At 51.5% G+C, this 72089-nt stretch overlaps 1 protein-coding gene across 1 annotated transcript; it reads left to right on the top strand.

The window, feature by feature from the left end:
• The first annotated feature begins 49507 nt into the window (after positions 1-49507).
• Positions 49508-60825, top strand: PENK (proenkephalin). The gene is made up of 3 exons (XM_077270521.1): positions 49508-50139; positions 50592-50732; positions 59897-60825. The coding sequence occupies exons 1-3, from the start codon at positions 50134-50136 to the stop codon at positions 60536-60538; spliced, it is 789 nt and encodes a 262-aa protein (XP_077126636.1). The 5' UTR covers positions 49508-50133; the 3' UTR covers positions 60539-60825.
• The last annotated feature ends 11264 nt before the right edge of the window (positions 60826-72089 follow it).

The following is a 72089-nucleotide window of genomic DNA, read 5'->3' as shown; positions in this document are numbered from 1 at the left end:
ACCAAACAAGCTGAAAACTGCACAGGAGCTCTGGCAGTAGTACAAGTGAGCATCAAGTTGAGGGCTTTTTGTTTTTTGCCCCATGTTTAGTATGCTCGGGTCTAGCGGGACCCCAGTGATCAATATAGAACATTCTACTAACCTTGATGCAGTTTGAATTTCTCCAGATTCATTTATAGCTACTTCTGACTTCAGTAATATGAAAAATATCATCAATATGCAGGGTTCAATTAAACATTATCATATGAAAGTAGAGGCTCAGCTACATAAAGACTCATGTTATAAGTTGCTGGCCTTTGTCCATAGACAGGAACGTAACTATATCAGATTTAGAATTTTTCAATGAATACGCCAGTGCTAAATGACTTTGTTGAGTAATTTTAATGAATAGTGATGATTATACATTATTTGCTGGAACTTCTGGACTTGTGATGAGTAATAGATCTAAAAGGCAGGTCACATGGGAATGTCTGGAAATCTGCATGAAGGTCCAACACCAATTTATTCTGATACAATGAACATGAGCTTTCAGCCAACCCTTGCTTTTGAAGAAGCAACTATGTATAGTACATTTTATTATAAAAATATGGAAATATAATCTTAATAATTCTTTGTCATACTATGATAAAATATTGAACTTTGTTGCAGGGCACTAAATTTGGGGATTTCTAAATTTGTTGTGCGACATTTTGTTGCATGACAAAACCATCTGTGCAGCTTGTCTGTGACTTGCTGTCATGCAACGATCTTAGAGCTCTGATTTTAAAGTAAAATAAAACAGTTAATTTGTGACTAGTTACAAGTCACTTGAGTCACAGCTACAGCCAATGAGTCACTTGCGACAGAAAATCCATTATTTATTTGGAAACAATTGCAACTTTGTGTAGCTGTAATGCAGGGGTCTGGATGCAGCAAACAGAGATCATGAGGCAGAAACATCCAGGGGTTGATACAGTATATTGGTATTTTTATACTACAATAACTTTTAAAAAAACAGGGTTAGTATATATGCAATTTAACAGTATAAGGGACCACAACAGGTTATGAATAAGCAAGAAAGTCTCTCAATACTTAACGTAAGTGGTGCGTGCAGTCTTGGGAGACCGGCTCCACTGATTGCATCTAGTGCAACATACATTTTGCTTACACTTTGCACAGATGGCTTCCCCAGTCTTCATAGAAGACAACCACATAATGTAGGTAAGCTGCTACGTAACTATCATGTGGCCTTATAGTTAAATCCTTCAATCTCTGAAAGTTTGCAGGCATTCCGTGCAGACCAAATGGTATGTTCTTGTATTTGTACAAACCATACGAGGTAGAAACAGCTGTTATTTCTTTAGCCCTCTTTGTTAAAGGAATTTGCCAATAACCCTTGGTAAGATCCAGAGTCGTTATGTATCTGCCAAGTTTGTCAATTAAGTTGTATACCCAGGGCATGGAATATGCATCAAATTTAGAGAAATTCCAAAATTCATTGCAAAACCTCCAGGCCCTGTTTGGTTTGGGAATCAACACAACTGGGCTGGGCCATTCACTTTGGGACTCTTCAATCACTCCCAGCTCCAACATATGTTTGACTTCAGTCAAGATTGCTTCTCGGCGTGTCTGTAGTATTCTATAGGGTTTAGAGTTTATTTTTTTTACCTGATTCAGTAACTATATCATGTTTCATTAGTTGGGCATTCCCAGGAATGTCAGGCAACTTTGTTTTGTTCTTCTGCAGGAATTGTTGGGCTTCCTCTCGTTGTGCTGTCAAAAGGGTATCCCACAAGTTCACCACTGGAACTGTTTGTGGCAAACGATTATGCTTAAGACCCCAATGATTCTCTGTGTCAGGACTCTGAACATTTTTTACCTTTTGTGCATTACTGCCCTTTTCCAACATGGCGTCTTTGGTCTCATGTGCACTTGTCTTCCTGCTATAAAACTCCACCTCAGCCTTCAGTCTGTGCTAGATTATTCTGCTTTGCATCCAGCTCCTGATTACTCCCTGGCCTTGCACCTGCACCTGCTCCTGTGAACCTGTGTTGGAGATCCTGCCACTCTGCTCTGAGTTCCTGCTGCATACACCAGTGTTCAGTAATCCTAATTCATCTGCTGCTCGTGTTACTTCCATCTGCATTTGCTGGACATGTAAGCTGTTTCTGCTCTGCAAAACCTGAGACTATTAACCAGGCCTCCCTGGTTGAGCTAAGATATGATTTGAACTGCCTAATAGCATATCTATCTGTGTCTGGACTAAGTCAAGGATCTATTCGTGTCAAGTTTCCTCAAATATAACTGTGCTTCATAGACTTTCTGCTTGATTGCATTTTGCTCTGAAGTTTCCTATAGACTGCTAAGCTGTGTTTATTATTTGCACCAAGTGTTGTGGACTTGAGTTTCTCTCTGCACCTGCTTGAATCACCATGTGATAATATAAACTTTACCACTTATAAAACTGTGTCCTGTTATCTTGTTCCACGCAAAGAGTCTCCTGAATTATCCCCTATAATTATTACATTCTGTCTTTACATGGTTTAGATTCAAATGCTATAGCTGGTATGGTTTATGTTGTTCAGATGGATGTACCTTATAATTTACTTCTCTAACCTACTCGACTACCTAATATGCTTTCAACTGTCAGCACTAAGACCAAGACTGGGTTGAAGTTCCGGATTTTTGGCTGCCCTATTATACACTCGGCCTCCGGCTTCTGAGTGTGCCCTTTGTTCCATAGGTAAAACTTTTTCCATTCGGTCCTGCATCTGCTCTTATAGCACTTCTATATGAGGTTGGAACGCCCACCAGGGCCGTGGGGTACTCAGTACCGTGTCCGGTCCTTAAAGGGATGTGTCACGGTAGCAGTGACCCGCTCCGTGGTCCTGGGTGCCCATATTAAAGGGACGGTCTTTAAAGGGTTTTCTGAAATAATAAAAGTTTGTGACGCCACCTGTGGTATTTGGTCAGGGACGACCGACGCTGCTTAAAAGAGTCCTCTGGGGTGTTGTTATGGCAGCTGGGATGGCATGGCTTCCCACAGGTGAAGCCAGGTCCCCAGAGCTCCCGGTGTATTAGAGGAGATGGTGACTGGTGGTGTAGTAAGAAAACAGAGGACACAGGGTTGCAGTCTTTTTACCTCTTTACTTGGATTAAGGCAGCCACAGTCCAGGGTACAGGATCACAGATGCTGATGTAGTCCGGCCGGCTTGGAAACGAATTGGGCATCCCTCTAACCAGATGGGGTTGGAAGCCTTCCTACTAGGGCTGTGGTGTTGTAGTCCCTTGTTGCCTTAGGCCTCACACAAGGTCCTCACATTTCCTCTCTGTCCCCCTTGTTGGTAGGACACTACCCATACGACAGGTAGCTCGAGCCTTTTTACAGGATCTCTATCACGACCCGGGCTCAATCTGCTACTGTGTCCTCGGGCATTAATGGTGGACAGGTAATTTGCAATCTGCTGTCCGCCAGTTTCTGCCATGGGGCATGAAGTTACCCCCACAACCTCAGTCTTCTGGCTATTGGTATCTGCGCTCAGCATGGAGGAAGCCCAGTTGCAGCTTCTCTCTCCAGCTCTTCACTCTCCTGTGCTTCTTCTCCCTCTCAGTCTCCTACAGACTGCTCTGCTTTCTTTTGCCTTCCCAGAAGCTGCAGAATCACTCGTCTCCACGGCCCCAGCTTTCCTTCCTCTCCCTTCGCTCTCCTCTCACCAACTGTCTAACTTCAACTGCTTAGCAACTGCCTAGCAACTGACTCCTCCTCCCGACCAGAGAGAGCAGCTCCCCTGAAGTCGGGTGCAGAGCTCCCCCTTCTGGTCTGGAGTCAGAACAGTGTTGCATGTGCTGAACACCTGTCAAAGGGATCCTTCCTCGCTTCCAAGCGTGATATCACACTCCCCGTGAGGAAAGCAATGCCACTGTAACAACCGGTTACCTGGGGTGTTACACTGTGGCCTCTGCTTCCTATGTTTCTTTCGCTATGTCCAGCAGACCTCTTGGGTGCCTCTCACACACTATCTGAAAAGCCGAGAAACAGGTACAAGCGTGCGGTACTTCTCTCATGGAGAACATTAAATATGACAAAAGATAGTCCAAAATTGCGTCCATCCTTTTCCAGCACCTTTTTGTAACGTGCTCTAGCATCTTATTGAGCCGCTCGACTAGTCCATACGTTTGTGGATGATATACCAAGGTAAAATATTTATGCTCTTATTGTGCTATAACTGTACACTCAAAAACAGAGCAGACAGGCAGAAAGAGTAAAACATATGGTATGAGTATAAAGCCATTGTCATGTTCCTTGCTTTTTTATATACTAAATGAAATTGAAACTCAGCTAAGCTTTCCTAAATCAGTGTTCATTTTCCATTTGATTTACACAATTGCTTCTCTGATTTGTAAATGCATCTGTTTCATCATAGTTTGCAATCCATTATTGTGATTCACATGATATTCTAAATGGCAAACTAATCATTTCCTTTAGTAATGCTGTTTCTTCTTCTTTTTTATAGACAATCCTTTCAATAATAAATTACTTCCTAATATTTACCCTTGTGAATACGTTAGGCATGGTAACTTATTTAAAGTTTTACCAGAAAGATAAAAACAGTACAATTGCAAAGAATAATCTATTTCTGAATATTGAGTAGACAATGTTACATAACAAGTAAATGTTAAATAACAAATTATAAAAAACAAAGGGAGAATGTTCAATACAATATGTAAATGAAATCATTTTGTATAAAGGATGTAATAAATTAATACAGAGGTTCCCCAAAACTTATTAAGAAAACAAATAATGACAACGTTACAAGGAGGATTGTCTAATCTTTTGCTAAAAGTCTGCAGTCACTCTGTGTGACTGCAGGCTTCTGAATCCTAACAGCGCGAGCAATATAGGCTGTCAGGATTCTCTGACATCTGTGGTTAAAATGGGCGGTCACAGTCTTCTAACATAAACTGGAAAAAGAGTTCTTTCAGTGATGTCTCTTGTTCAGGTTTTCAAAATTGATGGTTTATTTTTGCTATAGGCCATCAATGCAAAATTGGTGGGGGTCCGATTCATGGCATCAGGAGCGGACACAGAAGGAAGAGGGCCCTGTGTACAATATATGGGCCCTTTGCAGACTACCATCTCATAATAATGCAGAATTTCACCCTCTTTCGAGGTGGAAAGGAGCCATCTTTTTTCTTGGCACCTTCTTCTTGGGCACTTCTGATCAGCAGTTTTAACGGACTACGGCACTCAGGCAAGTGCTACACTCTTTCCCATGTTTACATTGCTCCATATAAAAGAACGCCATGTTTCATAGTTGGTTCTACTTGATAATAAATAGAAATGTAAACAATGGAGATGACAAAGCACTTGCTCGAGTGCTGCAGGCTTTTCAAACAGCTGATTGGCATGTGCATATATCTCCAACGCAAGAATTACTACAAAAATTAAGTGTGATACCTTTTAGGCTGCTTTATATCTATTTTATTTTATTTTATTTTATTTCATTTTATGATATAGTGTTATCATGATTGCTATATTTATTGTGCATGATACATGTTTTTAACCCCTTTACCCCTTGTGTTTTTCTGTTGTTGTGTTTTCGTTTTTCGCTCTCCTTCTTTCCACAGCCATAACTTTTTTATTTTTACATCAATATGGCCATGTGAGGGCTTATTTTTTGCTGGACGAGATGTAATTTTGAACAACATCATTGGCTTTACCATGTAGTGTACTGGAAAACAGGAAAATATTCAAAGTATGGTGATATCGCAAAAAAGTGCAATTCCACAATTGTTTTTTTATTTGTTTTTTTTACCATGTTCGCTAAATGCTAAAACTGACCTGCCTTTATGATTTTCCAGGTCTTTGCGAGTTCGAAGATGCCAAACATGTATAGGTTCTTTCTTATTTCAATGGTGAAAAAAAAGTTGCCATTTTTCGAGACCCGAAGCATCTCTATTTTTCAAGATCTGGCAATGTTTTCATTGATGCCATTTTGGTGTAGATACAATCTTTTGATGGCCCGTTATTACATTTTAATGCAATGTTGCTGTGACCAAAAATGTAATTCTGGCGTTTTTTTCTCGTTTCACCATTTACTGATCAGATTCATTATTTTTATATATTGAGAGATCAGGACGATTCTGAACGTGGCAATACTAAATATGTGTTATTTTTTTATTATTATTTTATTTTAAATGTGGCAAATGGAGGGTGATTTAAACTTTTATATTTTTTTTTAATTGTTGTAATTTTTTTAATACTTTTTTTTTACTTTTCACTGCTGTTAGTATACCTGACACATCTGCAGGTTCCTCTCAGCGTAAGGCCGGAGACACACTGCTGCGAGATACGGCCGAGTCTCGCTGGTTAAAAGCAAGCTGTGGCACCGGCACTGTGGAGCGGAGCGTGCAGCTCCATGTATTGCTATGCAGCTGCACGCTCCGCTCCGGAGTGCCGATGCCACAGCTTGCTTTTAACCAGCGAGACTCGGCCGTATCTCGCAGCAGTGTGTCTCCGGCCTTAGCTTGCATCTCACAGGCAGAAAGGGCTGCATTGTTGTTGAACTACAGCAGAGCTGCAAAAAATGTGTTTGCAAGAATGCAAAGTTAATTTCTTCTGTTCTGTGTTAGTTACTTGTCTCACACTGGTAATGCCCCTTTTTATTTAGAATAAGCTCTGGAGGCAGATTTATCTCCAGGCACCATCCTCCCCATAGCCTGGAAGAGGTCACTTATTTAAATTGAAAAAGATGATCTCTCAACAACGAGGCATCTGATATGAGACACACAGGGAGGACTTTTTTCAGTAGTCTATAACCTGTATGCCAATATTAATAGGTCAAATGTGGTGACAGATTTCCCTCAACGTGAGAGGCTGTATGTTTGGGGTCATTCTTCTGCTGCAGAATAAATTTGGAGGCAAACAGACACCTCAGTGATGGTATTGCTTGATGAAGAAGTATCTGCCTGTATTTCACAGCATTGAGGACACCATTAATCTTGACCAAATTCACTACTACATTGCTAAAATGCAGGTCCAAGCTTGCAAGCAACCTCCACCATGCTTTTCTCTGCCTGCAGACACTCATTATTGTACCGCTCTCCAGGCCTTCTGTGACAAAATGCCTTCTGTTATAGCCAAATATTTGCCATTTTGAGTCATCAGTCAAGAGCATCTGCTGCCTTTTTATCTGCATCCTGGTTCCTATGTATTCATACATAGTTGAGTCACTTGTCTGTGTTTCTATGTATAAGGTATGGTTTTGGTTACAATAATTTCATGAAGACCACTTCTGGCAAGATTTCAGCAGACAGTAGGTGGGTGTAGCTGGGTCCCATTAGTTGTTGTCAGTTCTGAGATGATGGCACTCCTGGACATCTTCCAATTTTGAAGGGAAGTAAGCATGAAGTGTCTTTTATCTGCTGCACTGTTTCCAGGATATCTCTGTACTTGGCCGCATTCATGTTTACTTTAATGGCAACCTGTCATCCTGTCCCTGCAGCTGAAATACACCTCCATAGCATGATGCTGCCACCACCATGTTTCACTGTTGGGATTGTATTGGGCAGGTGATGAGCAGTGCCTGGTTAGAATTATCACCAAAAAGGTCTATCTTCTTGTCATCAGACCAGAGAATCTTATTTCTCATAGTCTGGGAGTCCTTCATGTGTTTTTTAGCAAACTCTATGCAGGATTTCACATGTCTTGCACAGAGGATAGGCTTCCTTCAGGCCACTCTGCCATAAAGGGTCAACTGGTGGAGGGCTGCAGAATAGTTGACTTTGTGGAACTTTCTCCCATCTCCCTACTGAATCTCTGGAGCTCAGCCACAGTGATCTTGGGGTTCTTCATTACCTCTCTCACCTAGGCTCTTCTCCCATGATTGCTCAGTTTGGCTGGATGGCCAGGTCTACGAAGACTTTTGGTGGTCCCAAACTTCTTTCATTTAAGGATTATGGAGACCACTGTGCTCTTAGGAACCTTGAGTATTGCCGAAATTCTGTTATAACCTTGGCCTGATCTGTGCCTTGCCACAATTCTGTCTCTGAGCTCCTTGACCAGTTCCTTTGACCTCATGATTCTCATTTGGTCTGACATGCACTGTGAGCTGTGAGGTCTTATATAGACAGGTGTGTGCACTTCCAAATCAAGTCCTATCAGTTTAATTAAACACAGCTAGACTCCAATGAAGGAGTAAAACCATCTCAAGGAGGATCACAAGGAAATGGACAGCATGTGACTTAAATATGCGTGTCTGAGCAAAGGGTCTGAATACTTATGACCATGTGATATTTCAGTTTTTCCTTTTTAATAAATTTGCAAACATTTCTGCATTTCTGTTTTTTTAGTCAAGATGGGGTGCAGAGTGTACATTAATGAGAAAAAAATTATCTTTTTTGAATTTATCAAATGGCTGAAATGTAAAAAAGAGTGAAAATTGTAAAGGGGTCTGAATACTTTCCGTACCCATGGTACCAAAAAACTGATGTGTGAAAGAGACATTACATTAAATTAACAATTAAATAAGTACTTTTCTAGGAAATGCTTTGTGTAAAAAGAAAAAAAAGAGCATGAACCGCACATCCCAAAATCATACGTTGATCTAAAGCCGCTAGGCAAAAATTTATATACTGAACATGAGGTTTTCAGTTTAACATTCTGATCAGACTGTATGAAGCCCACTGCCACTTCACGGCAAACCTCGTAGTGGGTCCTAACGCCCTAATGGAGCGGAGCCGTGCGGCAACCACCGCCTCAGCGGCCATGCACCAGCAGGGCGGACGGCTTGTTGCCCCACAGCACCCATGCTGCGAGACTGAGTCCCCAAGACTCCAGACCGCGCCGCCCCACCAGCACAAAGCCACAACAACAATGGCCGCCACACAGCACCAGCACCAAAATGAAAGGAGCATTTAAACTCACCTTCCTCCAGCTCTTCAGTGAGCCAAAATGGGCTAGACCCCTTACTTTGCAGTCTCCTGCTAATTAAAATCACCTGAGCCAAATGGGAGGAGTGCTGATCAAAGAAAGACTTTTCTAGGAAATGTTTGCCTTGGGGTAAGGGTATGCATGGTCAATGGATAGCCATGACACAAGATCATTACACAAGACAAGAAAAACATTGTGTTGATCTATAAACAAAGGGTGCAAAATTGTAAAATAAAACAGTGTGGTACTATATTAATACTAGATGGCAGCCCGATTCTAAAGAATCGGGAGTCTAGAATCCATATATACTTTATTTATTCAAATGTAAGAATAATACAATTAATAAATAATAGTAAGAAAGAACAAAAAATGGCTGCACTCACCAGCTCTTGACAATTCTTGACAGTACGGCACATTTCTGATTGGTCGCTCGCGGCAGGCGGCAACCAATCAGAAAAGTGCCGCGCACCACGAAGGCATATATCTTTGTCCACCCTGAGCGGGTGTAGGACGCTGGTGACGTCACTTATCTCCGGACATTATCTCCGGACAAAGCCACGGAAGTTGGCACAAATTGCCGGAAGTAGTATTCTAGGCAATTATATATTAGATTTTAATGTTATCAGTGTTTACCTTTGAACGTTTATATTGTATTGTCCTGTCACCAGCCATGTGTACGATTATCGGCCGAAAGCCTCTCTGGAACCAATAATCACCCCATGTAAAGGTATCTTTATAAGTTAAAGAATACTATGACTTTTATCATATCCTGAACAGTCAAGTTTTTTATGAACCGTTAAGGTTTTCTGGTTGAAGTAAAAAAAACTCTGAGTGTTTACAGTTTGAAACCATAAAATGTTGAAAAATTATGTCATTCTTGAGTATATCACTCAATGGTGCTCATAAACGTGTCAAATTTAATCTATAATATACTTTAATATACGTTACTTTAATCTTTAATATACTTAAGAACAGGGCCCCAGACATCACACAGGGGGTCTGAAACACCGCACAGTGGTCCAAAATATCGCTGTGCTCTGCCTGGGGCCCCATATGCTGCCTGGGGCCCCTGTGCTCTGCCTGGGGCCCCATATGCTGCCTGGGGCCCCTGTGCTCTGCCTGGGGCCCCTGTGCTCTGCCTGGGGCCCCATGTTCTGCCTGGGGCCCCTGTGCTCTGCCTGGGGCCACTGTGCTCTGCCTGGGGCCCCATATGCTGCCTGGGGCCCCTGTGCTCTGCCTGGGGCCCCATATGCTGCCTGGGGCCCCTGTGCTCTGCCTGGGGCCCCATAGGCTGCCTGGGGCCCCTGTGCTCTACCTGGGACCACTGTGCTCTGCCTGGGGCCCCATATGCTGCCTGGGGCCCCTGTGCTCTGCCTGGGGCCCCATGTTCTGCCTGGGGCCACTGTGCTCTGCCTGGGGCCCCATAGGCTGCCTGGGGCCCCTGTGCTCTGCCTGGGACCACTGTGCTCTGCCTGGGGCCCCATATGCTGCCTGGGGCCCCTGTGCTCTGCCTGGGGCCACTGTGCTCTGCCTGGGGCCCCATATGCTGCCTGGGGCCCCTGTGCTCTGCCTGGGGCCCCATATGCTGCCTGGAACCCCTGTGCTCTGCCTGGGGCCACTGTGCTCTGCCTGGGGCCCCATGTTCTGCCTGGGGCCACTGTGCTCTGCCTGGGGCCCCATAAGCTGCCTGGGGCCCCTGTGCTCTGCCTGGGACCACTGTGCTCTGCCTGGGGCCCCATATGCTGCCTGGGGCCCCTGTGCTCTGCCTGGGGCCACTGTGCTCTGCCTGGGGCCCCATATGCTGCCTGGGGCCACTGTGCTCTGCCTGGGGCCCCATATGCTGCCTTGGGCCCCTGTGCTCTGCCTGGGGCCCCATATGCTGCCTGGGGCCCCTGTGCTCTGCCTGGGGCCCCTGTGCTCTGCCTGGGGCCCCATGTTCTGCCTGGGGCCCCTGTGCTCTGCCTGGGGCCACTGTGCTCTGCCTGGGGCCCCATATGCTGCCTGGGGCCCCTGTGCTCTGCCTGGGGCCCCATATGCTGCCTGGGGCCCCTGTGCTCTGCCTGGGGCCCCTGTGCTCTGCCTGGGGCCCCATATGCTGCCTGGGGCCCCTGTCCTCTGCCTGGGGCCCCTGTGCTCTGCCTGGGGCCACTGTGCTCTGCCTGGGGCCCCATATGCTGCCTGGGGCCCCTGTGCTCTGCCTGGGGCCCCATATGCTGCCTGGGGCCCCTGTGCTCTGCCTGGGGCCACTGTGCTCTGCCTGGGGCCCCATAGGCTGCCTGGGGCCCCTGTGCTCTGCCTCGGACCACTGTACTCTGCCTGGGGCCCCATATGCTGCCTGGGGCCCCTGTGCTCTGCCTGGGGCCACTGTGCTCTGCCTGGGGCCCCATATGCTGCCTGGGGCCCCTGTGCTCTGCCTGGGTGTAGGACACTGGTGACGTCACTTATCTCCGGACATTAGCTCCGGACATTAGCTCCGGACATTATCTCCGGACATTAGCTCCGGACATTATCTCCGGACATTAGCTCCGGACATTATCTCTGGACATTAGCTCCGGACAAAGCCACGAAAGTTGGCACAAATTGCAGGAAGTAGTATTCTAGGCAATTAATCTCCGGACATTAGCTCCGGACATTAGCTCCGGACATTAGCTCCGGACATTAGCTCCGGACATTATCTCCGGACATTAGCTCCGGACAAAGCCACGAAAGTTGGCACAAATTGCAGGAAGTAGTATTCTAGGCAATTATATATTAGACTAGATGGCAGCCCGATTCTAAAGAATCGGGAGTCTAGAATCCATATATACTTTATTTATTCAAATGTAAGAATAATACAATTAATAAATAATAGTAAGAAAGAACAAAAATTGGCTGCACTCACCAGCTCTTGACAATTCTTGTTATTTAAGGTACAGTTACACAGGATCCATGAACATGCTTATGAGGGGAGTGATGAAAGACATCAGACAACAACTTTGCGTGTTGTGGCAAATGCCACAACAACGGTTCTTTGCTTAAGAACAATAATGTAAATAATAAATAATATGTATCAATAACTATGTATATTGGTATGTTCTTTCTTGGCACAAATTGCAGGAAGTAGTATTCTAGGCAATTATATATTAGACTAGATGGCAGCCCGATTCTAAAGAATCGGGAGTCTAGAATCCATATATACTTTATTTATTCAAATGTAAGAATAATACAATTAATAAATAATAGTAAGAAAGAACAAAAAATGGCTGCACTCACCAGCTCTTGACAATTCTTGACAGTACGGCACATTTCTGATTGGTCGCTCGCGGCAGGCGGCAACCAATCAGAAAAGTGCCGCGCACCACGAAGGCATATATCTTTGTCCACCCTGAGCGGGTGTAGGACGCTGGTGACGTCACTTATCTCCGGACATTATCTCCGGACAAAGCCACGGAAGTTGGCACAAATTGCCGGAAGTAGTATTCTAGGCAATTATATATTAGATTTTAATGTTATCAGTGTTTACCTTTGAACGTTTATATTGTATTGTCCTGTCACCAGCCATGTGTACGATTATCGGCCGAAAGCCTCTCTGGAACCAATAATCACCCCATGTAAAGGTATCTTTATAAGTTAAAGATTCAGAATACTATGACTTTTATCATATCCTGAACAGTCAAGTTTTTTATGAACCGTTAAGGTTTTCTGGTTGAAGTAAAAAAAACTCTGAGTGTTTACAGTTTGAAACCATAAAATGTTGAAAAATTATGTCATTCTTGAGTATATCACTCAATGGTGCTCATAAACGTGTCAAATTTGATCTATAATATACTTTAATATACGTTACTTTAATCTTTAATATACTTAAGAACAGGGCCCCAGACATCACACAGGGGATCTGAAACACCGCACAGTGGTCCAAAATATCGCTGTGCTCTGCCTGGGGCCCCATATGCTGCCTGGGGCCCCTGTGCTCTGCCTGGGGCCACTGTGCTGTGCCTGGGGCCCCATGTTCTGCCTGGGGCCATTGTGCTCTGCCTGGGGCCCCATATGCTGCCTGGGGCCCCTGTGCTCTGCCTGGGGCCACTGTGCTCTGCCTGGGGCCCCATATGCTGCCTAGGGCCACTGTGCTCTGCCTGGGGCCCCATATGCTGCCTGGGGCCCCTGTGCTCTGCCTGGGGCCACTGTGCTCTGCCTGGGGCCCCATATGCTGCCTGGGGCCCCTGTGCTCTGCCTGGGGCCCCATATGCTGCCTGGGGCCCCTGTGCTCTGCCTGGGGCCACTGTGCTCTGCCTGGGGCCCCATATGCTGCCTGGGGCCCCTGTGCTCTGCCTGGGGCCCCATATGCTGCCTGGGGCCCCTGTGCTCTGCCTGGGGCCCCATGTTCTGCCTGGGGCCCCTGTGCTCTGCCTGGGGCCACTGTGCTCTGCCTGGGGCCCCATGTTCTGCCTGGGGCCACTGTGCTCTGCCTGGGGCCCCATAAGCTGCCTGGGGCCCCTGTGCTCTGCCTGGGACCACTGTGCTCTGCCTGGGGCCCCATATGCTGCCTGGGGCCCCTGTGCTCTGCCTGGGGCCACTGTGCTCTGCCTGGGGCCCCATATGTTGCCTGGGGCCACTGTGCTCTGCCTGGGGCCCCATATGCTGCCTGGGGCCCCTGTGCTCTGCCTGGGGCCCCATATGCTGCCTGGGGCCCCTGTGCTCTGCCTGGGGCCCCTCTGCTCTGCCTGGGGCCCCTGTGCTCTGCCTGGGGCCCCATGTTCTGCCTGGGGCCCCTGTGCTCTGCCTGGGGCCACTGTGCTCTGCCTGGGGCCCCATATGCTGCCTGGGGCCCCTGTGCTCTGCCTGGGGCCCCATATGCTGCCTGGGGCCCCTGTGCTCTGCCTGAGGCCCCTGTGCTCTGCCTGGAGCCCCATGTTCTGCCTGGGGCCCCTGTGCTCTGCCTGGGGCCACTGTGCTCTGCCTGGGGCCCCATATGCTGCCTGGGGCCCCTGTGCTCTGCCTGGGGCCCCATATGCTGCCTGGGGCCCCTGTGCTCTGCCTGGGACCACTGTGCTCTGCCTGGGGCCCCATAGGCTGCCTGGGGCCCCTGTGCTCTGCCTGGGACCACTGTGCTCTGCCTGGGGCCCCATATGCTGCCTGGGGCCCCTGTGCTCTGCCTGGGGCCACTGTGCTCTGCCTGGGGCCCCATATGCTGCCTGGGGCCCCTGTGCTCTGCCTGGGTGTAGGACACTGGTGACGTCAGTTATCTCCGGACATTAGCTCCGGACATTATCTCCGGACATTATCTCCGGACATTAGCTCCGGACATTATCTCCGGACATTAGCTCCGGACAAAGCCACGGAAGTTGGCACAAATTGCAGGAAGTAGTATTCTAGGCAATTATATATTAGATGGGCATTTCCTGAAGGAAATACATGGTGCTTGAACAGCGCTACCAGCTTTACAGCAGCACTTTTCACACACGGGACTGGGGGGCACGCTTACTTTTGCACCCGGGGCCGGGGGCGCGCTTACTTTTGCACCCGGGGGTGCACTTACTTTTGCACCCGGAGGCGCACTTACTTTTGCACCCGGGGGCGCACTTACTTTTGCACCCGGGGGCGCACTTACTTTTGCACCCGGGGGCGCACTTACTTTTGCACCCGGGGGCGCACTTACTTTTGCACCCGGGGGCGCACTTACTTTTGCACCCGGGGGCGCACTTACTTTTGGGGCCGCACTTACTTTTGGTGGGCGGGGCTCCTCGGCCTCCGATTTGGTTGGTGGGGCCCCTCGTCCTCTGATTTGGTGGGTGGGGACCCTCGGCCTCCGATTTGGTGGGCGGGGACCGGCCTCCGATTTGGTGGGCGGGGACCCTCGGCCTCCGATTTGGTGGGCGGGGACCCTCGGCCTCCGATTTGGTGGGCGGGGACCCTCGACCTCCGATTTGGTGGGCGGGGACCCTCGGCCTCCGCTTTGGTGGGCGGGGCCCCTCGGCCTCCGATTTGGTGGGCGGGGTCCCTCTGCCTCCGATTTGGTGGGCGGGGACCCTCGGCCTCCGCTTTGGTTGGCGGGGCCCCACGGCCTCCGATTTGGTGGGCGGGGTCCCTCTGCCTCTGCTTTGGTGGGCGGGGCCGCTCGGCCTTCGATTAGGTGGGCGGGGCTCCTCGGCCTCCGATTTGGTTGGTGGGGCCCCTCGGCCTCCGATTTGGTGGGCGGGGCCCCTTTTCCTCCGATTTGGTGGGCGGGGACCCTCGGCCTCCGATTTGGTGGGCGGGGCCCCTCGGCCTCCGATTTGGTGGGCGGGGCCCCTCGGCCTCTGATTTGGTGGGCAGGGACCCTCGGCCTCCGATTTGGTGGGCGGGGACCCTCGGCCTCCGATTTGGTTGGTGGGGCCCCTCGGCCTCCGATTTGGTGGGCGGGGACCCTCGGCCTCCGATTTGGTTGGCGGGGCCCGTTATCCTCCGATTTGGTGGGCGGGGACTCTCGGCCTCCGATTTGGTGGGCGGGGACCCTCGGCCTCCGATTTGGTGGGCGGGGCCCCTTGGCCTCCGATTTGGTTGGCGGGGCCCCTCGGCCTCCGATTTGGTGGGCGGCGACCCTCGGCCTCCGATTTGGTGGGCGGGGCCCCTTGGCCTCCGATTTGGTTGGTGGGGCCCCTCGGCCCCCGATTTGGTGGGCGGGGACCCTCGGCCTCCGATTTGGTGGGCGGGGACCCTCGGCCTCCAATTTGGTGGGCGGGGACCCTCGGCCTCCGATTTGGTGAGCGGGGACCCTCGGCCTCCGATTTGGTGGGCGGGGACCCTCGGCCTCCGATTTGGTGGGCGGGGCCCCTCGGCCTCCGATGTGGTGGGCGGGGCCCCTCGGCCTCCGCTTTGGTGGGCGGGGCCAGGCCCCTCGGCCTCCGCTTTGGTGGGCGGGGCCGCTCGGCCTTCGATTTGGTGGGCGGGGCTCCTCGGCCTCCGATTTGGTTGGCGAAGCCCCTCGGCCTCCGATTTGGTTGGCGGGGCCCCTCGGCCTCCGATTTGGTTGGCGGGGCCCCTCGGCCTCCGATTTGGTGGGCGGGGACTCTCGGCCTCCGATTTGGTGGGCGGGGACCCTCGGCCTCCGATTTGGTGGGCGGGGACCCTCGGCCTCCGATTTGGTGGGCAGGGACCCTCGGCCTCCGATTTGGTGGTCGTGGACCCTCGGCGTCCGCTTTGGTGGGCGGGGCCCCTCGGCCTCCGATTTGGTGGGCGGGGCCCCTCGGCCTCCGCTTTCGTGGGCGGGGCTCCTCGACCCTCGATTTGGTGGGCGGGGCCCCTCGGCCTCTGATTTGGTTGGTGGGGCCCCTCGGCCTCCGATTTGGTGGGCGGGGACCCTCGGCCTCCGATTTGGTGGGCGGGGACCCTCGGCCTCCAATTTGGTGGGTGGGGACCCTCGGCCTCCGATTTGGTGGGTGGGGACCCTCGGCCTCCGATTTGGTGGGCGGGGCCCCTCGGCCTCCGATTTGGTGGGCGGGGACCCTCGGCCTCCGATTTGGTGGGCGGGGACCCTCGGCCTCCGATTTGGTGGGTGGGGACCCTCGGCCTCCGATTTGGTGGGCGGGGCCCCTCGGCCTCCGATGTGGCGGGTGGGGCCCCTCGGCCTCCGATTTGGTGGGCGGGGCCGCTCGGCCTTCGATTTGGTGGGCGGGGCTCCTCGGCCTCCGATTTGGTTGGCGGGGCCCCTCGGCCTCCGATTTGGTTGGCGGGGCCCCTCGGCCTCCGATTTGGTGGGCGGGGACTCTCGGCCTCCGATTTGGTGGGCGGGGACCCTCGGCCTCCGATTTGGTGGGCGGGGACCCTCGGCCTCCGATTTGGTGGGCAGGGACCCTCGGCCTCCGATTTGGTGGTCGGGGACCCTCGGCCTCCGCTTTGGTGGGCGGGGCCCCTCGGCCTCCGATTTGGTGGGCGGGGCCCCTCGGCCTCCGATTTGGTGGGCGGGGCCCATTGGCCTCCGATGAGGTGGGCGGGGCCCCTCGGCCTCCGATTTGGTGGGCGGGGCCCCCGGCCTCCGATTTGGTGGGCGGGGCTGCTCGGCCTTCGATTTGTTGGGCGGGGCTCCTCGGCCTCCGATTTGGTTGGCGGGGCCCCTCGGCCTCCGATTTGGTGGGCGGGGCCCCTTGGCCTCCGATTTGGTTGGCGGGGCCCCTCGGCCTCCAATTTGGTGGGCGGGGACCCTCGGCCTCCGATTTGGTGGGCGGGGCCCCTTGGCCTCCGATTTGGTTGGTGGGGCCCCTCGGCCTCCGATTTGGTGGGCGGGGACCCTCGGCCTCCGATTTGGTGGGCGGGGACCCTCGGCCTCCAATTTGGTGGGCGGGGACCCTCGGCCTCCGATTTGGTGAGCGGGGACCCTCGGCCTCCGATTTGGTGGGCGGGGACCCTCGGCCTCCGATTTGGTGGGCGGGGCCCCTCGGCCTCCGATGTGGTGGGCGGGGCCCCTCAGTCTCCGCTTTGGTGGGCGGGGCCAGGCCCCTCGGCCTCCGCTTTGGTGGGCGGGGCCGCTCGGCCTTCGATTTGGTGGGCGGGGCTCCTCGGCCTCCGATTTGGTTGGCGAAGCCCCTCGGCCTCCGATTTGGTTGGCGGGGCCCTTCGGCCTCCGATTTGGTTGGCGGGGCCCCTCGGCCTCCGATTTGGTGGGCGGGGACTCTCGGCCTCCGATTTGGTGGGCGGGGACACTCGGCCTCCGATTTGGTGGGCGGGGACCCTCGGCCTCCGATTTGGTGGGCAGGGACCCTCGGCCTCCGACTTGGTGGTCGTGGACCCTCGGCGTCCGCTTTGGTGGGCGGGGCCCCTCGGCCTCCGATTTGGTGGGTGGGGTCCCTCTACCTCCAATTTGGTGTGCGGGGACCCTCGGCCTCCGCTTTCGTTTGCGGGGCCCCTCGACCCTCGATTTGGTGGGCGGGGTTCCTCGGCCTCCGATTTGGTTGGTGGGGCCCCTCGGCCTCCAATTTGGTGGGCGGGGACCCTCGGCCTCCGATTTGGTGGGCGGGGACCCTCGGCCTCTGATTTGGTGGGCGGGGCCCCTCGGCCTCCGATTTGGTGGGCGGGGCCCCTTATCCTCCGATTTGTTGGGCGGGGCCCCTCGGCCTCCGATTTGGTGGGCGGGGCCCCTCGGCCTCCGATTTGGTGGGCGGGGCCCCTCGGCCTCCGATTTGGTGGGCGGGGCCCCTCGGCCTCCGATTTGGTTGGCGGGGCCCCTCGGCCTCCGATTTGGTGGGCGGGGCCCCTCGACCTCCGATTTGGTGGGCGGGGCCCCTCGGCCTCTGATTTGGTTGGTGGGGCCCCTCGGCCTCCGATTTGGTGGGCGGGGACCCTCGGCCTCCGATTTGGTGGGCGGGGACCCTCGGCCTCCGATTTGGTGGGCGGGGACCCTCGGCCTCCGATTTGGTGGGCGGGGACCCTCGGCCTCCGATTTGGTGGGCGGGGCTCCTCGGCCTCCGATTTGGTTGGTGGGGCCCCTCGGCCTCCGATTTGGTGGGCGGGGCCCCTTATCCTCCGATTTGGTGGGCGGGGCCCCTCGGCCTCTGATTTGGTGGGCGGGGCCCCTCGGCCTCCGATTTGGTGGGCGGGGCCCCTCGGCCTCCGATTTGGTTGGCGGGGCCCCTCGGCCTCCGATTTGGTGGGCAGGGACCCTCGGCCTCCGATTTGGTGGGCGGGGCCCCTCGGCCTCCGATTTGGTGGGCGGGGCCCCTTATCCTCCGATTTGTTAGGCGGGGCCCCTCGGCCTCCGATTTGGTGGGCGGGGCCCCTCGGCCTCCGATTTGGTGGGCGGGGCCCCTCGGCCTCCGATTTGGTGGGCGGGGCCCCTCGGCCTCCGATTTGGTTGGCGGGGCCCCTCGGCCTCCGATTTGGTGGGCGGGGCCCCTCGACCTCCGATTTGGTGGGCGGGGCCCCTCGGCCTCTGATTTGGTTGGTGGGGCCCCTCGGCCTCCGATTTGGTGGGCGGGGACCCTCGGCCTCCGATTTGGTGGGCGGGGACCCTCGGCCTCCGATTTGGTGGGTGGGGTCCCTCGGCCTCCGATTTGGTGGGCGGGGACCCTCGGCCTCCGATTTGGTGGGCGGGGACCCTCGGCCTCCGATTTGGTGGGCGGGGACCCTCGGCCTCCGATTTGGTGGGCGGGGCTCCTCGGCCTCCGATTTGGTTGGTGGGGCCCCTCGGCCTCCGATTTGGTGGGCGGGGCCCCTTATCCTCCGATTTGGTGGGCGGGGCCCCTCGGCCTCTGATTTGGTGGGCGGGGCCCCTCGGCCTCCGATTTGGTGGGCGGGGCCCCTCGGCCTCCGATTTGGTTGGCGGGGCCCCTCGGCCTCCGATTTGGTGGGCAGGGACCCTCGGCCTCCGATTTGGTGGGCGGGGCCCCTCGGCCTCCGATTTGGTTGGTGGGGCCCCTCGGCCTCTGATTTGGTGGGCGGGGTCCCTCGGCTTCCGATTTGGTGGGCGGGGACCCTCGGCCTCCAATTTGGTGGGCGGGGACCCTCGGCCTCCGATTTGGTGGGCGGGGACCCTCGGCCTCCGATTTGGTGGGTGGGGACCCTCGGCCTCCGATTTGGTGGGCGGGGCCCCTCAGCCTCCAATTTGGTGGGCGGGGCCCCTCAGCCTTCGATTTGGTGGGCGGGGCTCCTCGGCCTCCGATTTGGTTGGCGGGGCCCCTCGGCCTCCGATTTGGTTGGCGGGGCCCCTCGGCCTCCGATTTGGTGGGCGGGGACTCTCGGCCTCCGATTTGGTGGGCTGGGACCCTCGGCCTCCGATTTGGTGCGGACCCTCGGCCTCCGATTTGGTGGGCGGGGACCCTCGGCCTCCGATTTGGTGGGCGGGGACCCTCGGCCTCCGCTTTGGTGGGCGGGGCCCCTCGGCCTCCGATTTGGTGGGCGGGGTCCCTCTGCCTCCGATTTGGTGTGCGGGGACCCTCGGCCTCCGCTTTGGTGGGCGGGGCCCCTCGGCCTCCGATTTGGTGGGCGGGGACCCTCGGCCTCCAATTTGGTGGGCGGGGACCCTCGGCCTCCGATTTGGTGGTCGGGGACCCTCGGCCTCCGCTTTGGTGGGTGGGGCCCCTCGGCCTCCGATTTCGTGGGCGGGGTCCCTCTGCCTCTGATTTGGTGTGCGGGGACCCTCGGCCTCCGCTTTGGTGGGCGGGGCCCCTCTGCCTTCGATTTGGTGGGCGGGGCCCCTCGGCCTCCGATTTGGTTGGTGTGGACCCTCGGCCTCCGATTTGGTGGGCGGGGACCCTCGGCCTCCGATTTGGTGGGCGGGGACCCTCGGCCTCCGATTTGGTGGGCGGGGACCCTCGGCCTCCGATTTGGTGGGCGGGGCTCATCGGCCTCCGATGTGGTGGGCGGGGCTCATCGGCCTCCGATGTGGTGGGCGGGGCCCCTCGGCCTTTGATTTGGTGGGCGGGGACCCCCGGCCTCCGATTTGGTGGGCGGGGCCCCTCGGCCTCCGATTTGGTGGGCGGGGACCCTCGGCCTCCGATTTGGTGGGCGGGGACCCTCGGCTTCCGATTTGGTAGGCGGGGCCCCTCGGCCTCCGATTTGGTGGGCGGGGACCCTCGGCCTCCGATTTGGTGGGCGGGGACCCTCGGCCTCCGATTTGGTGGGCGGGGACCCTCGGCCTCTGATTTGGTGGGCGGGGCCCCTCGGCCTCCGATTTGGTGGGCGGGGCCCCTCGGCCTCCGATGTGGTGGTCGGGGCCCTTCGGCCTCCGCTTTGGTGGGCGGGGCCGGGCCCCTTGGCCTCCGCTTTGGTGGGCGGGGACGCTCGGCCTTCGATTTGTTGGGCGGGGCTCCTCGGCCTCCGATTTGGTTGGCGGGGCCCCTCGGCCTCCGATTTGGTTGGCGGGGCCCCTTATCCTCCGATTTGGTGGGCGGGGACTCTCGGCCTCCGATTTGGTGGGCGGGGACCCTCGGCCTCCGATTTGGTGGGCGGGGCCCCTCGGCCTCCGATTTGGTTGGTGGGGCCCCTTGGGCTCCGATTTGGTGGGCGGGGACCCTCGGCCTCCGATTTGGTGGGCGGGGACACTCGGCCTCTAATTTGGTGGGCGGGGACCCTCGGCCTCCGATTTGGTGGGCGGGGACCCTCGGCCTCCGATTTGGTGGGCGGGGACCCTCGGCCTCCGATTTGGTGGGCGGGGCCCCTCGGCCTCCGATGTGGTGGTCGGGGCCCCTCGGCCTCCGCTTTGATGGGCGGGGCCGGGCCCCTCGGCCTCCGCTTTGGTCGGCGGCGCCGCTCGGCCTTCGATTTGGTGGGCAGGGCTCCTCGGCCTCCGATTTGGTTGGCGGGGCCCCTCGGCCTCCGATTTGGTTGGCGGGGCCCCTCGGCCTCCGATTTGGTGTGTGCTCTGCCTGGGGCCCCATATGCTGCCTGGGGCCCCTGTGCTCTGCCTGGGGCCCCATATGCTGCCTGGGGCCCCTGTGCTCTGCCTGGGGCCCCATATGCTGCCTGGGGCCCCTGTGCTCTGCCTGGGGCCCCTGTGCTCTGCCTGGGGCCCCATGTTCTGCCTGGGGCCCCTGTGCTCTGCCTGGGGCAACTGTGCTCTGCCTGGGGCCCCATGTTCTGCCTGGGGCCACTGTGCTCTGCCTGGGGCCCCATAAGCTGCCTGGGGCCCCTGTGCTCTGCCTGGGACCACTGTGCTCTGCCTGGGGCTCCATATGCTGACTGGGGCCCCTGTGCTCTGCCTGGGGCCACTGTGCTCTGCCTGGGGCCCCATATGCTGCCTGGGGCCACTGTGCTCTGCCTGGGGCCCCTGTGCTCTGCCTGGGGCCCCATATGCTGCCTGGGGCCCCTGTGCTCTGCCTGGGGCCCCTGTGCTCTGCCTGGGGCCCCATGTTCTGCCTTGGGCCCCTGTGCTCTGCCTGGGGCCACTGTGCTCTGCCTGGGGCCCCATATGCTGCCTGGGGCCCCTGTGCTCTGCCTGGGGCCCCTGTGCTCTGCCTGGGGCCCCATATGCTGCCTGGGGCCCCTGTGATCTGCCTGGGGCCACTGTGCTCTGCCTGGGGCCCCTGTGCTCTGCCTGGGGCCACTGTGCTCTGCCTGGGGCCCCATATGCTGCCTGGGGCCACTGTGCTCTGCCTGGGGCCCCTGTGCTCTGCCTGGGGCCCCATATGCTGCCTGGGGCCCCTGTGCTCTGCCTGGGGCCCCTGTGCTCTGCCTGGGGCCCCATGTTCTGCCTGGGGCCCCTGTGCTCTGCCTGGGGCCCCTGTGCTCTGCCTGGGGCCCCATATGCTGCCTGGGGCCCCTGTGCTCTGCCTGGGGCCCCATATGCTGCCTGGGGCCCCTGTGCTCTGCCTGGGGCCCCTGTGCTCTGCCTGGGGCCCCATATGCTGCCTGGGGCCCCTGTGCTCTGCCTGGGGCCCCATGTTCTGCCTGGGGCCCCTGTGCTCTGCCTGGGGCCACTGTGCTCTGCCTGGGGCCCCATATGCTGCCTGGGGCCCCTGTGCTCTGCCTGGGGCCCCATATGCTGCCTGGGGCCCCTGTGCTCTGCCTGGGGCCACTGTGCTCTGCCTGGGGCCCCATAGGCTGCCTGGGGCCCCTGTGCTCTGCCTGGGACCACTGTGCTCTGCCTGGGGTCCCATAGGCTGCCTGGGGCCCCTGTGCTCTGCCTGGGGCCACTGTGCTCTGCCTGGGGCCCCATATGCTGCCTGGGGCCCCTGTGCTCTGCCTGGGTGTAGGACACTGGTGACGTCACTTATCTCCGGACATTAGCTCCGGACATTAGCTCCGGACATTAGCTCCGGACATTAGCTCCGGACAAAGCCACGGAAGTTGGCACAAATTGCAGGAAGTAGTATTCTAGGCAATTATATATTAGATGGGCATTTCCTGAAGGAAATACATGGTGCTTGAACAGCGCTACCAGCTTTACAGCAGCACTTTTCACACACGGGACTGGGGGGCGCGCTTACTTTTGCACCCGGGGCCGGGGGCGCGCTTACTTTTGCACCCGGGGGCGCACTTACTTTTGCACCCGGAGGCGCACTTACTTTTGCACCCGGAGGCGCACTTACTTTTGCACCCGGGGGCGCACTTACTTTTGCACCCAGGGGCGCACTTACTTTTGCACCCGGGGGCGCACTTACTTTTGCACCCGGGGGCGCACTTTTGCACCCGGGGGCGCACTTATTTTGCACCCGGGGGCGCACTTACTTTTGCACCCGGGGGCGCACTTACTTTTGGGGCCGCACTTACTTTTGGTGGGCGGGGCTCCTCGGCCTCCGATTTGGTTGGTGGGGCCCCTCGTCCTCCGATTTGGTGGGCGGGGTCCCTCTTCCTCCGCTTTGGTGGGCGGGGCCGCTCGGCCTTCGATTTGGTGGGCGGGGCCGCTCGGCCTTCGATTTGGTTGGTGGGGCCCCTCGGCCTCCGATTTGGTGGGCGGGGCCCCTTATCCTCCGATTTGGTGGGCGGGGACCCTCGGCCTCCGATTTGGTGGGCGGGGCCCCTCGGCCTCTGATTTGGTGGGCGGGGCCCCTCGGCCTCCGATTTGGTGGGCGGGGCCCCTCGGCCTCCGATTTGGTGGGCAGGGACCCTCGGCCTCCGATTTGGTGGGCGGGGCCCCTCGGCCTCCGATTTGGTTGGTGGGGCCCCTCGGCCTCCGATTTGGTGGGCGGGGACCCTCGGCCTCCGCTTTGGTGGGCGGGGCCCCTCGGCCTCCGATTTGATGGGCGGGGACCCTCGGCCTCCGATTTGGTTGGCGGGGCCCCTCGGCCTCCGATTTGGTGGGCGGGGACTCTCGGCCTCCAATTTGGTTGGCGGGGCCCCTCGGCCTCCGATTTGGTTGGCGGGGCCCCTCGGCCTCTGATTTGGTGGGCGGGGACTCTCGGCCTCCAATTTGGTGGGCGGGGACCCTCGGCCTCCGATTTGGTGGGCGGGGACCCTCGGCCTCCGATTTGGTGGGCGGGGACCCTCGGCCTCCGATTTGGTGGGCGGGGACCCTCGGTCTCCGATGTGGTGGGCGGGGCCCCTCGGCCTCCGCTTTGGTGGGCAGGGCCGGGCCCCTCGGCCTCCGATTTGGTGGGCGGGGCCGCTCGGCCTTCGATTTGGTGGGCGGGGCTCCTCGGCCTCCGATTTGGTTGGCGGGGCCCCTCGGCCTCCGATTTGGTTGGCGGGGCCCCTCGGCCTCCGATTTGGTGGGCGGGGACTCTCGGCCTCCGATTTGGTGGGCGGGGACCCTCGGCCTCCGATTTGGTGGGCGGGGACCCTCGGCCTCCGATTTCGTGGGCAGGGACCCTCGGCCTCCGATTTGGTGGGCGGGGACCCTCGGCCTCCGACTTGGTGGTCGGGGACCCTCGGCCTCCGCTTTGGTGGGCGGGGCCCCTCGGCCTCCGATTTGATGGGCGGGGACCCTCGGCCTCCGATTTGGTGGGCGGGGACCCTCGGCCTCCGATGTGGTGGGCGGGGCCCCTCGGCCTCCGCTTTGGTGGGCAGGGCCAGGCCCCTCGGCCTCCGATTTGGTGGGCGGGGCCGCTCGGCCTTCGATTTGGTGGGCGGGGCTCCTCGGCCTCCGATTTGGTTGGCGGGGCCCCTCGGCCTCCGATTTGGTTGGCGGGGCCCCTCGGCCTCCGATTTGGTGGGCTGGGACTCTCGGCCTCCGATTTAATGGGCGGGGACCCTCGGCCTCCGATTTGGTGGGCGGGGACCCTCGGCCTCCGATTTGGTGGGCGGGGACCCTCGGCCTCGGATTTGGTGGGCGGGGCCCCTCGGCCTCCGATTTGGTGGGCGGGGCCCCTCGGCCTCCGATTTGGTGGGCAGGGACCCTCGGCCTCCGATTTGGTGGGCGGGGCCCCTCGGCCTCCGATTTGGTTGGTGGGGCCCCTCAGCCTCCGATTTGGTGGGCGGGGACCCTCGGCCTCCGATTTGGTGGGCGGGGACCCTCGGCCTCCGATTTGGTGGGTGGGGACCCTCGGCATCCGCTTTGGTGGGCGGGGCCGCTCGGCCTTCGATTTGGTGGGCGGGGCTCCTCGGCCTCCGATTTGGTTGGTGGGGCCCCTTGGCCTCCGATTTGGTGGGCGGGGCCCCTTATCCTCTGATTTGGTGGGCGGGGACCCTCGGCCTCCGATTTGGTGGGCGGGGCCCCTCGGCCTCCGATTTGGTGGGCGGGGCCCCTCGGCCTCCGATTTGGTGGGCGGGGCCCCTCGGCCTCCGATTTGGTGGGCAGGGACCCTCGGCCTCCGATTTGGTGGGCGGGGCCCCTCGGCCTCCGATTTGGTTGGTGGGGCCCCTCGGCCTCCGATTTGGTGGGCGGGGACCCTCAGCCTCCGATTTGGTGGGCGGGGACCCTCGGCCTCCGATTTGGTGGGCGGGGACCCTCGGCCTCCGATTTGGTGGGCGGGGACCCTCGGCCTCCGATTTGGTGGGCGGGGACCCTCGGCCTCCGATTTGGTGGCGGGGACCCTCGGCCTCCGATGTGGTGGGCGGGGCCCCTCGGCCTCCGCTTTGGTGGGCGGGGACCCTCGGCCTCCGATTTGGTGGGCAGGGACCCTCGGCCTCCGATTTGGTGGGCGGGGACCCTCGGCCTCCGATGTGGTGGGCGGGGCCCCTCGGCCTCCGCTTTGGTGGGCAGGGCCGGGCCCCTCGGCCTCCGATTTGGTGGGCGGGGCCGCTCGGCCTTCGATTTGGTGGGCGGGGCTCCTCGGCCTCCGATTTGGTTGGCGGGGCCCCTCGGCCTCCGATTTGGTTGGCGGGGCCCCTCGGCCTCCGATTTGGTGGGCGGGGACTCTCAGCCTCCGATTTGGTGGGCGGGGACCCTCGGCCTCCGATTTGGTGGGCGGGGACCCTCGGCCTCCGATTTGGTGGGCGGGGACTCTCGGCTCCGATTTGGTGGGCGGGGACCCTCGGCCTCCGATTTGGTGGGCGGGGACCCTCGGCCTCCGATTTGGTGGGCAGGGACCCTCGGCCTCCGATTTGGTGGGCAGGGACCCTCGGCCTCCGATTTGGTGGTCGGGGACCCTCGGCCTCCGCTTTGGTGGGCGGGGCCCCTCGGCCTCCGATTTGATGGGCGGGGACCCTCGGCCTCCGATTTGGTTGGCGGGGCCCCTCGGCCTCCGATTTGGTGGGCGGGGACTCTCGGCCTCCGATTTGGTTGGCGGGGCCCCTCGGCCTCCGATTTGGTTGGCGGGGCCCCTCGGCCTCCGATTTGGTGGGCGGGGACTCTCGGCCTCCAATTTGGTGGGCGGGGACCCTCGGCCTCCGATTTGGTGGGCGGGGACCCTCGGCCTCCGATTTGGTGGGCGGGGACCCTCGGCCTCCGATTTGGTGGGCGGGGACCCTCGGCCTCCGATGTGGTGGGCGGGGCCCCTCGGCCTCCGCTTTGGTGGGCAGGGCCGGGCCCCTCGGCCTCCGATTTGGTGGGCGGGGCCGCTCGGCCTTCGATTTGGTGGGCGGGGCTCCTCGGCCTCCGATTTGGTTGGCGGGGCCCCTCGGCCTCCGATTTGGTTGGCGGGGCCCCTCGGCCTCCGATTTGGTGGGCGGGGACTCTCGGCCTCCGATTTGGTGGGCGGGGACCCTCGGCCTCCGATTTGGTGGGCGGGGACCCTCGGCCTCCGATTTCGTGGGCAGGGACCCTCGGCCTCCGATTTGGTGGGCGGGGACCCTCGGCCTCCGATTTGGTGGTCGGGGACCCTCGGCCTCCGCTTTGGTGGGCGGGGCCCCTCGGCCTCCGATTTGATGGGCGGGGACCCTCGGCCTCCGATTTGGTGGGCGGGGACCCTCGGCCTCCGCTTTGGTGGGCAGGGCCGGGCCCCTCGGCCTCCGATTTGGTGGGCGGGGACCCTCGGCCTCCGATTTGGTGGTCGGGGACCCTCGGCCTCCGCTTTGGTGGGCGGGGACCCTCGGCCTCCGATTTGGTGGGCGGGGACTCTCGGCCTCCAATTTGGTGGGCGGGGACCCTCGGCCTCCGATTTGGTGGGCGGGGACCCTCGGCCTCCGATTTGGTGGGCGGGGACCCTCGGCCTCCGATTTGGTGGGCGGGGACCCTCGGCCTCCGATGTGGTGGGCGGGGCCCCTCGGCCTCCGCTTTGGCGGGCAGGGCCGGGCCCCTCGGCCTCCGATTTGGTGGGCGGGGCCGCTCGGCCTTCGATTTGGTGGGCGGGGCTCCTCGGCCTCCGATTTGGTTGGCGGGGCCCCTTGGCCTCCGATTTGGTTGGCGGGGCCCCTCGGCCTCCGATTTGGTGGGCGGGGACTCTCGGCCTCCGATTTGGTGGGCGGGGACCCTCGGCCTCCGATTTGGTGGGCGGGGACCCTCGGCCTCCGATTTCGTGGGCAGGGACCCTCGGCCTCCGATTTGGTGGGCGGGGACCCTCGGCCTCCGATTTGGTGGTCGGGGACCCTCGGCCTCCGCTTTGGTGGGCGGGGCCCCTCGGCCTCCGATTTCATGGGCGGGGACCCTCGGCCTCCGATTTGGTGGGCGGGGACCCTCGGCCTCCGATGTGGTGGGCGGGGCCCCTCGGCCTCCGCTTTGGTGGGCAGGGCCGGGCCCCTCGGCCTCCGATTTGGTGGGCGGGGCCGCTCGGCCTTCGATTTGGTGGGCGGGGCTCCTCGGCCTCCGATTTGGTTGGCGGGGCCCCTCGGCCTCCGATTTGGTTGGCGGGGCCCCTCGGCCTCCGATTTGGTGGGCGGGGACTCTCGGCCTCCGATTTGGTGGGCGGGGACCCTCGGCCTCCGATTTGGTGGGCAGGGACCCTCGGCCTCCGATTTGGTGGTCGGGGACCCTCGGCCTCCGCTTTGGTGGGCGGGGCCCCTCGGCCTCCGATTTGATGGGCGGGGTTCCTCTACCTCCGATTTGGTGTGCGGGGACCCTCGGCCTCCGCTTTGGTGGGCGGGGCCCCTCGGCCTTCGATTTGGTGGGCGGGGCCCCTCGGCCTACGATTTGGTTGGTGTGGACCCTCGGCCTCCGATTTGGTGGGCGGGGACCCTCGGCCTCCGATTTAGTGGGCGGAGACCCTCGGCCTACGATTTGGTGGGCGGGGACCCTCGGCCTCCGATTTGGTGGGCGGGGCCCATCGGCCTCCGATGTGGTGGGCGGGGACTCTCGGCCTCCGATTTGGTAGGCGGGGACCCTCGGCCTCCGATTTGGTGGGCGGGGACTCTCGGCCTCCGATTTGGTGGGCGGGGACTCTCGGCCTCCGATTTGGTGTGCGGGGACCTTCGGCCTCCGCTTTGGTGGGCGGGGCCCCTCGGCCTTCTATTTGGTGGGCGGGGCCCCTCGGCCTACGATTTGGTTGGTGTGGACCCTCGGCCTCCGATTTGGTGGGCGGGGACCCTCGGCCTCCGATTTGGTGGGCGGGGTCCCTCGGCCTCCGATTTGGTGGGCGGGGACCTTCGGCCTCCGATTTGGTGGGTGGGGACCCTCGGCCTCCGATGTGGTGGGCGGGGCCCCTCGGCCTCTGCTTTGGTGGGCGGGGCCGGGCCCCTCGGCCTCCGATTTGGTGGGCGGGGCTCCTCGGCCTCCGATTTGGTTGGCGGGGCCCCTCGGCCTCCGATTTGGTTGGCGGGGCCCCTCGGCCTCCGATTTGGTGGGCGGGGACTCTCGGCCTCCGATTTGGTGGGCGGGGCTCCTCGGCCTCCAATTTGGTTGGTGGGGACCCTCGGCCTCTGATTTGGTGGGCGGGGACCCTCGGCCTCCGATTTGGTGGGCGGGGACCCTCGGCCTCCAATTTGGTGGGCGGGGACCCTCGGCCTCCGATTTGGTGGGGGGGACCCTCGGCCTCCGATTTGGTGGGCGGGGACTCTCGGCCTCCGATTTGGTGGGCGGGGACTCTCGGCCTCCGATTTGGTGTGCGGGGACCTTCGGCCTCCGATTTGGTGGGCGGGGACTCTCGGCCTCCGATTTGGTGGGCGGGGACTCTCGGCCTCCGATTTGGTGTGCGGGGACCTTCGGCCTCCGCTTTGGTGGGCGGGGCCCCTCGGCCTTCTATTTGGTGGGCGGGGCCCCTCGGCCTACGATTTGGTTGGTGTGGACCCTCGGCCTCCGATTTGGTGGGCGGGGACCCTCGGCCTCCGATTTGGTGGGCGGGGACCCTCGGCCTCCGATTTGGTGGGCGGGGACCTTCGGCCTCCGATTTGGTGGGTGGGGACCCTCGGCCTCCGATGTGGTGGGCGGGGCCCCTCGGCCTCCGCTTTGGTGGGCGGGGCCGGGCCCCTCGGCCTCCGATTTGGTGGGCGGGGCTCCTCGGCCTCCGATTTGGTTGGCGGGGCCCCTCGGCCTCCGATTTGGTTGGCGGGGCCCCTCGGCCTCCGATTTGGTGGGCGGGGACTCTCGGCCTCCGATTTGGTGGGCGGGGCTCCTCGGCCTCCAATTTGGTTGGTGGGGCCCCTCGGCCTCTGATTTGGTGGGCGGGGACCCTCGGCCTCCGATTTGGTGGGCGGGGACCCTCGGCCTCCAATTTGGTGGGCGGGGACCCTCGGCCTCCGATTTGGTGGGGGGGACCCTCGGCCTCCGATTTGGTGGGTGGGGACCCTCGGCCTCCGATTTGGTGGGCGGGGCCCCTCGGCCTCCGATGTGGTGGGCGGGGCCCCTCGGCCTCCGATTTGGTGGGCGGGGCCCCTCGGCCTCCGATGTGGTGGGCGGGGCCCCTCGGCCTCCGCTTTGGTGGGCGGGGACTCTCGGCCTCCGATTTGGTGGGCGGGGACCCTCGGCCTCCGATTTGGTGGGCGGGGACCCTCGGCCTCCGATTTGGTGGGCAGGGACCCTCGGCCTCCGATTTGGTGGTCGGGGACCCTCGGCCTCCGCTTTGGTGGGCGGGGCCCCTCGGCCTCCGATTTGGTGGGCGGGGTCCCTCTGCCTCCGATTTGGTGTGCGGCGACCCTCGGCCTCCGCTTTGGTTGGCGGGGCCCCTCGGCCTCCGATTTGGTGGGCGGGGACCCTCGGCCTCCGATTTGGTGGGCGGGGACCCTCGGCCTCCGATTTGGTGGGCGGGGACCCTCGGCCTCCGATTTGGTGGGCGGGGACCCTCGGCCTCCGATTTGGTGGGCGGGGACCCTCGGCCTCCGATTTGGTGGGCGGGGCCCCTCGGCCTCCGATGTGGTGGGCGGCGCTCCTCGGCCTCCGCTTTGGTGGGCGGGGCCGGGCCCCTCGGCCTCCGCTTTGGTGGGCGGGGCCGCTCGGCCTTCGATTTGGTGGGCGGGGCTCCTCGGCCTCCGATTTGGTTGGCGGGGCCCCTCGGCCTCCGATTTGGTTGGCGGGGACCCTCGGCCTCCGATTTGGTGGGCGGGGCCCCTCGGCCTCTGATTTGGTGGGCGGGGCCCCTCGGCCTCCGATGTGGTGGTCGGGGCCCCTCGGCCTCCGCTTTGGTGGGCGGGGCCGGGCCCCTCGGCCTCCGCTTTGGTGGGCGGGGCCGCTCGGCCTTCGATTTGTTGGGCGGGGCTCCTCGGCCTCCGATTTGGTTGGCGGGGCCCCTCGGCCTCCGATTTGGTTGGCGGGGCCCCTTATCCTCCGATTTGGTGGGCAGGGACTCTCGGCCTCCGATTTGGTGGGCGGGGACCCTCGGCCTCCGATTTGGTGGGCGGGGACCCTTGGCCTCCGATTTGGTGGGCGGGGCCGCTCGGCCTTCGATTTGTTGGGCGGGGCCGCTCGGCCTCCGATTTGGTTGGCGGGGCCCCTCGGCCTCCGATTTGGTTGGCGGAGCCCCTCGGCCTCCGATTTGGTGGGCGGGGACTCTCGGCCTCCGATTTGGTGGGCGGGGACCCTCGGCCTCCGATTTGGTGGGCGGGGACCCTCGGCCTCCGATTTGGTGGGCAGGGACCCTCGGCCTCCGATTTGGTGGTCGGGGACCCTCGGCCTCCGCTTTGGTGGGCGGTGCCCCTCGGCCTCCGATTTGGTGGGCGGGGTCCCTCTGCCTCCGATTTGGTGTGCGGGGACCCTCGGCCTCCGCTTTGGTGGGCGGGGCCCCTCGGCCTTCGATTTGGTGGGCGGGGCCCCTCGGCCTCCGATTTGGTTGGTGTGGACCCTCGGCCTCCGATTTGGTGGGCGGGGACCCTCGGCCTCCGATTTGGTGGGCGGGGCCCCTCGGCCTCCGATTTGGTGGGCGGGGACCCTCGGCCTCCGATTTGGTGGGCGGGGACCCTCGGCCTCCGATTTGGTAGGCGGGGCCCCTCGGCCTCCGATTTGGTGGGCGGGGACCCTCGGCCTCAAATTTGGTGGGCGGGGACCCTCGGCCTCCGATTTGGTGGGTGGGGACCCTCGGCCTCCGATTTGGTGGGCGGGGCCCCTCGGCCTCCGATTTGGTGGGCGGGGACCCTCGGCCTCCAATTTGGTGGGCGGGGACCCTCGGCATCCGATTTGGTGGGCGGGGACCCTCGGCCTCCGATTTGGTGGGTGGGGACCCTCGGCCTCCGATTTGGTGGGCGGAGCCCCTCGGCCTCCGATGTGGTGGGCGGCGCTCCTCGGCCTCCGCTTTGGTGGGCGGGGCTGGGCCCCTCGGCCTCCGCTTTGGTGGGCGAGGCCGCTCGGCCTTCGATTTGGTGGGCGGGGCCCCTCGGCCTCCGATTTGGTTGGCGGGGCCCCTCGGCCTCCGATTTGGTTGGCGGGGACCCTCGGCCTCCGATTTGGTGGGCGGGGCCCCTCGGCCTCCGATTTGGTGGGCGGGGCCCCTCGGCCTCCGATGTGGTGGTCGGGGCCCCTCGGCCTCCGCTTTGGTGGGCGGGGCCGGGCCCCTCGGCCTCCGCTTTGGTGGGCGGGGCCGCTCGGCCTTCGATTTGTTGGGCGGGGCTCCTCGGCCTCCGATTTGGTTGGCGGGGCCCCTCGGCCTCCGATTTGGTTGGCGGGGCCCCTTATCCTCCGATTTGGTGGGCAGGGACTCTCGGCCTCCGATTTGGTGGGCGGGGACCCTCGGCCTCCGATTTGGTGGGCGGGGACCCTCGGCCTCCGATTTGGTGGGCGGGGCCGCTCGGCCTTCGATTTGTTGGGCGGGGCTCCTCGGCCTCCGATTTGGTTGGCGGGGCCCCTCGGCCTCCGATTTGGTTGGCGGTGCCCCTTATCCTCCGATTTGGTGGGCGGGGACCCTCGGCCTCCGATTTGGTGGGCGGGGACCCTCAGCCTCCGATTTGGTGGGTGGGGACCCTCGGCCTCCGATTTTGTGGGCGGGGCCCCTCGGCCTCCGATGTGGTGGGCGGGGCCCCTCGGCCTCCGCTTTGGTGGGCGGGGCCGGGCCCCTCGGCCTCCGCTTTGGTGGGCGGGGCCGCTCGGCCTTCGATTTGGTGGGCGGGGCTCCTCGGCCTCCGATTTGGTTGGCGGGGCCCCTCGGCCTCCGATTTGGTTGGCGGAGCCCCTCGGCCTCCGATTTGGTGGGCGGGGACTCTCGGCCTCCGATTTGGTGGGCGGGGACCCTCGGCCTCCGATTTGGTGGGCGGGGACCCTCGGCCTCCGATTTGGTGGGCAGGGACCCTCGGCCTCCGATTTGGTGGTCGGGGACCCTCGGCCTCCGCTTTGGTGGGCGGGGCCCCTCGGCCTCCGATTTGGTGGGCGGGGTCCCTCTGCCTCCGATTTGGTGTGCGGGGACCCTCGGCCTCCGCTTTGGTGGGCGGGGCCCCTCGGCCTTCGATTTGGTGGGCGGGGCCCCTCGGCCTCCGATTTGGTTGGTGTGGACCCTCGGCCTCCGATTTGGTGGGTGGGGACCCTCGGCCTCCGATTTGGTGGGCGGGGACCCTCGGCCTCCGATTTGGTGGGCGGGGACCCTCGGCCTCTGATTTAGTGGGCGGGGCCCATCGGCCTCCGATGTGGTGGGCGGGGCCCCTCGGCCTCCGATTTGGTGGGCGGGACCCTCGGCCTCCTATTTGGTGGGCGGGGCCCCTCGGCCTCCGATTTGGTGGGCGGGGACCCTCGGCCTCCGATTTGGTGGGCGGGGACCCTCGGCCTCCGATTTGGTAGGCGGGGCCCCTCGGCCTCCGATTTGGTGGGCGGGGACCCTCGGCCTCCAATTTGGTGGGCGGGGACCCTCGGCCTCCGATTTGGTGGGCGGGGACCCTCGGCCTCCGATTTGGTGGGCGGGGCCCCTCGGCCTCCGATTTGGTGGGCAGGGCCCCTCGGCCTCCGATGTGGTGGTCGGGGCCCCTCGGCCTCCGCTTTGGTGGGCGGGGCCGGGCCCCTCGGCCTCCGCTTTGGTGGGCGGGGCCGCTCGGCCTTCGATTTGTTGGGCGGGGCTCCTCGGCCTCCGATTTGGTTGGCGGGGCCCCTCGGCCTCCGATTTGGTTGGCGGGGCCCCTTATCCTCCGATTTGGTGGGCGGGGACTCTCGGCCTCCGATTTGGTGGGCGGGGACCCTCTGCCTCCGATTTGGTGGGCGGGGCCCCTCGGCCTCCAATTTGGTTGGCGGGGCCCCTCGGCCTCCGATTTGGTGGTCGGGGACCCTCGGCCTCCGATTTGGTGGGCGGGGCCCCTCGGCCTCCGATTTGGTTGGTGGGGCCCCTCGGCCTCCGATTTGGTGGGCGGGGACCCTCGGCCTCCGATTTGGTGGGCGGGGACCCTCGGCCTCCGATTTGGTGGGCGGGGACCCTCGGCCTCCGATTTGGTGGGCGGGGACCCTCGGCCTCCGATTTGGTGGGCGGGGACCCTCGGCCTCCGATTTGGTGGGCGGGGCCCCTCGGCCTCCGATGTGGTGGACGGGGCCCCTCGGCCTCCGCTTTTGGTGGGCGGGGCCGGGCCCCTCGGCCTCCGCTTTGGTGGGCGGGGCCGCTCGGCCTTCGATTTGGTGGGCAGGGACCCTCGGCCTCCGATTTGGTGGGCAGGGACCCTCGGCCTCCGATTTGGTGGTCGGGGACCCTCGGCCTCCGCTTTGGTGGGCGGGGCCCCTCGGCCTCCGATTTGGTGGGCGGGGTCCCTCTGCCTCCGATTTGGTGTGCGGGGACCCTCGGCCTCCGCTTTGGTGGGCGGGGCCCCTCGGCCTTCGATTTGGTGGGCGGGGCCCCTCGGCCTCCGATTTGGTTGGTGTGGACCCTCGGCCTCCGATTTGGTGGGTGGGGACCCTCGGCCTCCGATTTGGTGGGCGGGGACCCTCGGCCTCCGATTTGGTGGGCGGGGACCCTCGGCCTCTGATTTAGTGGGCGGGGCCCATCGGCCTCCGATGTGGTGGGCGGGGCCCCTCGGCCTCCGATTTGTTGGGCGGGGACCCTCGGCCTCCGATTTGGTGGGCGGGGCCCCTCGGCCTCCGATTTGGTGGGCGGGGACCCTCGGCCTCCGATTTGGTGGGCGGGGACCCTCGGCCTCCGATTTGGTAGGCGGGGCCCCTCGGCCTCCGATTTGGTGGGCGGGGACCCTCGGCCTCCAATTTGGTGGGCGGGGACCCTCGGCCTCCGATTTGGTGGGCGGGGACCCTCGGCCTCCGATTTGGTGGGCGGGGCCCCTCGGCCTTCGATTTGGTGGGCGGGGCCCCTCGGCCTCCGATGTGGTGGTCGGGGCCCCTCGGCCTCCGCTTTGGTGGGCGGGGCCGGGCCCCTCGGCCTCCGCTTTGGTGGGCGGGGCCGCTCGGCCTTCGATTTGTTGGGCGGGGCTCCTCGGCCTCCGATTTGGTTGGCGGGGCCCCTCGGCCTCCGATTTGGTTGGCGGGGCCCCTTATCCTCCGATTTGGTGGGCGGGGACTCTCGGCCTCCGATTTGGTGGGCGGGGACCCTCTGCCTCCGATTTGGTGGGCGGGGCCCCTCGGCCTCCGATTTGGTTGGCGGGGCCCCTCGGCCTCCGATTTGGTGGTCGGGGACCCTCGGCCTCCGATTTGGTGGGCGGGGCCCCTCGGCCTCCGATTTGGTTGGTGGGGCCCCTCGGCCTCCGATTTGGTGGGCGGGGACCCTCGGCCTCCGATTTGGTGGGCGGGGACCCTCGGCCTCCGATTTGGTGGGCGGGGACCCTCGGCCTCCGATTTGGTGGGCGGGGACCCTCGGCCTCCGATTTGGTGGGCGGGGACCCTCGGCCTCCGATTTGGTGGGCGGGGCCCCTCGGCCTCCGATGTGGTGGACGGGGCCCCTCGGCCTCCGCTTTGGTGGGCAAGGCCAGGCCCCTCGGCCTCCGCTTTGGTGGGCGGGGCCGCTCGGCCTTCGATTTGGTTGGCGGGGCTCCTCGGCCTCCGATTTGGTTGGCGAAGCCCCTCGGCCTCCGATTTGGTTGGCGGGGCCCCTCGGCCTCCGATTTGGTGGGCGGGGACTCTCGGCCTCCGATTTGGTGGGCGGGGACCCTCGGCCTCCGATTTGGTGGTCGGGGCCAGGCCCCTCGGCCTCCGCTTTGGTGGGCGGGGCCGCTCGGCCTTCGATTTGGTGGTCGGGGCTCCTTGGCCTCCGATTTGGTTGGCGAAGCCCCTCGGCCTCCGATTTGGTTGGCGGGGTCACCATAAACAATGACTTGCCATCACCAATGACACGCCACCATCACCAATGACTCACTATCATTACCATCACCAATGACTCACTATCATCACCAACACAATGACTTGCAATCATCACCATCACCAATGACCCACCATTATTACCATCACAAATTACTCACTATCATCACCATCACCAATGACTCGCCATCATCACCATCATCAATGACTCGGCATCTTCACCAACACCAGTGGCTCACTATTATCACCATCACCAATGACTCTCCATTATTACCATCACCAATGACTCACCATCATCACCAACACCAATGATTCACCATCATCACCATCACCAGTGACACGCCATCATCACCATCACCAAAGACTCACTATTATCACCATCACCAATGACACGCCATCATCACCAATGACTCGGCATCATCACCATCACCAATGACTCACTATTATCACCATCACCAATGACTCACTATTATCACCATCACCAATGACTCACCATCATCACCATCACCAATGATTCACCATCATCACCAATGATTCACCATCACCATCACCAATGACTGCGCATCATCACCAATGACTCACTATTATCACCATCACCAATGACTCACCATCATCACCATCACTAATGACTCACCATCATCACCAACACCAATGATTCACCATCATCACCATCACCAATGACTGTGCATCATCACCATCACCAATGACTCACTATTATCACCATCACCAATGACTCAGCATCATCATTATCACCAATGACTCGGCATCGTCACCATCTCCAATGACTCACTATTATCACCATTACCAGTAACTCACCATCATCACCATCACCAATGACTCAGCATCATCACCATCACCAATGACTCGGCATCTCATCATCACCAATGACTCACCATAATCACCATCACCAATGACTCGGCATCATCACCATCATCAATGACTCGCTATTATCACCATCAAGAAGTCATTTTGAAACTTTTCAGTCAGAAGATTTTCTCATTTGTATGAAAGAGTTTTTATTTACATATGATCTTTTATTTAAAGAATGTTCAAGTGAAAACCTTTTGTCCTTCGCTGAGTGTCATTGATAATGTAGAGGTCATTTGAACATCTGTAACTTAACATTCAATATAAATTAAAACGAGTATTGCATCAAAACGACCATTCACCGAGAGGTTGTGTTTTCAATGATCGTTCCACCATTTTTAAATGGGTAAAAAGAGAAAGCTACTTTAGAGAGAAATCTGTGTAGATAGTTGTGGAACAAGTTGCATGGGCCATAAGCAAATATCATAATATTTGGTATATAATAGTTTAACAAAGTTGTCCAGGCTTGGGGCTCAAGTCTGAGGTCACTCTGTGTGACTGCAAGCTTGTGAATCCTCACAGTGTGCAGGGTGCGCACTGTGAGGGTTCTCTGGTGCCGACAATGAGAGCAGGCAGTCATGTGACTACAAGTATGTGATTTGCATACTTTTGTCCACATTCCGAGTAGACATGTCCAGCCTCACTCAATACCCTTGTATTGAGAGAGACCACACATATCTAGTAGTCATGTGACTGCATGTATGAAAATCGCATATATGCGATCCCCCACTCGCTGCTGGAGAATTTTGACAGTGAGCACACTGCGCGCTGTGAGGACTTCACAATTCTACAGTCACAAAGACTGACTGGAGACTTCAGCTCCAAGCCTGGACAACCCCTTTAAGTGTAAATATATTGAACAAGGATAATTTCCAACAAAGTATACATAAATTCACAGGTAAGAATGACAATGAAATAAAAGTGTGGGAAAAGCATCACGTTATCAGTCACATCACGGTCTACTGAAAACAATATCTGAAGAACTCAATACAGGGGCTGGCATTGTTTTCACATACAATTTTTTTATTGATATTACAAATTTCAAACACATAAATATTTTTTAACTCTATCTGTTACCATTTTCTAACCAAAGAGCAATTTCTAGATTAGGATAAGGTGCTTATAAAGCGTTCTTCATGTGGTCCAAAAGAAAAACTACACCAATTATCAGATGAGTTTCTGAGATAATAAAGGTCAGTTTTTCATGTAGTGCTTATGTTCTGAACTGGAAAATGTGTCATTATTGATCTATTGAAACAACCAGCGATTTAGAAATCAAGTACTTGATTTAGGTCGTAGAGTAGAAGAATTCTAGATATTCTTCTGCCTTTTGTAAAAGCATGATTGCATGCTCTGAGTCTATTCCCTGCAAACTATTAGCAATTTTCCTTTAGAAAAGTATGCTATATGTGTTATACAATGTATTCAGCCTTTTTTGCAGTGTGGCAGTGGGCATTATCCTGCTGAGACAGCCTGTCTATTCTCCGGCATGGGATGGACTCAGCATTGTCATTATCAGGACACCAGGATTATCCCACATCAATGAAAAGGCAGGGACGGTGTGATCCAGACTCTCCAGAGAACATCCCATGCCATTCCAGTAGCCACTTTTGGAGAAAAAAACATCATGAACAACTAACATATGTTATATGAATAACTTGACAAGATAATTCTCAGACTTAAAAAGAATCTTTCACCCTGTTTTTACTACCTCAACTGAGAGCAGTATAATGTAGGGGCAGAGATCCTAATTCCAGCAATGCATTTCTTATGCTTACTTTGCTGGTTGCTGTCATTTTGATAAAGTCAGTTTTCTCTGCTGCAGATCAAGCAGTTTTCTGAATGCTGAGCTCTGTATAACCCCGCCCACAACACTGATTGGCTGCTTTCTGTACACACAGTGCAAAGGCAGAAAGCTACCAATCAGTGGTGAGGGGCGGGATTATACAGAGCTCATTATTATGGAGGACTACCCAGCAGTAGGTTTACAAGTCCTCTAGTGATAATCTCATGCAGATAAAGCAGTGATTTTTATCAGAACTACAGCAAGCAGCCCAGTAAGTAACACATCACTGGAATCAGCATCTCAATCTCTACATTATGATGCTCACAGAATAGGTGGCAAGAACCTAGTGACAGTTTCCCTTTAAAGGAAGTCTGTCAGTACAAAATGAGAGTCCAACATAGGCATAACTTCAGGTGGAGGACATAGCCATAATTAAAAATGGTGCCATTAGTGTTTTAATCCATTGTTGCTTTCTTGTGAAATCCAAATTGATCAAATATGCTAGTGAGATCCTTGGTGCACCAATGGCATGACCAAGTGGTTCAGTGTACCTTCCCAACTACGTGTTACACCTTATACAGGAGCTAGCACTGCTAATTAAAGAGGATGGGTCAGAGATACATGTATAACAAGTAGGTGAGAAGATGCACTGAATCAATTGGCCATGCACCAAGCACCTAATTAGCATATTTTAACCCCTTCATGACCTTGGGATATTCCATTTTTCCGTGTTCGTTTTTCGCTCCCCTCCTTCCCAGAGCCAAAACTTTTTTATTTCTCCGTCAATTTGACCACGTGAGGGCTTATTTTTTGCGGTACGAGTTGTATTTTTGAACGACATCATTGGTTTTACCATGTCGTGTACTAGAAAACGGGAAAAATATTCCAAGTGCAGTGAAATTGCAAAAAAGTGCAGTCCCACACTTGTTTTTTGCTTGGCTTTTTTGCTAGGTTCACTAAATGCTAAAACTGACCTGCCATTATGATTTTCCAGGTCAGTACGAGTTCATAGACACCAAATATGACTAGGTTATTTTTTATCTAAGTGGTGAAAAAAAATTCCAAACTTTGCTAAAAAAAAAAATTGCGCCATTTTCCGATACTCGTAGCGTCTCCATTTTTCGTGATCTGTGGTCGGTTGAGGGCTTATTTTTTGCGTGCCAAGCTGGCGTTTTTAATGATACCATTTTGGTGAAGATACGTTCTTATAATCGCCCGTTATTGCATTTTAATGCAATGTCACGGCGACCAAAAAAACGTAATTCTGGCGTTTCGAATTTTTTTCTCGTTACGCCGTTTAGCGATCAGGTTAATGCTTTTTTTATTGATAGATCGGGCGATTCTGAACGCGGCGATTCCAAATATGTGTAGGTTTGAATATTTTTTTATTGATTTATTTTGAATGGGGCAAAAGGGGGGTGATTTAAACTTTTATATTTTTTTTATTTTTTTCACATTTTTTTTTTACTTTTTTTTTTTACTTTTGCCATGCTTCAATAGCCTCCATGGGAGGCTAGAAGCTGGCACAACACGATTGGCTCTGCTACATAGCATCGATCTGATGTTCGCTGCTATGTAGCAGAAAATCAGGTGTGCTGTGAGCGCCGACCACAGGGTGACGCTCACAGCTGCCGGGGATCAGTAACCATAGAGGTCTCAAGGACCTCTATGGTTACTATTCAGAAGCATCGCCGACCTCCGATCATGTGACAGGGGTTGGCAATGCGCTCATTTCCGGCCACCTGGCCGGAAGCGCCAGTTAAATGCCGCTGTCTGCGTTTGACAGCGGCATTTAACTAGTTAATAGCGGCGGGTGAATCGCGATTGCGGGCACATGTCAGCTGTTCAAAAGCTGTTCCCGTCCGAGGTCAGAAAGGGGTTAATAACAGAGCATTTCAGGCAAACTCAGCAGTAGATTAAAGCACTTTTAAGGTGCTGCGCAGAGGTTAGACACTCATTTTGTTCTGATTGACTTCCTTTTAAAGGGTAGTCTGAAACTAACACTGACTTAATCCTAAATATCTATTTAATGTAAGAATCTAATATCTTTACATAATATCTAATACTTTAATTAAAATTCCCTACTGTTCCCTCTCTACTCTATCTAACTCCTTTATTTTTTTTACTCGCTTCCTATTTGATTACGCTTCATTTTAGAATCCCAGTGAATGCGGTCAGGGAGCAGAGGCTGCAGTAACTACTACTGAGCATGTGGTGAATGTCAATTCCGATGTTTGCCATTAGGATCTTGTCACTGCGCAATATTGTTTTTAAAGGTAATCTGTCAGCAGCTTTTTGCTATGTAATCTGAAGGCAGCATGCGATAATGGTTAAAACATAGATTTCAGTGATGCCTCTCTTATCAAGCTATTGTTTTAGCACCAAGAGCTTATCATTGCTCGGACACAGCAGTGGGTGCCTAGTAGTCCGACTCCACCTCCTTCTCTGATAAGCAGCTCAGGGTCTAGATGTATGTACCCTGAGAGCCTGGTGTGGGCAGGGTTAGCTTTCTCAGCTCTGCTGCTTTGCTAAACCTAAAATTCTGATACTGTCAGAACCGCTGCACCCAGTAAACTGAGTGATACATCATTCGATTCAAGGTCTCTTTGCATACATCATGCTGTTCTCAGATGAGTTGGCATCAAGCTGCTGACAGATTCCCTTTAAAATTTCAGTGACAGTGCACTTAATCATCAGCTCTGATAAGAAGTGACAAGCCAGAAAGGGAGCGCACTGTCTGGAGATAAACGGGCGAGCAATTAAAGCAGAAATGCGTCCAGCCTCTGAAACAGACAACGCTGATGATGCTTCATTTCAGGGTGGGGACAGAGGCTGCGGTAGTGATCTCACTAGGGGTTCTCAAACGAAGCATGAAACAGAAAATAAAGCAGTTAGCATAGTGAGGGAACGACAGGGAATCTTTTAGGCCATGTTCACACTTTGCGGCGTCCCTCTGCGGGTTCTCCCGCAGCGGAATTGATAAATCTGCAGGGCAAAACCGCTGCGGTTATCCCTGCAGATTTATTGCGGTTTGTTCCGCGGTTTCCGCTGCGGGATTACTCCTATACTATTGATGCTGCATATGCAGCATCAATAGTAATGTTAAAAATAATAAAAATTGGTTATACTCACCCTCTGATGTCCGGATCTCCTCGGCGCTGCACGCGGCGCTCCGGTTCCAAAGATGCTGTGCCGAGAAGGACCTTCGTGACGTCACGGTCATGTGACCCGGGCGTCATCACGGTCATGTGACCGCGACGTCACCGCGATGTCACCGCAGGTCCTGTTCGCACAGCAACTCTGACCGGCCGGCCGCGTGCAGCGCTGAGAGGTGAGTATAACATAATTTTTTATTTTTATTCTTTTTTTTACCCCAAATATGGTTCCCAGGGCCTGGAGGAGAGTCTCCTCTCCTCCACCCCGGGTACCACCCGCACATTAACCGCTTACTTCCTGCAACGTGGACACAGCCCCATGCGGGAAGTAAGCGGTTCAATGCATTCCTATGGGTGCAGAATCGCAGCGATTCTGCACAAAGAAGTGACATGCTGCGGGTTTTAAACCGCTGCGTTTCTGCGAGGTTTTTCCCGCAGCATGTGCACAGCGGTTTGCGGTTTCCATAGGGTTTACATGTAAATGGAAACACTATGGAAACTGCTGCGGACCCGCAGCATCAAAATCGCCGCGGTTCCGCGGTAAAAACCGCAAAGTGTGAACATGGCCTAATACTAGAAAAGAAATTGGATTATTACATTAATTAGATTGATATTTAGGATCAAGTGTTAGTTTTGGACCACTTCTTTAATCAACAAATGGTAAAGGTCAGATCAAGTTGATGCACCATTACCCCATGATACTGCCACCCTATAAAGTGGTTTAACGTACATATAAAGGAATAAATGTATAAATCTATAATTGCTAAGTAACGGCTCACTCAGATTGTCACTTTAATGACTGCTAAGCACTGAGGCTCTTCATATCAGGGTGGAGAATTTTTCAGGCCATTTCCAGATATATATCATACTATCAGATCATATCAGAGATGTGAATATGAGATGTGAATTTCCTTTGATCTTCGTCACACTATATATTTCATGGAAATGCCCATTAGATGCTGAAAGAGCTTCATTTTGACACTGTCATCTGACGCAATCTCAAAAGCAAATCAGAAAGTCAGCAGCATTTTTACCAAGCAAACCTCTTGTACACAAATGAAAACGAAAGTGAAAAAGTTTTGTCCTTGTTCGTTTTTCAAACGGCACTTATTCTGCTTCGTTAAGGTACATTATTCTGCCTCGTTAAGGCACATTACTTTAAAGAGGTTTATACTGCTATACTGGAAGACTATGAAATCAACGAGTAGTAATTCCTCTTCCCTGATTTGTAAACTGCTGTGGGATATGTTGGCCCCACATAAATAAAATTCTCATCATAATTACATACACATATGCAAATCTTTATATTATGGTTTGTGGAATCTAACACCTTGTCATCATCATCCTCTGTATGATCACATTCCTCGCCCTTGGAGTCACCCTCCTCCTCTTCCTGCCCTGACAGCACAGTACAGTCCGCGTGAGCCTCAGATATCTGAGTCTCATCAGGATCACCTCCCCCCAGGGGTTAACATCTCATGACGAGGGTCAGAATGCTGTTCAGACACGACTTCGTCCTGCTCCAGATCCAAGCTAAAAAATATTGGCCATCGGTGCAGATTTCTTCCTCTTGACTCTGTGAAGCTTTTGAGTACACTTCTGATGACCATGGCATAGAATGTGTGAACAGCTCTTCACCCATCTGTGGTTCCATACAGTCTGTTGTACGGTTGGAGAGTTGGGACGTGGGGGGAAGCAAGAGGAATTTGGATGCCACCTCTGTGGACTGTACTGGGTATGATTTTGAGGTGAAGGAAGAGGAGGAGAGGCGACTTGAAGCTGCACTTGCCATCCACTTGAGCACATGCTCTTTCTGGGCCTCATCAATAAGGCATGCCACTGTGCATCTGTCAAAGAAAGGTAGTGGAGTAGCCTGTCCAGTAACAGAAGTTGTCAGATGTCTTTGCATAGGACGTGACATTGTTGGTTCACTAGTGCTTTCACTAACCTTACCACTTACCCCAAATACACCTTGAACACCAAGCCTAATTCCCCTTCCACCATGGCCTTGCTTTTTCGCAGGCATGTTGCTCAGATACTTTGATAGGAGTACAGTATTTGCAACAAAAATTAGATTTTAAACACTGCAAAACCTCTGCAAACATGCAAACAGCTGAATTTCAGCAACAATAAATTCCAAAGAAAAATATGACGTGCTGTATCTTGTTAGTCACAGAAGATAGAATTGTTTGAGTGTGGATGAGGCCTGTATGACAAAGAAGATATGCTACAAACAATTTGAAAGTCAGATGTCCACTACTGTATGACGTTAAGAATACAAGAAATTTTTGGTGGCCTCTGGATAAGGCCTCCATAACACACTAGATGCTACAAACTTTTCTACACTCAGATCCCCTACTGTATGATGTTACGAACACAAGAATTTTTGAGTGGCCTCTGGATCAGGCCTCTACAGCTTAATTTCAACCCAACAAAGTGACAAAGTGTAATACGGTGGGCTGTCTAACTTTTTGCAACTGAATTTTTTTTTTTTTAATGTGCCTTAGGTCTGCAGACAGTTTCATATAACCACAGCACTAAATGACAAGGTAGGATACAGCAGGCTGCTTCACATTTACAGTAGCTAGTGAAAAAATATTATTTAGAATGCTATACTCGTGCATGGAGCACAACAGAAGTAGTGCACAACACCCTTGTAGGAGGTGTGCCCTGCCGGCTTTGTCTGTGGACCTCAGTAATGGCCAAAAAAAATGCTGAAAGGTAAATTTACCAGCCACACTGGACACTAGCTATCTACACTATCTGACTGATTTACAACTGCCTAGCTAACTAGCTAAAATCTGGGATACAGCAGGCTTTTCCCCATTTAACCAGAGAAAAAATATTATTTAGAACACTACACTTGTGCATGGAGAACAATAGAAGCAGTGGACTTATAGGACATGTGCCCTGCTGGCTTTGTATGTGGACCTTAGTAATGGTCAAAAAAAAAGGCTGGAAGGTAAATTTTACAGCCACACTGGACACTAGCTAGCTACACTATCTGACTGATCTACAACCGCCTAGCTAACTAGCTAAAATCTTGCTGCTAACAGTGGCCGCATCAGGAGCAGCCTCTCTGCGCTGTTAGTGTCAAAATGGTGCTAAAACAAGATGTCCGCTCTTTATATGGAGAGGGACATGTGATTTCAGCAGCCACTGACACAAGTCATTGTGTCAGGACATTGTGAATGTTTCCTGTGCCCTGATTGGCCAGCCGCAATGTGCACACATAAAGTTAGGGAAAAAAATTACTGTTTACAAGAACGCTGCACCTCTGAGCTCTGCCAACCCCCTCCCCTCATCAAACACGTGCCAAACACTAATGATACATCACCATTAATGTTGCTAAAGCGAAGAAAATACTTTTGTGGCAACTCAAATATTTTCCCGCACTTTTTACGGAATGTTACCAATTTTTTCCGATTTTATAAAATTTAGCTTTTGTTTCCGATCACGAATCTGAATGTGCAATATTCGTACTGAAATTATGTTTGGCGATTGTTTTCCGAACAAATTCGCTCATCACTAATTTTTATAGACTCTTCACAGTACTCATGTCAGGGGAAATGTTGGGACATGTGACGCTCTATCACCACCGTGGATGTGATGTGGGGACATGTGACGCTCTATCACCACTGTTGATGTGATGTGGGGACATGTGACACTCTATCGCCACTATGGATATGATGTGGGGACATGTGACGCTCTATCACCACTGTTGATGTGATATGGGGACATGTGACGCTCTATCACCACTGTGGATATGATGTGGGGACATGTGACGCTCTATCACCACTGTGGATGTGATGTGGGGACATGTGACGCTCTATCACCACTGTGGATGTGATGTGGGGACATGTGACGCTCTATCACCACTGTGGATGTGATGTGGGAACATGTGAAGCTCATTCACCACTGTGAATGTGATGCAGGGACATTTGACGCTCTATCACCACTGTGGATGTGATGTGGGGACATGTGAAGCTCTATCACCACTGTGGATGTGATGTGGGAACATGTGAAGCTCATTCACCACTGTGGATGTGATGCGGGGACATTTGACACTATCACCACTGTGGACGTGATGTGGGGACATGTGACGCTCTATCACCACTGTGGATGTGATGTGGGGACATGTGACGCTCTATCACCACTGTTGATGTGATGTGGGGACATGTGACGCTCTATCACCACTGTGGATGTGATGTGGGGACATGTGACGCTCTATCACCACTGTGGATGTGATGTGGGGACACGTGAAGCTCTATCACCACTATGGATGTGATGTGTGGACATGTGAAGCTCTATCACCACTGTGGATGTGATGTGGGGACACGTGAAGCTCTATCACCACTATGGATGTGATGTGTGGACATGTGAAGCTCTATCACCACTGTGGATGTGATGTGGGGACATGTGACGCTCTATCACCACTGTGGATGTGATGTGGGAACATGTGAAGCTCATTCACCACTGTGGATGTGATGCGGGGACATTTGACACTATCACCACTGTGGACGTGATGTGGGGACATGTGACGCTCTATCACCACTGTGGATGTGATGTGGGGACATGTGACGCTCTATCACCACTGTTGATGTGATGTGGGGACATGTGACGCTCTATCACCACTGTGGATGTGATGTGGGGACATGTGACGCTCTATCACCACTGTGGATGTGATGTGGGGACACGTGAAGCTCTATCACCACTATGGATGTGATGTGTGGACATGTGAAGCTCTATCACCACTGTGGATGTGATGTGGGGACACGTGAAGCTCTATCACCACTATGGATGTGATGTGTGGACATGTGAAGCTCTATCACCACTGTGGATGTGATGTGGGGACATGTGACGCTCTATCACCACTGTGGATGTGATGTGGGAACATGTGAAGCTCATTCACCACTGTGGATGTGATGCGGGGACATTTGACGCTCTATCACCACTGTGGATGTGATGTGGGGACATGTGAAGCTCTATCACCACTGTGGATGTGGTGTGGGGACATGTGACGCTCTATCACCACTGTGGATGTGATGTGGGGACATGTGAAGCTCTATCTCCACTGTGGATGTGATGTGGGAACATGTGAAGCTCATTCACCACTGTGGATGTGATGCAGGGACATTTGACACTATCACCACTGTGGACGTGATGTGGGGACATGTGAAGCTCTATCACCACTGTGGATGTGATGTGGAGACATGTGACACTATCACCACTGTGGATGTGATGTGGGGACATGTGAAGCTCTATCACCACTGTGGATGTGATGTGGGGACACGTGAAGCTCTATCACCACTGTGGATGTGATGTGGGGACACGTGAAGCTCTATCACCACTGTGGATGTGATGTGGAGACATTTGACACTATCACCACTGTGGATGTGATGTGGAGACATGTGACACTAGCACCACTGTGGATGTGATGTGGGGACATGTGACGCTCTATCACCACTGTGGATGTGATGTGGGGACATGTGAAGCTCATTCACCACTGTGGATGTGATGTGGGGACATGTGAAGCTTTATCACCACTGTGGATGTGATGTGGAGACATGTGACGCTCTATCACCACTGTGGATGTGATGAGGGGACATGTGACGCTCTATCACCACTGTGGATGTGATGTGGGGACCTGTGACTCTCTATCACCACTGTGGATGTGATGCGGAGACATGTGACGCTCTGTCACCACTGTGGATGTGATGTGGAGACATGTGACGCTCTATCACCACTGTGGATGTGATGAGGGGACATGTGACGCTCTATCACCACTGTGGATGTGATGTGGGGACCTGTGACTCTCTATCACCACTGTGGATGTGATGTGGAGACATGTGACGCTCTGTCACCACTGTGGATGTGATGTGGAGACGTGACGCTCTATCACCACTGTGGATGTGATGTGGGGACCTGTGACGCTCTATCACCACTGTGGATGTGATGTGGAGACATGTGACGCTCTGTCACCACTGTGGATGTGATGTGGAGACATGTGACGCTCTATCACCGCTGTGGATGTGATGTGGGGACATGTGAAGCTCATTCACCTCTGTGGATGTGATGCAGGGACATGTGAAGCTTTATCACCACTGTGGATGTGATGTGGAGACATGTGACGCTCTATCACCACTGTGGATGTGATGAGGGGACATGTGAAGCTCTATCACCACTGTGGATGTGATGTGGGGACCTGTGACGCTCTATCACCACTGTGGATGTGATGTGGAGACATGTGACGCTCTGTCACCACTGTGGATGTGATGTGGAGACATGTGACGCTCTATCACCACTGTGGATGTGATGTGGAGACCTGTGACGCTCTATCACCACTGTGGATGTGATGTGGAGACATGTGACGCTCTGTCACCACTGTGGATGTGATGTGGAGACATGTGACGCTGTATCACCACTGTGGATGTGATGTGGAGACCTGTGACGCTCTATCACCACTGTGGATGTGATGTGGAGACATGTGACGCTCTGTCACCACTGTGGATGTGATGTGGAGACATGTGACGCTCTGTCACCACTGTGGATGTGATGTGGAGACATGTGACGCTCTATCACCACTGTGGATGTGATGTGGAGACCTGTGACGCTCTATCACCACTGTGGATGTGATGTGGAGACATGTGACGCTGTATCACCACTGTGGATGTGATGTGGAGACCTGTGACGCTCTATCACCACTGTGGATGTGATGTGGGGACATGTGAAGCTCTGTCACCACTGTGGATGTGATGTGGGGACATGTGACGCTCTGTCACCCCTGTGGATGTGATGTGGGGACATGTGAAGCTCTGTCACCACTGTGGATGTGATGTGGGGACATGTGATGCTCTATTATCACTGTGGATGTGATGTGCAGTGCAGTGATTGTGCTGCTTTCCACAGACATAGGACACTGCTCTGTTATTTCCAATACTGGAGTGATGACAGAGGTCAGCACAGGGGCAGATTATTGACAGCCAATGAATGTGTAAGGGGATGAAGAGAAGGATGGACTCAAATGGGGTTGCCTCCTCTGCTCTGTGTTCGGAATCACCGGGGCAGATACCAGTGTTTCCGGGGGAAAGCTTACCTGTCCTGGACCGACCTTCCCATGTGACAGAAGGGGGCGGGTACCGGTTAAAAGGTGCTGCGCACTGGAAGCTGACAGGAGTCTGGGCGGGAAAGTGCAGGGCGCAGGAGAGTGAACTGCCAGCTGCGCCGCAGTCACTGAGTGTGAGGGCCCCCCCGACCGAGGACTCGAGCAGATAGGCTTGACATTGTGAGCGCCCCTCAAACTAACGCTGACCTGCCAGCCTACATGACTAGAGGAGACTCCCCTGACAGGCTAGAGGCAGACGCTGGTGCGGGCAGGGCTGGTGTGCTGAGTAGTAGGCCTGAGCCCCAGAGAGGAGTATTTGTGACTAAGACCGGTGAGAGCAGCACCTCGCCTCACCCCACGCCGTCCTGTTACCTGCTTTGGGAACCGTATCTTTGCCGTGGACTGGGACCTGGGAGACTGAATGTGCCGCTGTTGATGGTGCCAACGTTGGAGAATTAGACCCCTTCACTCAAGCCTTCTACGGACTGATAAGTTTACATCTGCCTCTGTTTATTGTCTGAAAACACTGTTTAACCCATTCCTTGTTGCATTCTCCCAGGTGTTCTTAACCTATTACCTGTTGCATTTATTCCCCCCAACTGCTCCTCCCTGAGTGGAGTGATTATACCTTTAAATAAACCTTTAACTCTTGGTCTGCCTCAAATCCGACATCCTCCGCACCTGCAGATTATTACAAGTGTGCAGAGGGCGCTGCTGGACTCTGAGGTCACGCGGTGCCAGCGCTGTGAGGTTAGAGAATAAAGGACAGGGACACTTTTACATGCCACTGCATTTCACTATATACATATTTCTTATTTCTTGCACATTTTCAAGCTATATTCTATTAAAATAATTATGTATGAATGGCAGCTACAGAGGGTGCTGAATGCATCTATTGCAGTAATTAAAGTTGTGCTGCACTTGTTAAAGGTTAGATCACACACATCATCCAGTTATTGTATACTGCAATGCAAAACACTGGCGAATCATAGGAGTTTAAATAAAAATTACAAAAAACTTTATTGTCACAATACAAAAAGTTAAAAAACACATGAGTAAAAAGATGTGTTATACATAAGTGACTTATTTGGTGTCTTATATATAACACATCTTTTTACTAATGTGTGTTTTTTAACTTTTTGTATTGTGAGAATAAAGTTTTTTGTATGCAAGGAAAAGGTGTGTGCGTGTCTGTGTGTGTGTGCGTGCGTGCGTGCGTGCGTGCGTGCGTGCGTGCGTGTGTGTGTTGTACGTTCCTTAGTGCAAAAAACAATATATTTAGGATTAAGTTATTTAATAAGATAGACACATGTAAGTCCATCACCGATGTCATGATAGCCTGAAGAAGGTGTTGGGCGCCCCCTAGAGGACAACTGCTATTCTCTATTGAGCATTGTAACTTCGTGTTCTGTATGATCAGACAATTCTAAAGCAAGCATGTAACACACAGGGCAGATTTATTTTACAGCATATAAAACCAGCTGTATTGTACTGTACATGTATATACATAGAGTAGTTCATGTATTCAATCTGTAAACGTTTTCTTTTCTCATTTCTTGTATAGGTAATGTGACAGTAAAAACTCCATATTGAGTTGTTAAGGATCGTACAGACATTCCATCATATTGTAAGCCATGCATCACCCCCCACCAGGTATGGAGAGTCTGTCCTCCCCCAGAAGTGCTGCTGGTGGTCATGACTGTGCTTAATTACTGTAAGCTATGGGACAGAGAGTGGGAAACGTAGCAGTTGCGTCAGATGGAGCCCACAGGCTATTGGGGGAAGCTCCTGCTCTCTTTTTTTAAGTAATTATAAAGTAGCCCAGCTCTGGGATTCTTCGAACAGCCCTCCAAGCAGCACAAGTCCTGTCAGAGGAGAGCAGAGAGCTGGGAGAGGATTGCTGCTGTCTCCACAGCTCACATCTAAGAGGTGACACAAGACACAACCTGGGCTGCTGCTCTCATCTCTGCTGCCACCAGACCTGATTCTGCCCCTCTCTACAGACTTTGCTGGTTATTGTGGATCGTTTGCAAAGCTGCCATGCAAGTAAGTATCATATCACAGTGCTGAGCCTGTCTTAGGGGAGTTTTACACTAATTCACTGGAAGAACTTATTGGTGTAGTAAGTGCTACATTGTGTAACTATTAGTGTGAGAAGTTCTATATTGTTCGATGTGTATATATATTATATATATATAGTATTATGATAAGAGTATTTAACATTATGTATATATTAGTGTGATAAGTGCTACATTATGTAATGTACATTATTAGTGTGCTAATTGCTATATTATGTGATTTATATATACATATATTATTAGTGGGATAAGTACTATATTATGTGATATATATTTGTACATATATGGTATTATTAGTGTGATAAATGCTACATTATGTGGTAGATTTACAATACTAATGCCTTAGCTCTGTGCTCATGCACTCTATAGAAGTTTGCAGAATTGGTTCTGTATTCCTGATTATCCACTTTTGTGTTGCAGTCAATGGGGCTGGTTACTAGATCCTGCTGTCTAGTCCTGGCTATAACCACATATCTCGCTGTGGCAATCCGAGCAGACTGTAGCAAGGACTGTGTGTCTTGTGCTTACCATATGGGACAGACAGCTGAAATCCACTCCTTGGTAAGTCTCTTCTACAGTATGCTATATACATGCAGACTATGCAACTTGTGCTCAGCTAAAGTCAGAGAGCGGTTCAGCACCTGGGACAGCAGAATTGCTCAATACCAAGTCAGAATCATGTAGATGAGGAAAGTTTCACTTCAACGTGGTGCATGTAATGTAGATATACATACATACTATATAGGACTACTGATGTACTTATCTATTCTCTCACCCCAGTCTGTATGGTCAGATGAACTCACAATCTGCTAATGTGAATTTATTGGGCTCAAAACCCAGTCAGCTATGGATGGAGGAGTCAGATTTGTTTATTCTCAATCCCAAAGTTTGTAGTAATTCAAAGAGTCTTACAGTCACTTCGATGAGTATGTTTTTTGTTTTTTTGTTGTTTTTTTTTTGGGGGGGTTGTTGCTTTATTGCTGTGAATCGCACATGATATAGATGAGATTGTACAGACACATAGTGTCATTAGAAGGAATGGATCAAATAGTGCAGAATTCCAATGCATGGGAAGTAGTAAGGGATAATTCCAATATGTGCAAATAAAAAATTAGATTAGACAGAAATGTATTTAACAAAATTCACTCTTTAGAGTAAAGGATGAAGAAGAATTGTAAATTAAAATAAACTACCTTACTGAAAAGTGTATCTGCTGCTGGACATCCAGTCTATAGACAGAGAGAGTGGTAGATAGATAGCTAGATAGATGATCTTGGTCCACATGCCATGGCCCATTTAGGTGTGCAGTATAATGTATATAATATAGCATTAGTAAAAATGTATTTCTAAAGATTAATTAAAAAACAAATTAAAAGTATGACTAAAGTAAATTCTATTCTTACTATAATCTTACTGTTCATGACCAGTCTGCACATTTATTCCCCGTGTTAGATGACTTGATAAATGGAGAAATGGACCATATTGAGAAGCTTTCTGTTACTATCAGATATAGCAGCAGTGGCAGAATTGAACCGTACTTGTCACTCACTACTTGAGATGAATCTACGGCTAATATAGAATGGACATATTTTTAGATAATTATTTTATCACCCTAGTTATAAAGGTAAGAAGAGTGGATGCAATAACCTGCACATGTAAGGTTGTTAGTTATTATTGTATTCTTGTACAGATGTAGGGGAGGTGAATTTGCAATTAAATTCTTCATTATTTGAGCACAGTGATAAGTCCACAAGTTGATGAAATAGATTTATACCGAAAAAGAAATGCAAAGTAAACCCTGAGATTACAATGACCATATGACAAAGTCAGCTTTGCTACACACACGGCTGTAGCACACTAGCAAACATACCAAGTAATATTGGGAAATGCTCTTTAGCCATTTAGTATAGAATGAATAGTATTTCAGGGTTTTGTTTGACTAGGAACCCTATTAATATCCATTCCCTTTCTCCACACCTTTCCTATCCCCTGGATGGGCTCTGGCCATATGTCTCTTCTCAGCCTTACTATGTAACCATGTTAAACGCTCCTGTCAGCGCTATCACTACTGCTGCGGGCAGGGTGCCCTACAGCAAGCGTTCTGTCTTCTGCATCTGATTACTTTTTGTGATGGGCACAGCTGCCCGGTAGCAATATTACTGTGTCGATCCTGATAACGGCGTCATTTTCTCACGTTAGACTTTGCTAAGTTAAAGCGATATGACAGAAATCCGGATCCCATAGAGCTGTTAGGAATCCTTTCTCATGCACTTAGAAATGGTGCATTCTTTTTATTTATTACATTTATTTTTTTATTATATAGCGCTATCTTATTCCGCATTACACACATTATCATCACTGTCCCTGATGGGGCTCACAATCTAAATTCCCTATCATTAGGTCTTTGGAGTGTGGGAGGAAACCGGAGAACCTGCAGGAAACCCAGGCAAACACGGGGAGAACATACAAACCCCTTGCAGATGTTGTCCTTGGTGGGATATTAACTCAGGACCCCAGGACCCCATCACTGCAAGGCAGAAGTGCTATCCACTGAGCCATGGTGCTGCATAGACAGTATATTTTACACAAATGGCAATTCCATTGTCATCATGAACATTAAGTATATAAGTCAAAGTGATCACCCTCATGACCCCCACAAAATAAAATACACACTCAGCTACATTTGTCTCTCACTCTAAAAAACATAATTATATATCACATTGTCTTATGCAAATATGACATTAGTGTCTATTATGAGTGAATTCCGATCAGCCTGCATTGTAATTTGCCATAATCATACATTAACCCCCATGAGATACCATTACTGATTGGATTAATGCCCCTTTGAATACTACAGCTCACATATGTTTGGCTTCCTGAGCATTTTATAGCTTGGATAGTTTCATTCCTGAAATGCAGTATGCATTTATTTTCTAAATTGTTGTTTTTTTTTGCAATACTTAGTATTATATTAACATTGTTAATAGACAAAAATAAACACAAAATACATATTGTGAATTATGTCGTCAAGTGTAAAAAGTGTGACGCAGTTCAGTCCTTAGTCTAGTAAATAATGTCATGGTAGAGATTGATATCTGCAATTAATTTATATCCTGGGCCCCTTCAGCCTATCAGAACACACTCCAGTAAGAGAAAAGTCAGCGCTCGGTCATTCTTGAGAAACTCAGTGTTTCTTGTAACTTTACTCCATACGTGCTAAAACCACTTAACACCGGTCATCACATCAACCATCCGACGCCCTCCGGAAGTAAACTTCGTTTTTCATGGCCAAGTACACAAATGCACTGTATTCTTCTTTCATCATAATAATATCTAAATTGTCTGTAATAAGTCAAGACAAATACATTAACATGACAAAACTTCCATTATAAAGGGACTCTACCATCAAGTATCTGACATATGAGATCTGAAATGTAACTCAGCTCTCTCCATCTTGTCTTCTGAAATGTTTTTATGCCGAAAGCTAAACTAACCCTTTAAGAGATCAGTTACTTATAAAATCACATACTAGTCAAATAACACTATGAATATTACTTTAAGCATTAAAAATGCCTAGATGCTATCACGCCGTATACATCTTAATGAGATATATGGCAACAGATGCTTCCATCATACTACAGTGTATCGGCAGAAAGTGTGGCATCATTATGTTACTTGATACAATAATAAGTCTAGAAAAAAGAGAGACATAAAGAGCGAGCGAGGAAGAGAAATCTCACTCCCGCTCTGCCATTGTGTTCCCAATACATACCAAGGTCATTTCATTCACCATTTATTGTATTACACTTTATTATTTCTTTGGTTCTGTGCTTTGAGCTCCGTATTAGAAGTAAAATACAAATTTGGGTCTTTTCCGTGCCCTGAGTAGCTAAGCTGCAAATGTATCCATAGAACAGATGTTTCATATCCCAGAGCAGTGAAAAATGACTCAGATATATTATTCATGAAAAGGAATGAAAAACTGCTACCATTAGACAAAGTAGTAAGAAGTTATAAGATTTTGTGATGGTCGAAGTGTCTGCAAGGGCATGTATAAAGGTTTTGTGTGTATGCAACCTAGTTCTGAAATATTTCCTAGAATCAGCGTCCTTACCATGGGTTCTTACTGTTTTTACAGCAGCGACTGAAAAAACGCTGAGGTGCAATACCAGCCAAAACCTATGGAAAAGAGGGGCACTGTGCCTATAAAAAGTATCTTATGTAACATAATTTATATAAAAATGGAGATTTATACCATTTTCACAGCAGGTTTACTTTTCATGGTAAGAGATGCCCTCTAATAGCAGTAGCAGGAAGGGAACTCTGATTTTTGCTAATTTACCCCGTGTGAAACAAAGCCATATCTACATCCCTGCCTTCAATTTTTTCCTCTATCCTTAAAAATAAAAAGATGGGTCCATGATGAAGAAACGTGTACAGATCATTATCACTGCAATTGTCAGCTAACATCTTCATATCAGAATGCTGCTAACGTCTTCATGTCAGAATTAGGGGCTGTAGATGTGAATCACTTAAACTCGATTATGGTTTTCCAATGTGTTCATAAAAAAATTTTGACTGTCCATAATTTTTTTCCATAAGCTGTCCAGAAAAAAAATAAAAATCAAATTGTAACTCTGCTTAGTCCTGATCTATGAATGTACCCAAGGAGGTTATCAAACCTCATCTCCTTTACAGCAGATAGGTAAAGGCTAAGAATTATGGTAACACATATCAGGATAGTAAAAAATGGATTCTTCTTGTATTGGTTGGCAGGAAAGTGGGAGAGAGCACAAGCTACTCTGCCTTAGCAGTTGTATTTAGATATTTGGCTAGGGTAGTGAATGAAAGCTAGACCTTGCCTATGTACATTGTATAGTTTTTTTATATTGCATGTTACTATATGGAGGCTGTATAAATTTACAGTGGCATCTGGGGCAGACCTAAAGTACACAGTGGTCCTATAGTTAGCCCCACATATATGAATATTTCTCGATTTAGGTGATAGGATTCTGACCAGGTTATGAGCCTATGTCTTTTCATGATTCTTCGATCACTCGATGAATGAGAAAAATGCTCATCCATTGGGTGAAATAATCTTTGGTGCAGGGCAAAAGATCATCGTTCTCTGCAGTGTATTATCATGTGAAAAAAGGACTGGCGCTACCAAGAAAAATAGCAGTATGCGCACTGAGCGATCTACTACATATCGTTCAGTGTGCATCATTTACTGAGTAAAGAGCCTATTAAAGACCGCCGATCTGTAAATGTTTACCGATCTGAGGTTGTATAGTGCCGCCTGTTGGTTCAAGTCAACAGACCATAAGGCACATTTAAACACATCCAAACTAAGAGTTAGTTATGCACTGAGCAAACTAAAGAATCATCGGGCCTCAAGTTGATGTATAGCAATTCACCATAACATTGAAACCACTGGGAGAATAATTGAACATGAATTAGTTAATATGATTATGTTATTATAATTATCTTGCTAAAATTGAACCTGCCAAGAGGTGAGATTTATTAGGCAGCAAGTCAACAATCAATTCTTAAAGTTAATGTGTTGGAAGCAGGAAAGGAAAAATGTACAAGTGTCATAATTTGAGCAGCTCTGACAAGGGCCTAATTGTTATGGATAGTCAACCGGGAAAAAGAATCTTCAAAACAGCAGGTATTGTGACATGTGTCCAGCATGCTGTGGTTAGTACCTACTACAAGTGGTCCATGAAAGGACAACAGGGTTGCCAGCATCAGGGTCATGGCACCCAATGCTCATTCATACCAGCCCATCTGGTCCGTTTACATGGAAGTTTAAACACTACTATAGCAAAAACTGCCGAAAAATTTTATGTTCTGACACCTTAAAGAGAAATGTGTCAGAACACAGAGTGCATTGCAGTTTGCTGTGCACAGGGCTGCATATCTACAAGACCTTCAAGGGTGCCCTTATGATGAGTATACGAGCATCAATGGTGCCCTTACGATGAGAAAATGAGCATCAATGGTGCACTTACGAAGAGTATACGAGCATCAATGATGCCCTTACTATGAGCAGATGAGCATCATTGATGCCCTTACTTTGAGCAATGAGCATCAATGGTGCCCTTACTTTGAGCAGATGAGCATCAATGGTGCCCTTACTTTGAGCAATGAGCATCAATGGTGCCCTTACTTTGAGCAGATGAGCATCAATGATGCCCTTACTTTGAGCAGATGAGAATCAATGTTGCCCTTACTTTGAGCAGATGAGCATCAATGGTGCCCTTACTTTGAGCTGATGAGCATCAATGGTGCTCTTACTTTGAGCAAATGAGCATCATTGCTGCCTTTACTTTGAGCAGATGAGCATCAATGGTGCCCTTTGAGCAGATGAGCATCAATGGTGCCTTTATGATGAGTATACATGCATCAATGGTGCCCTTACTTTGAGCAGATGAGCATCATTGGTGCCCTTATATTGAGTATACGAGCATCAATGGTGCCCTTATGATCAGTATATGAGCATCACTGGTGCCTTTACTTTGAGCAAATGAGCATCATCGGTGTCCTTACTTTGAGCAGATGAGCATCAATAGTGCCCTTACTTTGAGCAGATGAGCATCAATGGTGCCCTTACTTTGAGCAGATGAGCATCAATGGTGTCTTTATGATGAGTATACAAGCATCAATGGTGCCCTTACTTTGAGCAGATGAGCATCATTGGTGCCCTTATATTGAGTATACAAGCATCAATGGTGCCCTTATGATGAGTATATGAGCATCAATGGTGCCTTTATTTTGAGCAAATGAGCATCAATAGTGCCCTTACTTTGGGCAGAAAAGCATCAATGGTGCCCTTACTTTGAGCAGATGAGCATCATTGGTGCCCTTATATTGAGTATACGAGCATCAATGGTGCCCTTATAATGAGTATATGAGCATCAATGGTGCCTTTACTTTGAGCAAATGAGCATCAATAGTGCCCTTACTTTGGGCAGATGAGCATCAATGTGCCCTTACTTTGAGCAGATGAGCATCATTGGTGCCCTTACTTTGAGCAGATGAGCATCAATAGTGCCCTTACTTTGGGCAGATGAGCATCAATGGTGCCCTTATGATGAGTATATGTATGAGCATCAATGGTGCCCTTATTTTGAGCAAATGAGCATCATTGGTGCCCTTACTTTGAGCAGATGAGCATCAATAGTGACCTTACTTTGGGCAGATGAGCATCAATGGTGCCCTTACTTTGAGCAGATGAGCATCATTGGTGCCCTTATGATGAGTATATGAGCATCAATGGTGCCCTTACTTTGAGCAAATGAGCATCATTGGTGCCCTTACTTTGAGCAGATGAGCATCAATAGTGACCTTACTTTGGGCAGATGAGCATCAATGGTGCCCTTACTTTGAGCAGATGAGCATCATTGGTGCCCTTATGATGAGTATATGAGCATCAATGGTGCCCTTACTTTGAGCAAATGAGCATAAATGGTGCCCTTACTTTGAGCAGATGAGCATCATTGGTGCCCTTACTTTGAGCAGATGAGCATCAATGATGCTCTTACGATGAGCAGATGAGCATCAATGGTGCCCTTACTTTGAGCAGATGAGCATCAATGGTGCCCTTATGATGAGCAGATGAACATCAATGGTGCCCTTATGATGAGCAGATGAACATCAATGGTGCCCTTATGATCAGCAGATGAGAATTATCTGTACCAGGGAGTAATGGATGCATCAGATCATGGAGTCTGATGAATTTGTGCCTCTTTACATTAGATATTTACCGCCTACATAAATGTGATTTCATACTGACTATGCCACTCTGTGGTATTGGTATCAGTATATATTTAATGAAAGACGCCAGTAGCCTGTTAGCAGGATAATGCACACTGACACACTGCAGAAATGATTAAGAAATGGTTTAACAAGCATGGCAAAGGGTCAAAATGTTCTTGGCCTTCAAGCATCTTTGGGACGTGCTGGAAAAACAAATCCAAACCATGTAAGGCCACAAATCCCAATTTACATGACTTATAATGGTTTGATACCAGACATTAAACAACACCTTGCAGAGTCCATGCCAAGACTGTTTAGGTGACACGAAAGATGGACCTAGAGAATAGGTTGTAAGGCTATGGCTGACCAGTATGTAATATTACAAACACTTGCTTATTACTTCATCAAATTAACAATTGAATGAGACAAAGCAAGCCCAAGGTCGATATAAGGTACAGCTGGGGAAATTTTCTTCTAAATCTTGTCTTTCACATGGTATGATTAATATATACATATAGATGATAGTAATGCAATGCTGTGCCTAGTTCCAAATACATGTCAGTGTTTAAGACAAGGTTTAGCTGATAATTAGTGATGAGCGAGTATACTCGTTGCTCGGGATTTCCCGAGCACACTCAGGTGGTCTCCGAGTATTTGTGAGTGCTCGGAGATTAAGTCTTTATCGCAGCAGCTGCATGATTTACAGCTGGTAGACATCTTGAATACATGTGGGAATTCCCTAGCAACCAGGCAACCCCCACATGTGTTCAGCCTGTCTAGCAGCCATAAATCATGCAGCTGGGTCAACAAAAACTAAATCTCCGAGCACCAACAAATACTCGGAGACCACCCGAGTGTGCTCGGGAAAACCCGAGCAACGAGTATACTCGCTCATCACTACTTATAAATTTTAAAAAAATTTAGGTTCTTTGAAGTGCAAAAGACACTTTCTACTGATATTTACCCTTTCTAGCTTCTGTGTTTAATTTCTTGCCTTGTTAACTGTAAACTTTCTCAGGTGACCCATCCACTCTATGCACCCACTTGATACCCCAATAACGGAATAACTAAGACGCATGTTTTTGCACACCAGTCACAGCATGCCTACTAGGATGATTCCAAATGTGTAGGGAGTCTACATGCAGTTCTTTGTTTGACTGGTTATAATTTACAATAAATCAAAATCTAAATTACTGGTGCAAGTTACCCAAGGAACATTAAGTAGACTAATATTTTGTCCTTCATCATAGCAGCTCTTGGAGATTTGAAGGTTTGACATACTGATATTACTTCTCAATGGATAAAGGTTGAACAGCATATCTATTTCACGATGGGCTGAAGACTCAAGTTTGCATGCTGATATCTCTGAAATAACTCTTATTGACAACTTTTGAATTTGAAAATTATAGACCTATTGTTTCCCTTTTTCTTATTTCAGTGGTGATAATATATATATATATATATATATATATATATATATACGGTAATATGTATATATATTATTTTTATATATGCACAACAGTTACTTTTTAGTTTATTGTAAGCTTTTTTTGTAAAATATAACAGTCCTGTAGCTCAAAGTCTAAAATATAATTATCACTTCTTTTGAAAAAAAAACAGGGCAATTAGAGAACAGATCTCATTCCAGCTTATTCAGTTCTTCAAAAAGGTTTATGAAAAAGAATTGTTAGAATGCATTTTGGAGTGACATATGAGAGTGTTCTATAGGACATGTACTCAGAGTTCAACTTAATAAAACCTTCTTCAAATGAGGCAAAACAAAACATGTACCAGAAAAATAAATATTTCATTAACATTAGTGTGAGTATAGTATAGTTTTTGATACAATCAGAAAGTCATAACTCATCTCTCTCACATGACTGGGTGGAGTTGAAACTAATCTTCGCAAATCTGAAAAGTGAAATGACTTTTTTTTCGTTAAATAACTTTTTCCCTCTTTTCAGGCCTGCACATTGGAATGTGAGGGTAAGTTACCAACGGCCAAAGCATGGAATTCCTGCAAAGAGCTTCTGCAAACTGCCAAAGATAACTCTCAAGAGGCAGAGAAAGAGCAAGGCATCGATAGCCATTTACTTGCCAAAAAGTATGGAGGTTTTATGAAAAGATATGGCGGCTTCATGAAGAAGAAAATGGATGAGCTGTACCATGTTGAACCAGAAGAGGAATCCAATGGTGGAGAAATTCTTGCTAAGAAATATGGAGGGTTCATGAAGAAAGAGTACGATAGTGACACATCAGATCTCCTAAGGGAGCTTCTGGGCACTGGTGTGGATCCTGAGTCTGGTCTCTACCGTGACAACAACAGTGAGACACCAGGAGAAATCAACAAAAGATATGGGGGGTTCATGAGAGATTACCGAAGAAGTTCAGACATAGAAGATGAAGGAAGGGAACTACAGAAGCGATATGGAGGCTTTATGAGAAGAGTAGGCAGGCCAGAATGGTGGCAAGACTACCAGAAAAGATATGGAGGCTTCATGAGGCGCTTTGCAGATTCTCTTCTTCCTTCAGATGAAGATGGTGAAAGCTATTCCAAAGAGACCCCAGAAATGGATAAGAGATACGGCGGATTTATGAGATTTTAGCCCCTTTATCCAAATTATCAAAAAGACTGCCTCATTGACCATATTTTATTGTAATGTGTTGCCTGCACTGTACAGTTTTTTACTGTCTTAGTTAACAATGCAACTTGTAATCTGTTACACCAGGCTCTGTGTTCTTTATAACTCAACAACAGAATCAGTTTGTCACACTTTGGTTTATACTGTAGGTCTTATGCTGAAAATATTTTTGTTACTGTATTTTTTTCTTTTAAACAGAATACATCTACCAATGCTTATTGTATATAAATAAATTATTCATCATATCTGCACAGTTCATGGTTTGTCATTTTTCTATCTACAGGTTATGGATGATCACATGTTCCCTTCAATGGGAACCTTATCTTACAGGCACAGAAATGTAGGGAAGGCTTCTCTGTATGACTGTGCATAAAGAGATAACGGTCAGTCAATAAATAGGACTGTGCACTGGACTGCTAAATGAAGAAAGAGCATGATTTCACTGTAAATAAGTAATACAAGTTGTATTGAACTTTTTTCCACAAAACAAAATATCATATCGCCACATGTATGCAGTCCTTGACCAGCCGGTCGAGGGTGCATACTGCTGTGCGAGATGTGAGCACATTGTGCATTTGGAAACCCAGATACTGGATCTAAATGTGCAGCTGGCAACACTGAGATCCATAGACAATATGGAGAGGAGTCTTCTGCTCACAGAGCAGACGCTCAATGGGATAGATGAGGAGGGGGATGGTAGGATGGAGCTGCAGGACAGTGTGGCAGTTAGCTGGGTGACAGATAGAAGGCGGGGTAGAGGGAAGAGTGCCAGGGAGGCTAGTCCTGATCTGGCACACCCCAATAAGTTTGCTAAGTTGGCAGATGAGGGGGGTGCCAGTACAGGGGTAGCACTGCTGCAGCCAGGCATGTCCTCTGAAAGCCGGAGGAGTGACTGCTCCAGTAAGGAGGGAAATAGGAGAGCAGGGCAGGCCAGACAGGTGCTGGTAGTGGGGGACTCAATTATTAGGGGAACAGATAGGGCAATCTGTCACAAAGACAGGGATCGTCGGACGGTGTGCTGCCTACCTGGCGCTCGAGTCCGACACATCGCTGATCGGGTGGACAGATTACTGGGAGGGGCTGGTGAGGACCCAGCAGTCATGGTGCACATTGGCACAAATGACAAAGTTAGAGGTAGGTGGAAGGTCCTTAAAGATGATTTCAGGGAATTAGGCTGCAAGCTGAAAGCAAGGACCTCCAACGTGGCATTTTCCGAAATACTGCCTGTACCACGTGCCACGCCAGAGAGGCAACGGGAGATTAGGGAGGTTAATAAGTGGCTCAAGAATTGGTGTAGGAAGGAGGGGTTTGGGTTCCTGCAGAACTGGGCCGACTTCTCAGTTGGCTACAGGCTCTACGCTAGGGACGGGCTGCACCTCAATGGGGAAGGGGCAGCTGTGCTGGGGGAGAAAATGGTAAGAAGGTTGGAGGAGTGTTTAAACTAGGGATTGGGGGGGGGTATTCATTTTATAGGAGGGGAAGATAGTGCAGATAGAGACCTGGGCACAAATAAGGAAGTTGGGGGTGGCGGTGGCATGGGGGGTGGGGTTAGAACAGTTAGTAATTTAAGAAAGAATAGAGGTACAGAGAGTAACATCAAGTGCATGTATACTAATGCCAGAAGCCTCGCCAACAAAATGGATGAATTAGAACTAATGTTGGAGCATAATTATGACATGGTGGGGATATCTGAGACGTGGCTGGATGAGAGCCATGACTGGGCTGTTAACTTGCAGGGCTATAGCCTGTTCAGAAATGACCGTACAGATAAGCAAGGGGGAGGGGTGTGTCTATATGTAAAATCTTCCTTAAAACCCATCCTGCGTGATAATATAGGTGAATTTAATGAAAATGTAGAGTCCCTGTGGGTGGAGATAAGGGGAGGGGGAAAAAAGAATAAATTACTGATAGGGATTTGTTATAAATCTCCAAAAATAATGGAAGCAATGGAGAATATCCTCGTAAAGCAAATAGATGAAGCTGCGACTCAAGGAGAAGTCATTATTATGGGGGACTTCAACTACCCTGAAATAGATTGGGGAACAGAAACCTGCAGTTCCAGCAAAGGTAATCGGTTTTTGACAACTATGAGAGACAATTACCTTTCACAACTGGTTCAGGACCCAACAAGGAGGGGGGGCACTGCTAGACCTAATATTAACCAACAGGCCAGACCGCATATCAAATATAAGGGTTGGGGGTCACTTGGGGAATAGTGATCACAAAATAATAAGTTTTCATGTAACCTTTAATAAGATGGGTAGTAGGGGGGTGACAAGGACACTAAACTTCAGGAGGGCAAATTTCCAACGGATGAGAGAGGATCTTGGTGCAATTAACTGGGACGATATCCTGAGACACAAAAATACACAAAGAAAATGGGAGACGTTTATTAGCATCCTGGATAGGACCTGTGCACAGTATATACCGTATGGGAATAAACATACTAGAAATAGGAGGAAACCAATATGGCTAAATAGAGCTGTAAGGGGCGCAATAAGGGACAAAAAGAAAGCATTTAGAGAATTAAAGGAAGTAGGTAGTGAGGAGGCATTAAAGGGAACCTGTCACCACGTTTTTGGAAGATGGGATAAAAATAGCGTTAAATAGGGGCAGAGGTGGGCGTTACATTAGTGTGTGTGTTATGCGTTTATTACCCACCTAAGTTGCCGAAATAACTTTGCAAAGTCTCCGTTTTCGCCTGTCAATCAGGCTGGTCAGGTCACATGGGCGTGGTGTCTTCCCCCAGATTTGGCGTAGTTTTCCGTTGGTGGCGTAGTGGTGTGCGCATGCCCAAAGTCCGGAATCCTCTTCCAGGGGATTTAAAATAGCGCGGTGTTCGTTATTGCATTGGTGATCGGTGGGCGCGGCCATCTTCCTTTGGCCGCGCGTGCGCAGAAGCGGCGCTCTGCTGGCCGCGGCTTCAGGAAAATGGCCGCGGGATGCCGCGCGTGCGCAGATGGATATCGCGGCGGCCATTTTCCTGAAGCCGCGGCCAGCAGAGCGCCGCTTCTGCGCACGCGCGGCCAAAGGAAGATGGCCGCGCCCACCGATCACCAATGCAATAACGAACACCGCGCTATTTTAAATCCCCTGGAAGAGGATTCCGGACTTTGGGCATGCGCACACCACTACGCCACCAACGGAAAACTACGCCAAATCTGGGGGAAGACAACGCCCATGCGACCTGACCAGCCTGATTGACAGGCGAAAACGGAGACTTTGCAAAGTTATTTCGGCAACTTAGGTGGGTAATAAACGCATAACACACACACTAATGTAACGCCCACCTCTGCCCCTATTTAACGCTATTTTTATCCCATCTTCCAAAAACGTGGTGACAGGTTCCCTTTAAATAAATACAGAAAATTAAATAAATTCTGTAAAAAGCAAATCAAGGCAGCAAAGATTGAGACAGAGAGACTCATTGCCAGAAAGAGTAAAAATAATCCCAAAATATTCTTTAACTATATAAATAGTAAGAAACTAAAAAATGACAGTGTTGGCTCCCTTAAAAATAGTCTGGGTGAAATGGTGGATGAGGATGAGGAAAAAGCCAATATGCTAAATGACTTTTTTCATCAGTATTTACAAAAGAAAATCCCATGGCAGACAAAATGACTAGTGATAAAAATTCCCCATTAAATGTCACCTGCTTAACCCAGCAGGAAGTACAGCGGCGTCTAAAAATAACTAAAATTGACAAATCTCCGGGCCCGGATGGGATACACCCCCGAGTACTGCAGGAACTAAGTACAGTCATTGATAGACCATTATTTTTAATCTTTAAAGACTCCATAATAACAGGGTCTGTACCACAGGACTGGCGTATAGCAAATGTGGTGCCAATATTCAAAAAAGGGGCAAAAACTGAACTCGGTAATTATAGGCCAGTAAGCTTAACCTCTACTGTGGGTAAAATCCTGGAGGGCATTCTAAGGGATACTATACTGGAGTATCTGAAGAGGAATAACCTTATGACCCAGTATCAGCACGGGTTTACTAGGGACCGTTCATGTCAGACTAATTTGATCAGCTTCTATGAATAGGTAAGTACCGGACTGGACCAAGGGAACCCAGTGGACGTAGTGTATATGGACTTTTCCAAAGCTTTTGCCACACAAAAGGTTGTTACATAAAATGAGAGTAATGGGGATAGGGGAAAATATGTGTAAGTGGGTTGAGAGCTGGCTCAGGGATAGGAAACAAAGGGTGGTTATTAATGGAGCACACTCGGACTGGGTAGCGGTTAGCAGTGGGGTACCACAGGGGTCAGTATTGGGCCCTCTTCTTTTTAACATATTTATTAATGACCTTGTAGGGGGCATTCAGAGTAGAATTTCAATATTTGCAGATGACACTAAACTCTGCAGGGTAATCAATACAGGGGAGGACAATTTTATATTACAGGATGATTTATGTAAACTAGAAGCTTGGGCTGATAAATGGCAAATGAGCTTTAATGGGGATAAATGTAAGGTCATGCACTTGGGTAGAAGTAATAAGATGTATAACTATGTGCTTAATTCTAAAACTCTGGGCAAAACCGTCAATGAAAAAGACCTGGGTATATGGGTGGATGACAAACTCATATTCAGTGGCCAGTGTCAGGCAGCTGCTACAAAGGCAAATAAAATAATGGGATGTATTAAAAGAGGCATAGATGCTCATGAGGAGAACATAATTTTACCTCTATACAAGTCACTAGTTCGACCACACTTAGAATACTGTGCACAGTTCTGGTCTCCGGTGTATAAGAAAGACACAGCTGAACTGGAGCGGGTGCAGAGAAGAGCGACCAAGGTTATTAGAGGACTGGGGGGTCTGCAATACCAAGATAGGTTATTACACTTGGGGCTATTTAGTTTGGAAAAACGAAGACTAAGGGGTGATCTTATTTTAATGTATAAATATATGAGGGGACAGTACAAGGACCTTTCTGATGATCTTTTTAATCATAGACCTGAGACAGGGACAAGGGGGCATCCTCTACGTCTGGAGGAAAGAAGGTTTAAGCATAATAACAGACGCGGATTCTTTACTGTAAGAGCAGTGAGACTATGGAACTCTCTGCTGTATGATGTTGTAATGAGTGATTCATTAATTAAATTTAAGAGGGGACTGGATACCTTTCTGGAAAAGTATAATGTTACAGGGTATATACACTAGATTCCTTGATAAGGCGTTGATCCAGGGAACTAGTCTGATTGCCGTATGTGGAGTCGGGAAGGAATTTTTTTCCCCATGGTGGAGTTACTCTTTGCCACATGGGTTTTTTTTGCCTTCCTCTGGATCAACATGTTAGGGCATGTTAGGTTAGGCTATGGGTTGAACTAGATGGACTTACAGTCTTCCTTCAACCTTAATAACTATGTAACTATGTAACTATGTAAGTTGCTCACCTCCTCTGACTCTATACTGTTTTGGCTCACCTACTGAGGTGTATCCTCCAAGCACACGGACCACAGGCATCAGTGCAGCGGACAGGTGTTGCACGCAGGAATCAGATATCACTGGTACTAAAAAACTTAGACAGGAGACCAGGAACAGGTAGCAGAGATCCTGGAGACTGCTGACAGGTAGAAGAGGTCCTGGAGGCCGCAGAAAGGTAGCGGAGCCCTGGAGGATGCAGAGAGTAAGCAGAGGTCTTGAAGGCCACAAACAGGGAGAAGAGGTCCTGAAAGCACAGACAGGTAGCAGAGGTCCTGAAAACTGCAGACAGGAAGCAGAGTTTCTGGAGGACGCAGTCAGGGAGCAGAGGTACTGTAAGCTGCAGACAAAGAGCAGAAGTCCTGTAGACCGCAGACAGGTAGTACTCAAACAGAACTCAGAAACACTAAATGTCCTAATACCAAGACACATGTGAGTATATTGGTTGGCCTAATATAAGCCCAGGCAGATGATCACATGGTAGTACGTTGAGCCACTTGCAAAATCCTACGTGGAGCACAACAGAGTTCAGCAGATAAGGGTGAGGGGAGCAGAGCCTGGTGTGTATGGCTACGTCCCCACTGTCAGTATTAGGCAGCGCTTTGGACGCAGCACATATCCGCTACTTCCTTTTGAACACAGGTGATTCCGCATTTGTTCATTGAACTGTGCGGAATCACCGCATCCTATACATTGGACTGGTGATATTTATCTTCTGGAGACTGACCATCTCCGCAAGATAAATAGATATGCTGCAGTCTGGTAAGACACGCCGCATGTCTGTCTCCGCAGGGAAGCCATGGGCGCCGATGCACACATAGTGGAGATGGGATTTATTGAAATCCCATCCACCATGCTGTATTATCTGGATGCTGCAGGTTGGACGCTGCGGATGTACGCAACGTTCAACCAGCTGCGTTTACTGACCTTGGGAACATACCCTTACATATACAATGCTGCATAAACAATGCGATAAGTACCTTTAAAGTTGTATTAACTTATAGCAATTTTTCAAATCATCAACATACACTCCCTGACAGAAGTTATGTCGCTTATCCATGATATGTAAATAAAAGCTTATAACCTAATGTTAAATTCATCCATTGGTTGTATAAATTAGTCTTTTGAAAGCTGAAACCCTCCGAAATGTGGTTTAGGTTAAGAAAATAAATTGGCATCAATGCAGAAATATTGATCAGTTAATGGACACTGAATGGTCAGACTTTGGCAAGACAAAAGTTGTCGCCTGGTCATATAATGCACCCAATCCTAGTTTACATCCTCACCTGTGCTCAGTAAATGATCAGTTAATTAGTTTGTGTGTATAAAAAGAAACCCAGCACCCCAGACCTTCACTTGAACTGCAACTTGAGCTCTGACAACATGCCAAAAATCCACCCTGCGACCAAAGCCTGGATTATCAAGAGGCTGCAGACCAGATCCACTGCAAAGGTGGTGGCACCTTTAATGTGTCTCAGCGTCAAGTACAAAGAATTAAAAAAAGATTTAAGGAGACTGGAGATGTGTTTGACAAGCCCAGGTCCGGCAGACCCGCCCAGGTCCGGCAGACCCCGCAAGACAACTGCTCAGGAGGAAATCCTGGTTAGAAAATCCAAAGCAAACCCCTCTTCCACTGCAACAGAGCTCCAACAGGCCTGGTCACCTCAAGTCCCTGTGTCGACTAGAACAGTTTGTAGGATTCTGTCTCGAAATGGCCTCCATGGTCGAATCAGTGCCCAGAAGCCAGCACTAAACAAAAGGCAAACAAAAAACCGTGTGGCATTTGCAAAGTCCCACAGCCTGCTAAACAGATGGACGCTGGAAAAGTGGAAGAAGGTGGATTTCTCTGATGAATCTTCAGTAGAATTACACCACAGCCACCGCAAATACTGCAGGAAACCTACTGGAGCCGTATGGATCCAAAATACACACAGAAAACAGTTACATTTGGTGGTGGAAAGATCATGGTCTGGGGTTACATTCAGTATAGGGGTGTGCGAAACATTTGCAAGGTGGAAGGCAATATCAATAGCCAAAAATATCAAGAAGTATTAGCTACCGCTTATATTCCAAATCATAAAAGGGGTCAAATTCTGCAGTAGGATGGTTCTTTATCTCATACATCCATCTCTACACCAAAGTTCCTCCAGGCAAAAAAGATCAAGGTGCTCAAGGACTGGCCAGCCCAGTCACCAGACATGAATATCATTGAGCATGTTTGGGGTAGGATGAAAGAGGAAGCTTGGAAGACAAAACCAAAGAATCTAGATGAACTCTGAGAGGCATGTAAGACTGCATTCTTTGCTATTGCTGATGACTTCATTAATAAATTATATGAATCATTATTGAACCGCATGGATGCAGTCCTTCAAGCTCATAGAAGCCACACAATACAAAATATTAAATATGACTCTAATAGCACCATAACTTCATTCACCAATGTTATGCAACATATATTTGTATTTTAAGTTAATTATTTGTTTGAATATCACATTACTTTCTGTGGGCGACAAAACTTTTGTCTTGCCAAAGTCTGACCATTCTGTGTCCATTAACTGATCAATATTTCTGCATTGATGCCAATTTATTTTCTTAACCTAAACCACATTTCGGAGGGTTTCAGCTTTCAAAAGAATAATTTATACAACCGATGGATGAATTTAACGTCTGGTTATAAGCTTTTATTTACATAACATGGATAAGCGACATAACTTCTGTCAGGGAGTGTACATATGCTGTTATATTTTACCGCTTATGTATATCATCAGGTTTCTAAATCGTAATGCAAAAATTTTAACACTCCGTCCCTCCTGCCCCCATCTACTATGTATCACTGATAATACTGCATTCTTCTTATGTGGAGGAGAGGACTCTGGACTCCCTCATACATCAGGGCCTGGGTGTAACTGATATGTCTGCATTCACTTCAGCTCTGCCCTGTGGGAATACAAGTACTTGTAGTGAAATAAGTAATATAAATGTCAGATTAGTGGCATCTGCTGACAGTGATCATGTTTTTTAATGTATGCGCAAAAAATGTCATCCTTTATTACTCACCTTTTCATGCACTTAGAACAGGCAATAATCGGTATAAAACAAGTGAATCATGATTATAAAGTGTCTCCAGATTCATTAATTTTGCAGACCCAATAGAACATAGCATTTACTCCAGTCTGGTCCTTTTTGCATACTTTCAGTCAAAAGAACACATATTCCTTTGTCTCATACATGATTTCTTTATTGTATATCTGATGCAGTCCGTAAGACTTGTCTATATACATTGTTAGCATCAAATAAAACCACTGTCTTTAACCCATCGGCCCACTGAGTAGAGGTGTCGGACAGCGTGAGTAAGCAATTTCTATCAGACATGGGAGTCAACTATAGAATTACTACCTGCGCACATCAAATAGCAAATCCGACGTTGTTTTAGGGCAACTACATGATCCTTGGAACTGGATCTGATGGGGGCTCTTGCTATGTAACTATGGACTTGCATTTACCCCTGGAAAATACCAAACCTTTCATGTATTTGGAAAATCTTCATCTGTTCTTTTGATCTAAGATGGGATTTTATAGACAGTGGCATCCAAATGTCCTCAGTCATTATTTTTACTCAATTCCTCCTCTATACTTAAACCATTTCATGACCACCCAGCTTTTAAATTATTCCCTTTTGATCTTTCCTCGCCTTTTTCCAAGAGGAATAAAGTTTTTATTTTTCAGTCAACATGTGTGCGGTGTGAGCATTATTCTTCGTGATGCAAGATGTAATCATGAATGACAACATTCATTTTCCCTACAATGTAATGAAAAGCAGGGAACAAAATCCAAGTGGGACAATTTTGTGATAAAAATCCAATTCCAATTCTCCCTTTATTTTGGGGGTTTTGTTTTAATGGCATTTATTGTGAGGTAAAACTGACCTAGATACAGTATACAGTTCTGGAGCTAGGTCAATGTAATTATGGCGATATCAAACTTGCATCAATTTTTTTTATTTAAGTGTTGAAAAAAACATTTGCAAAAAATGTTTCTGCTTTATGTTGCCATATTTTGAGACGGTTAACATTTATATCTTGATAAATTGGACTTTTATGGGCACATCAATACCACATTTTTTATGTTTTTAATTTCTTTATATTTCACAGATTAAAAGGGAGTGATTCACATTTGTATTTTTTTACATTATTCTTTGATCCTCTGAGAGGACTAGAACTTGCAATAGTTTGATCACTTATGCTATACTGCAAAACCACAGTATTGCAATGTATAGAAACAAATCATAGTCTCTTATGGAGGTCAGCCTCTGGCTAAGCTAAACAGGTATATCAAGATGGCAACAACACCGGCACCGGCAAGTGCACCATTTAACTCCTCCAGAGACACCAGCTCCTCACTCTCCAGGTCTATCTAGCAAGTGCTAACTCAGACAACGATCTGGCCAAAAGGCCTAGCTTTTATAGGAGAGAGGAGTGGCTAACCGAGCACAGCTGAATGCAGAGATTTCCACATGGCCGATTAACCCCTGTGTAATAATTATAGGGGATAACTCGGGAGACTCTTTGCATGGAACAAGACAACTACAGGACACAGTTTTATAAGTGGTAAAGTGTATATTATCACACGGTGATTCAAACAGGTGCAGAGAGAAACTCAAGTCCACAACACTTGGTGTAAATATTAAACGCAGCTTAGCAGTCTATAGGAAACTTTAGAGGAAAATGCAATCACGCAGAAAGTCTATGAAGCACAATTATTCTTGAGGATACTTGACACGAATAAGTCCTTGTTTTAGTCCAAACACAGATAGATATGCTTATAAGGCAGTTCAAGCGATGTCTTATCTCAACCAGGAAGGCCTGGGTAATAGTCTCAGGTTTAAGCAAAGCAGCAACAGCTTACATGTCCAGCAAATGCAGATGGAAGTAAACACGAGCAGCAGATGAAGGAGGATTACTGGAAACTGGTGTATGCAGCAGGAACTCAGAGCAGAGTAGCAGGATCACCACACAGGTTCACAGGAGCAGGTATATAGCCAGGGAGTCACCAGAGTCAGGAGCTGGATGCAAGGCAGAATACTTTAGCACAGACTGAAGGCTGGGGTGGAGTTTTATGGCAGGAAGACACAGTGCACATGAGACCAAAGACGCCATCTTGGAAAAGGGCAGTAATGCACAAAAGGTAATAAAAATGTTCAGAGGTTCAGAGTCCTGACACCCTGTCCTGCTGAAAGAAAACAAACACATTTAATACACTGGAGAAGTGCTTCTTCTCAGCGGCAAAGCAGGAGTCATCAGACGCTGCGGTCTTCTGGTACTGCTCTGTCACGTTAACTCTGTGACACATAATCTACGAGCTTGCCAAAAATACTCTGAGAACACCCGAGCATGCTCGGAAATCTCGAGTAATGAGCACACTCGCTCATCACTAGATCCAACCCAACTGAGAGGTCACAGTACCTGTGTGGGTCTTATAAACGGGTCTCTCCTTACTTCATGATCCCTGCCTAAGCCACAGAGATTGGCACCCTATGGTCATGACAGTGGTGCACCAGCTCAACTACGGGTATCCCTATATTTCCCTTCCCTGTCCGGTGTCAGAAAATAGAGGGGAAATAAAAAAGCGTACTGGTGACCTTGGGAACTCAAAAAGTGGTGACTCCTGATTTGAACCCAATCGAACGCTTATGGGGAATACTGAAGAGATAAGTTAAGCATCACTCTCGATCCAAGCTCTAATGAGGTCGTTCTTGAAGAATGGAAAAAGATAGATGTGATAATATGTCGCCAACTTGTTTATTCCATGCCTAGAAGACTTGGCACTGTCCTTAAAAATCCAGGGGTTCATATAAAATACTAAATGCAGTAGTTTTTCTATCAATTAATTTGAGTAAAAGTGAAGATTTTGTAATGAAACTTATGTTATTAACCTTACTTTCATATTATAGATTAAAAAAAAGTTGGAAATTGTTGTTGTGTTCAGTGAGATATTTATTAAAATCTTACTTTTCAAAAGGGATGTACTCATTTATGCTGTGCACTATATCTATTAAATACTGTATTCTTGCTTGTTGAGATAGAGA

Source organism: Ranitomeya variabilis, chromosome 6, assembly GCF_051348905.1.
Source record: "Ranitomeya variabilis isolate aRanVar5 chromosome 6, aRanVar5.hap1, whole genome shotgun sequence".
NCBI lineage: Eukaryota > Metazoa > Chordata > Amphibia > Anura > Dendrobatidae > Ranitomeya > Ranitomeya variabilis.
Note: the sequence above shows the minus strand (reverse complement) of the source record. Positions and strands in the feature narration are given on the sequence as shown.

Coding starts and splice junctions, on each gene's coding strand:
- PENK (XM_077270521.1), top strand. Junction 50,733..59,896: donor CAGCTGAAATCCACTCCTTG/GTAAGTCTCTTC, acceptor CCCTCTTTTCAG/GCCTGCACATTGGAATGTGA.